Source organism: Pelophylax lessonae (genome assembly GCF_965119305.1).
Source record: "Pelophylax lessonae genome assembly, chromosome: 2".
NCBI classification, from domain to species: domain Eukaryota; kingdom Metazoa; phylum Chordata; class Amphibia; order Anura; family Ranidae; genus Pelophylax; species Pelophylax lessonae.
Window position 1 is genome coordinate 732,039,580 of NC_138769.1, and position 72,089 is coordinate 732,111,668.

General features: G+C 45.8%; 8 protein-coding genes across 8 annotated transcripts; 3 read left to right on the forward strand and 5 right to left on the reverse strand.

The window, feature by feature from the left end:
* Positions 1 to 31,158: 31,158 nt before the first annotated feature.
* On the reverse strand, positions 31,159 to 31,539 carry LOC309547630 (histone H2B 1.1; the record flags this gene model as incomplete). The annotated part of the gene is made up of 1 exon (XM_082247507.1): positions 31,159 to 31,539. The coding sequence occupies one exon, from the start codon at positions 31,537 to 31,539 to the stop codon at positions 31,159 to 31,161; it is 381 nt and encodes a 126-aa protein (XP_082103633.1).
* Positions 31,540 to 31,867: 328 nt separating this feature from the next.
* Positions 31,868 to 32,260, forward strand: LOC309548330 (histone H2A type 1-like; the record flags this gene model as incomplete). Its single annotated transcript, XM_082248269.1, has 1 exon — positions 31,868 to 32,260. One exon carries the CDS (start codon positions 31,868 to 31,870, stop codon positions 32,258 to 32,260), a length of 393 nt encoding a protein of 130 aa, XP_082104395.1.
* A 1,507-nt stretch (positions 32,261 to 33,767) lies between these two features.
* LOC309547643 (histone H4) lies at positions 33,768 to 34,079 on the reverse strand (the record flags this gene model as incomplete). The annotated part of the gene is made up of 1 exon (XM_082247520.1): positions 33,768 to 34,079. The coding sequence occupies one exon, from the start codon at positions 34,077 to 34,079 to the stop codon at positions 33,768 to 33,770; it is 312 nt and encodes a 103-aa protein (XP_082103646.1).
* Positions 34,080 to 38,474: 4,395 nt separating this feature from the next.
* On the forward strand, positions 38,475 to 39,123 carry LOC309547595 (uncharacterized protein; the record flags this gene model as incomplete). Its single annotated transcript, XM_082247468.1, has 1 exon — positions 38,475 to 39,123. Exon 1 carries the CDS (start codon positions 38,476 to 38,478, stop codon positions 39,121 to 39,123), a length of 648 nt encoding a protein of 215 aa, XP_082103594.1. The 5' UTR covers position 38,475.
* Positions 39,124 to 40,528: 1,405 nt separating this feature from the next.
* Positions 40,529 to 40,939, reverse strand: LOC309547601 (histone H3.2; the record flags this gene model as incomplete). Its single annotated transcript, XM_082247474.1, has 1 exon — positions 40,529 to 40,939. One exon carries the CDS (start codon positions 40,937 to 40,939, stop codon positions 40,529 to 40,531), a length of 411 nt encoding a protein of 136 aa, XP_082103600.1.
* A 1,890-nt stretch (positions 40,940 to 42,829) lies between these two features.
* On the reverse strand, positions 42,830 to 43,210 carry LOC309547629 (histone H2B 1.1; the record flags this gene model as incomplete). The annotated part of the gene is made up of 1 exon (XM_082247506.1): positions 42,830 to 43,210. One exon carries the CDS (start codon positions 43,208 to 43,210, stop codon positions 42,830 to 42,832), a length of 381 nt encoding a protein of 126 aa, XP_082103632.1.
* A 320-nt stretch (positions 43,211 to 43,530) lies between these two features.
* On the forward strand, positions 43,531 to 43,923 carry LOC309548331 (histone H2A type 1-like; the record flags this gene model as incomplete). Its single annotated transcript, XM_082248270.1, has 1 exon — positions 43,531 to 43,923. One exon carries the CDS (start codon positions 43,531 to 43,533, stop codon positions 43,921 to 43,923), a length of 393 nt encoding a protein of 130 aa, XP_082104396.1.
* Positions 43,924 to 45,855: 1,932 nt separating this feature from the next.
* LOC309547650 (histone H4) lies at positions 45,856 to 46,167 on the reverse strand (the record flags this gene model as incomplete). The annotated part of the gene is made up of 1 exon (XM_082247527.1): positions 45,856 to 46,167. One exon carries the CDS (start codon positions 46,165 to 46,167, stop codon positions 45,856 to 45,858), a length of 312 nt encoding a protein of 103 aa, XP_082103653.1.
* Positions 46,168 to 72,089: the final 25,922 nt, after the last annotated feature.

Genomic DNA, 72,089 nt, shown 5'->3' on the forward strand with positions numbered 1-72,089 from the left:
TGCTGCCCTTGCTTTTTTATAGGAGGTGGGAGGGAGGGTATGCTGATTGGCTGGAATGTGTCTGCTGACTGTGAGGTTCAGGGTCAAAGTTTGCCTCAATGATGAAGTATAGTGGGCGGACCAAACATCACATATGTTCGCCCGCAGCGGCGAACGCGAACAAGCGATGTTCGCCGGGAACTGTCCGCCGGCGAACAGTTCGGGACATCTCTTACTTTGTGTAAAGGATGTATGTCACAGTAACGTATGAATGAAAAAATGAATAATTATTTTTCACTTTAATTGGTGATTTTTCAATAGCAGATGTGAACACAGCAGTGTCTTATGTTTTATGTCACGGTCAGCAGCAGGCTATGAAGGAAAAAAAAAAAAAATTCCACTTTAAATTTGTAATTTTTAAATAGCAGATTAGAACAGCACTGTGTAGTAAAATATTGCTGAACGCTGCACACAACAGACTGATAAAAATATTTTTTTTTTCTCCCTCCTCCTCCTCCTCCTCAGTGGGCTCAAGTGAGGGCAAAAAGATTGTTCACTGCACCACCCCCCACACAGCAAAATCGATGTAGATCGCTAACGGACAATTGTTCTGTCCTGTGTCTCCTAATCTCTCCCTGCCTATTCTCTCCAGCCTGTCCCTAAAATGCTTTTCTATCTTTCCCTGCCTACACTCCGACCTGTCCCTACATTCTTTTCTAACAGCCACAATGTTTTTTTTTTTTTCCTGTCTCTGTCCCTAATCAGCAGCAGCCAGCACCGTTGTGTGTGCTCTCTCCCTACACTAGAACAGACTGACGCGCACCACACTGTGTCTCTAGCTTATAAAGACCTGGGTCACATGCTTCAGCTGGCCAATCACAGCCATGCCATTAGTAGGCATGGCTGTGATGGCTTCTATGGCACACCAGTTAAACGCTTGTTGATTGGCTGTTGAAACCGCGCCTTTAAAACCATGCCATTACATACAAAACAGGAAATACAATTACCTAACACGGATTTTAAACCCAAATATACAGTAAAGTTTTTGGGTCCGTGTCTGGGTAACAAAAATCCAATTATCCGGTACGGACCCGAATAATACAGTCCGTGTTCGCTCAACCCTAGCCATGATCCCCCCTGCTGCGCTGAATGTCTTTTCGGACAGGACACTGAATGTGGGGGCAAGCCAACATTTCCATTGCAAATTGTGCAAGCTCTGGCCGGAGGTCAAGCCTGCCTACCCAGTAGTCCAGGGGTTCATCACTCCTCAGAGCGTCCACATCGGCCGTTAACCCAATGTAGTCGGACACCTGTCGGTCTAGGCATTCCCTGATGCTGGATCCGGAGTAGAGCTGTCAATGGTTTGGCTGAAAGAAGGATCTCATATCTGAACTGACCAAGACATCTTCAAACCGCCCTCTTCTTGCAGGCACTGTTGGATTGCTACCCGCAACAGTTTCTCTGTGACTGGAAATTACTCTGCCAGCGCACGCAAAAGCAGAATGCAGCATTTCCCGCAGCAAGGCCTGGAAGTGCTGCATTCTGACCCCCCTCTGTGATTGTGGTAACATTTCCGCCATTTTTTGTTTGTACCGGGGGTCTAAGTACATTGCCACCCAGTACTGGTTCTTTGGCCTTTATGCTTTTTATACGGGGGTCCCCCTTAAAACACTGGAGCATGAAGGCCCCCATTCACACTAAACTGGAAGCGGTGTAGTGGCCTGCTTCCAGCTCATCATCCAGGATAATGTTGTCCTCGTTCCCCCCCCCCCCCATCCACGGATAACACCAGGGATCCCAGAAAGGTTTAAAGAATGTTTTTCTTGCTTCTCCTCACCCCCCCCCCCCCCCCCGGCACCATCCTTCTCTGACTCCTCTTCTGACTCCTGCTGTTGACTTGTCTCAGATGGAGTAGCACCCACTGGGAATTCATCCAACATTGCGACTTCCACATCTTCCTGCTCCTCGACGGCTTGATCAATGACACAATGCCATGCATGCTCCAGAAAGAAGGCATAAGGTACAATGTCACTGATGGCGCCCTGGTTGTGACTGGCCAGTTTGGTGATCTCATCGAATAGCCGCAGAAGTCTGCATGTGTCACGCATGAGCAGCCACTGGCGAGGTGAAACAAACCCAAGCTCCCCTGAACCTGTCCTGCCCCAGAGTTCGTACAGGTAGTCGTTAACTGCACATTTCTGCTGGAGCAGCCTATCAAGAATATGCAATGTTGAGTTCCATCGCATTGGGCAGTCACAAATAAGATGCCTGACGGGTCGGATGTGTCGCCGCTGAATGTCAGCAAGGCGAATCATGGCTGTGGAAGATCTTCTGAAATGGCCCAAGATTTTCCTGGCCTGCCGCAAGACTTCCTGGACCCCAGGGTATTTGGCAACGAATTGCTGCACGACCAAGTTCATATTGTAATGAGGTGTTATCTGAGTATACTTGTATAAGTGTATTTGTGTCCTGCAACAATATTGCCTCTTTTGCTGCGTTTACTCTGCTACACACAGTGCGAAACTCACTGGCCAACTTTTTGTACAACTGGTGTGATAAACCAGTGGCCCCCCAATACCACAGATTGAAGTGGGGTGTCATCTGAGTATTCTTTTATAAGTTTATTTGTGTCCTGCAACAATATTGCCTCTTTTGCAGCATTTACTCGGCTACACACAGTGCCAAACTCACTGGCCAATTTTTTGTACAACTGGTGTGATAGACCAGTGGCCCCCCAATACCATATATTGAAGTGTGGTGTTATTTAACAGTATACTTTTCTAAGAGTGTATTTTAGTCCTGCAAAAATGTGGCCTCTTTTGCTGCGTTAACTGTGCTACACACAGTGACAACAGTCACTGGCCAATTTTTTGTAGAACTGGTGTGATAAACCTGTGGCCCCCCAATATCACAGATTGAAGCGGGGTGTTATATACCTTGTTCCACATATACTGCGCTTCTCTAGAGACTTTTGTCACAGGGTAATTTAAAAAATGACAGGCAGAGGAAGAGGCAGGCCCTTATGCAGGGATGGTAGGGCAGGAGCAGTAGGCCGGGGCCAAAGTGTGAAGTTTCAGAAGGTGTGTTTGATTACGTCAAGGACGCACCAAATTTGGTTGAGTGGCTCACTCAGCCTTCCTCTTCTGCACCCTCCTCATCCTCTCTATGTGCACCCTCTTCACTCTCTGCTGTGTGCACCCCCAAAGACACCGCCACCAACACCTCCACCACCATATACCTTCCTCTTGAGTCACTGGAATTATTTTCCGATCCATCACAAGACATTTGTGATGTGCAGCCATTCTTGGCATCGGATTAGGAAGAGGAGGTAGCAACAGCCGCCACTCAGCAGTCAGACCACAGTACCCAGATCAGCCCAAGGAGGTTGGTCCCGATGTTGCTGCCGACTCCAAGATCTCGAATGTTAGTGGTGGGGAAGGTGACTTGGATGATGACGTGTCTATGGACGTCACATGGGTGCCCACAAGAGAGGACGAGGAGAGGAGTTCAGAGGGAGAGACGGTCCAACAGATAGGGAGGAGAAGCAGGCGGAACTTGCATTGCACAGGAGGGACAAAGCAGACTGCAAATGTATCAGGAGCGAGCCATCAACCATGTACGGTCACATCTGGCGCTCCAGGACGCCAGAACATGGCTCCGCAGTGTTGGCTTTTTTAATGTGTCCGCTGTTGACAACAGTGTTGCCATCTGCAGCCTTTGCAGTCAATGCATAAGTCGCAGTAAGCCCAACACTCACCTAGGGATGACCACCTTAAGAAGGCACCTGACCTCCCATCACCGAGCCCAGTGGGAGCAACGCCGTCAGAACCCACAAAGCCACACTCCAGGCTCTCACCGTCCCGCCTCTTCTCCTTCTCCTTCTCTTCTCTCCTCACAATTGTCCTCCACTCCACCTTCCATCATGCAGTCCTCATGTTGTTCTGGAAAAAGGCAGGCTGTTAGAGCGTAAAAAAAGTATGACGCCGGATAACACTCTTGCCCAACGGTTGACTGCTGGCTTGTCGTAACTGATAGCCCGCCAACTACTGCCATATCAACTGGTGGACTCGGAGGCCTGTCGGAAATGTGTGGCCATTGGAACACCACAATGGAAGGTCCCAGGCAGGACTCCTGTCTTCTGCGTCTCCTCCCTTCTCCTCTATACCCAATGGCATGGCTTCTCCTTTCGGTCAATCAGGAAACGTGTCTCAAGACTCGCTTCCTGATTGGCCAGGAGGAGGATCCGTGTGACAATAGCGAATTTTCATTTGTTTTTGTCACACAACTGGGTGGGCTCGAGGCACAGTGTTCTGCGCCCCAAGCCCACCTCTTAAAGCCTCTTGCTAAACACATGGCTAAAAAAAGCCCCATTGAAGTCCATGCATCCGTCGCCCCGCATGCAGATTAGGGGCCTGGATGCATGGATGGGGGGGGGGGGCAGTGCCCCTGCGCCCCCAATGCACCAGCCACCACTGGTGTGCTATGTACAGTGTCATATTATGTTCTGCCATTTCACTTGTTAGTATTGCAACCTTTGACTAAATAAAGACATACAAAAAAAAAAAAAGAAGGCTTTGCCCAATCAGTGCACAGAGTACTCTCAGAGCTGTGATTAGAGAAATTAATGATAACTCTTTCCAATCATGGCTCATTGCTCTTAGACCCACCCCAGATCAGTGGCAGAACTAACAGAGGGGCAACAGTCACTATTGCGACTGTGTCCTGAAGTTCCGCCACTTTGGGGGGGGTCCAGTCCATTTGTTCATTCTTTCAGCCATTTTCGGTGTGTGGCCGGCTGCTGAGGGGAGGCAGAGCTGAGCACTGTTATAGAGATCTATCAATGAAAAGTCTACAGAACAAATCTTTTCTGGGCTGAAAATGGAGAAAATCTCCGAATAGAATACTTTGGATTCCTCTTAAAGACATCGCTGACTAATGAAGGCTGATAATGAAACCGCTCACAATTCTGATTGGCTCAGATCTGAATTAGGCATTTTCAAATCTTCCCGCCTGAATTGTGAAAAACGTTACAGACAAATAATCAGCCCCATTATAACACCAAATCCCACTTTTTTTCCCACAGTTCAACCCATGTGAGCTCATGTTTGTGGCCTAAACAGCCCGCCACCAACTTGTGTATACAGTGAATGCTTACTGTACCTCTAGCAATCATATACTAAATTCAAAAGTTAAATTTAGTGCAGTCATTTGGCAGACAACAAAAACACAACAACTTGCCAGTCTCAGAGTATGAGGAGGAAGTCACTGAGAGGAGAAATAATGCTCCAGATGTGAAATTGGTATGAAAGTCATCCGAAGATGATCTGGGAGGCTTGCTATCCTTGGAGCGCTTGAAGTTCGACTTGTGCCACAAGGAGCAATAGGACTAGATAGGTTAGGGCGTTTGGAGGATCCAGAGCTCGAGGAGGAGGGGATTGGGTCCGGTGCTTGAGGGAGAAAATGCAGGTGATGAAGCAATTTTTCCCCTTCTGAGAAGCTTGAAGAGGAATAGGTCTTGTTCTTGTATGTGAACTTAAGAGCAAATGGGAATGCCCACCAGTATTTCAGTTCTTTCTGAGATAGAATGGACAATAACGGTTTCAGAGATCTCCTGCGTTGGATCGTGGACGGTTCCAGGTTGGTAAATATTTGAACTGGGTGACCTTGACAGGTAAGTTGCGTAGCACTTCTAGCTCTGCTAAGGATTTCTTCTTTAACTGAGAAGAAGTGAGGCTTGACCACAATATCTTTAGGATTGCCATCTCTCCTGGGAGGCCCCAGTGCTCTGTGGGCCCGGTCTAGCTCCAGTTTATGCGTGGGGATGTCTGGGATGAGGTCCTTAATAAACCCTTGAATAGCTGTCGGAATGTCCGTGACAGAGTCAGGCAGGCCCTGCAGCCGAAAGTTGTATCTGCGGGACCTGTTCTCTAGATTATCAACTTTAAGTAGAGCAGAGTCCAATTGTTCCTGCAGAGACTGTATGAGCCCTGTGTGCTGATTTGTTTTAGCCACTGTCACGTCTAGTTTACTCTCTATGCAAACTAGATGTGAAAAACTACCCTCTGGGGGTAATCCCATCTCTGAAGCCACAATGAGGGACATGTTATACTCCCTGCGGACCTCAATGCAGGCAGACATGCAGCTGCAGAAATCTCAGCACTGGGGTCTCGCATTGACCATGTTGAACACTCTGTTTAGAACCATGCTGAAACTATCAATTCAGTGATTGACAAGCTAAACTCCCATACTGAAAAAAATCGCACGTCTGCAAAACAAAGTGGCAGATCTGGAAGAACGCTCCAGACGTAATAATGTCAAACTGCGGGGCATTTCTGAGGCGATCTCTCCTGACCACCTGTTACAACATGTCACCTCACTCTTCAAACTGCTAGTACCTTCCCTGTCGGATGCGGATCTGCTTATCGACAGAATCCACAGGCTGCCCAAACCTGCCTTCCTGGACTCAAATGTGCCTAGAGATGTCCTGCTTAGGGTCAACTTTTACACAGTGAAAGACAAAATTATGTTGGTGTCCAGGCAGTGGGGTGCACTTCTGGATCCCTATTGCGATGTACAACTTTTGCCTGACCTTTCCAGACACATGCTGCAAGCCAGACGTAACCTGTCTACCGTTACAAAGGCATTGCGCAATCATCAAATCCAGCACAAATGGAGATATCCGGCGACACTCCTAGTGACCCATGGAGGTTCCACTATCACGATAAGGTCCCTGGATGAAGGCCTTACAATGCTTTGGAGATGTAACATTCTCCCACCGGACCCTGCCAGTGCATCAGACCACTCGCCTCTATGACCACTGGAAGCCGAATGGCATGTAGCCTCTCGCAAACGGCCCTCCAGGCCCTCATCTACCCAACCTAGCCCTAGTCGCACTTGATCTTACGACCAGTGTCTCAGGCCTTGGAAGATGCTTCTCCCTCTGGCCCTCCCCCGGTCATGTTGTGAGATTTCTCGCTCCCGGGCTGCTGAGACGGCCCTATTTTTAGGCCTTGTCCTTTTTTCTTCTTTTTTTTGGTCCGTTTATTTTTCTTTCTTTCTTACCCATTTCTCAACGTACCACGTTGTGCCCAAATGTCCACCACGGGTGATGCCCTCTCTACCATGAACCTACCACAAGTGTCATGACCATCAAGCTAGTGACAATTAATGCCAACGGATTGAACCATCCTGCCAAGAGACGTTCGCTTTGGAAGGAAGCCACCTCTCTCCACGCCGATGTGTTGGCGGTTCAAGAAACTTACTTTGACATTAATGCAACACCTCACATATGGATCCGGGAGAGCAGGATGTTGTTGTGAGAAGCGCATTAACTGATCCTTTACATGAAAGAAATGTAAGCGGGCAATTACATCCCTGGGAACAGCTTCAGGGATATGAGACGGCTTTGGCAATCTTTGAGCCCTGTCAATAAGGAGGTCTGCAGGAGTAAGTGTGTGTAGAGCAGCCTGCATCAGCTGTTGGAGGAAGGAGGAGAGCTCCGCCAGCTTCACTGATTCTGGGATCCCCCGGAACTTAATGTTATTTCTGCGGGCTCTATCCTCTAGGTCTGCTACTTTCAGCTTAAGGTGTTTGAGCTCTTCTTCCAATTCAAAATGAGCATCCACTAAATCATTGTGCGCTCCAGTAAATTCACTCAGCTTGTTCTCTGTATGGTTCACTCTGTCACCAAGTGAATCAATTTCTCTGTTGGTAGATTTCATGAAAGCTACCATATCTTGCTGTAATGCCCCTCTCAGTGTCCTCATCATATCTTTCATTGCAGTATCTGTAATAGCCTGTCCAGTAGTGGGGTAGGCATCTAGCTGCTGGCCATAGGAAACTGTCTGCTCCATGGACTCCCCCTCCTCCATATCAGGGCCATCCAGCTCCCTGTCCTCACTATCCCGTCAGTCTTCTCTTTTGCTTAAGGGGGCTTGAGAAAGGGGAGATTGGCTGTGGATTGGGGTTGTCAGAAGACTCACCAGGCTCCAGGAGCGATGCTGTGGAGTGGCTTGATCCTCCTCTGTGCATTCCAAACCAACTGTTTGGAACATCCTTAAAAAGAAAGAACGCACCGGTGAGCTCAGCAACACCAAAAGACCTTTAAGACCATGGAAAACAACTGTGGTGGATGACTGAAGAATTCTTTCCCTGGTGAAGAAAACACCCTTCACAACAGTTGGCCAGATCAAAAAAAAAAACTCTCCAGGAGGTAGGTGTATGTGTGTCAAAGTCAACAATCAAGAGAAGACTTCACCAGAGTCAGTGCCATCTTAAGAGCCTTATAGGCCCCTGGGCAATGCAGTGCACTGGGGCCCCCTGCCTACACAATCACCCATGAGAATATACTACAAGAGAGTACAACTACCTGGAGTATATACCTTACTATATACATATTACAGGGAACACTATATACTACAAGAGACTCTTGTAGTATATAGTGTTCCCTGTAATATGTATATAGTAAGGTATATACTCCAGCCTAGTTGTACTCTCTTGTACTATATATTGGTCCCTGTAATATGTATATAGACTATATACTACAAGAGAGTACAACTACTACCTGGAGGATATATACCTTACTATATACAGTGGGTACAGAAAGTATTCAGACCCCCTTAAATTTTTCACTCTATGTTATATTGCAGCCATTTGCTAAAATCATTTAAGTTCATTCTTCTTCCTCATGAATGTACACATAGCACCCCATACTGACAGAAAAACACAGAATTGTTGACATTGTTGCAGATTTATTAAAAAAGAAAAACTGAAATATCACATGGTCCTAAGTATTCAGACCCTTTGCTGTGACACTCATATATTTAACTCAGGTGCTTTCCATTTCTTCTGATCATCCTTGAGATGGTTCTACACCTTCATTTGAGTCCAGCTGTGTTTGATTATACTGATTGGACTTGATTAGGAAAGCCACACACCTGTCTATATAAGACCTTCCAGATCACAATGCATGTCAGAGCAAATGAGAATTATGAGGTCAAAGGAACTGCCTGAAGAGCTTAGAGACAGAATTGTGGCAAGGCACAGATCTGGCCAAGGTTACAAAAAGATTTCTTCTGCACTTAAGGTTCCTAAGAGCACAGTGGCCTCCATAATCCTCAAATGGAAGACGTTTGGGACGACCAGAACCCTTCCTAGAGCTGGCTGTCCGGCCAAACTGAGCTATCGGGGGAGAAGAGCCTTGGTGAGAGAGGTAAAGAATAACCCAAAGATCACTGTGGCTGAGCTCCAGAGATGCAGTCAGGAGATGGGAGAAAGTTGTAGAAAGTCAACCATCACTACAGCCCTCCACCAGTCGGGGCTTTATGGCAGAGTGACCCGACGGAAGCCTCTCCTCAGTGTAAGACACATGAAAGCCTGCATGAAGTTTGCTAAAAAAACACCTGAAGGACTCCAAGATGGTGAGAAATAAGATTCTCTGGTCTGATGAGACCAAAATAGAATGTTTTGGCCTTAATTCTAAGCGGTATGTGTGGAGAAAACCAGGCACTGCTCATCACCTGTCTAATACAGTCCCAACAGTGAAGCATGGTGGTGGCAGCATCATGCTGTGGGGGTGTTTTTCAGCTGCAGGGACAGGACGACTGGTTGCAATCGAGGTAAAGATGAATGCGGCCAAGTACAGGGATATCCTGGACAAAAACCTTCTCCAGAGTGCTCTGGACCTCAGACTGGGCCGAAGGTTTACCTTCCAACAAGACAATGACCCTAAGCACACAGCTAGCCCAGGGAGAATCGCGCATCGACCGACACCAACGGCAGCCTCACACGCCCAGGTACCTTCCCCTAGTGCGGGAGCTCCTCCACGACGCCCAGAGATGCAGAGGAACGGGCGCGGGTCCGCACAAATAAAGAAATTGCCGGCATACTTTCCTCCTGTGCGGCCGGCGGGACTCCCTAGCGATGGACACGCCGCATACTGACTCGGCACAGATGGAGGACACAGATAATGCCTCCCACCGCTCCAGATCGCCACGCACGGACTCGGGGGACAGCACACCCTCACTAAGTAGCCCTGTAAAGTCCAAGCCTCACATGGAGTCAGATAGCAGGAGAGGGATGGAGGACCCAGGACCCCTGGATCCTACACAGGTACACCCTTCTACTTCTTCCCCTCCACACGACCCTATAGCACAGTTTCCCACAACAGGCCAACTAATCTCTGATGTAACTCTAAAAGAGATGATGATGCTGTTGAAATCTTAATTGCATGCGGACTTGTTCTCAGCGGTTCGGCAATGTCGAGCAGAGGTGCACGACCTGGGCCAAAGGGTGCACGCTAATGAAAATAAGCTATCTGAAGTTGCAACCTCATACAATGTGTTGGTGGACTCCCACAACTCCCATTCGGACGACCTGCTAATGATCAAAAACAAGCTGGCAGACTTGGAGGACAGGTCACGCCGGAACAACATAAAGATAAGGGGGGTCCCCGAATCGGTCACTCAACAACAACTGCCCCATTATGTGCACTCCTTGTTCAAAGATTTGGTTCCATCCCTGACCTCTGCTGACCTGACAGTTGATAGGGTCCATCGAGTTCCGAAACCCTCCTTCCTCCCACAGGAGGTCCCAAGGGACGTAATCCTCAGAGTGCTCTTTTTTTCAGGTCAAGGAGCGTATATTGGAAGCGTTCAGACACAAGGACTCTGTTCCACCTCACGCACAGTCCCTACAGCTACTTCCTGACTACTCCAAGCATACCCTACAGCAAAGGAGGGACCTATCCACTGTAACTAAAGCTCTCCGTAACCATAATGTGGCATATAAGTGGAAGTACCCCGCTAAGTTGCAAGTGACGTACAATGGCTCGTCACACCTGATAACATCTCTGGACCAAGGCATCAGAGCTCTGAGGGATTGGGGTATTGTGCCCCAAGACGGCCATCGTCCTCCACCGGAAGACCATCACCGCCCCCCTACTGATCCCAAGCATGTTACCCACGACTGGCAAGTAGTTCTACCTCGGCGTAATACCAAGCATAAATAACGACTGTAAGTGTCACACGCTGCAATCAACAATTCATCTCCCTGGGCACCCTTTCTGGTACTCTCCACCGTACCGGCCCCTGCTGGAAAAGGCAGCATGAGCTGCACGGACTTTAAACGGTCCACACTTTTTATCTTTCTAGTTTTGTTTTTGTTTTGTTCTATGTTTTTTGCTCTTGCCCAGTGGTCAAGATCTCCGCCGTTTAGGGATTTACAAACCCTCAGGTACTACTCTTCAAGGAATATGGTACTCTGGACACCCTTGTGGACACATACCCCACTGACTTTGACTGCCTGCTGCTTCTGCCTTTTGTTTGCTTCAGCCGCACTTCCTTGCACCCTCTGGATGCCCCCTACTAGGATTGTCTCAAGTCCTGCCTCTACCTATTGCCAACTCCACCGGACGCCTGCTACGCTCACCCCGAGGCTCCTAACTTCGTCCCTCGCACTGAATCTCATGACCCATGTTGATTAAATTTATGTCCATCAACCCGCGGGGTCTGAACCACCCCGCAAAGAGGAGGTCGCTTTGGTCAGATGCCCAGAAACATAATGCGTATATTGTGGCAGTGCAGGAAACCCACTTTCACAAAGACAAGCCCCCCTTCTGCTCCCACAGGAACTTCCCTCACCTCTTTCTTGCCTCCAGATCTGAGAAAAAAGGGGGAGTGTTGCTGGCCATTAATGCCAATGTTCCCTTTGAACTGCAAGAATCACATTTGGACACAAACGGACGGTACATCATCCTAGTGTGTAAGCTCTACAATGTGTTATATACAGTAATTAATGTTTACGCACCTAACTCGCACCAACCGAGATTCTTGAAGCGTCTTTTTCGCTTGATCTCCAGGGTGCGACGAGGTAATGTCGTTTTATGTGGTGACTTGAACATGGTACTTGACCCCGCCCTGGATTCATCTGGCTCTGGCAGGAGGGGGCCCACGATCCTGCGTGGACTTCTCCTTGCGGAGGGGCTATACGATGCATGGCGATGCCAACATGCGGAGGAACGCTCTTACACCTTTTACTCCCCAAGACACAACTCATACTCAAGGATTGACTATGCACTAGTGGATAGACTATCGCTACAAAGGGTGACAAATTCAGATATCCATGACATTTCGTGGTCAGACCACGCTGCAATTACACTGTCCCTCTCCGGGAGTCCCAGGGTTGCCTCCTCCCGTGTTTGGAGGTGCGACAACTCTGTGCTCCAGGATGCGGAGTGTAAGAATAGAGTGACCCGAGAATCGGAGCACTATTTTGAATTAAATAGGCCTTCCGACACAAACCCGTTTATCAACTGGAATGCCCATAAGGCATTCGTGAGGGGACTGCTGCTGCAGGCTGCGGCCTGAAAGAAAAAAGCCTGCTCTGCTCAATTTGATACTCTACTTGCTGAAATCAGAGACACTGACAAGGAAAACCAATCCCGCCCCACTTCAGCTCTTGCCTCCAAGCTTTCTAAACTAAGACACCGACTCAGGGAATTGTTTTGTGTAGACCATGATCATTACATGAGACGTCTTAAACTGAGATACTACGCTAACCACAACAGGGCGGGAAAATTCTTAGCACAGAAACTTAAAACACGGCGGACCAAAGCTACCATACCCCATGTATTCCACCACACCACAAAACAAAAAGTAGAAAACCCCCAATCTATTGCAGACACGTTTGCGGAATACTACTGGCCGCTATACAACCTCCAAGACGACCCCCAAACCCCCCAGTCCACTGAATCTATCATTAGGGAATTCCTAGACTCCCTCAACCTTCCTCAACTGTCCCGACAAGACTTAGACTTTCTCAACGGTGACTTCACGCCAGACGAAATCCTCCAGACGATACGATCGCTCCCATCAGACAAATCTCCGGGCCCTGATGGCCTCACGAATGAATATTATAAAATATGTCAATCCATCCTCCTTCCCCACCTACATTCCCTATTCCCCACGGCCGCCTCCACTGGATAATTTCCCTCGGAAATGCTTACTGCTCACATTGTGACTTTGCCCAAACCAGGTAAATCCCCAGACTCACCGCCCAACTTCCGCCCTATCTCATTGTTAAACTCAGACGTAAAGATATATGCCAAAATCTTAGCCAAACGACTATTTGAGGTCCTCCCATCTATAGTTCGACCCGACCAAACAGGCTTCACTAAAGGTAGGCAAGCACCGGATGCCACCAGGCATATTATTAATATTATCCACCAGGTACGTAGCAACAAATCCCCAACTATATTACTTTCGATCGACGCAGAAAAAGCGTTCGATAGGATACATTGGGGATATATGAAAGCCACCCTAGCTAAATTTGGTCTCCAAGGACCTATAGCCTCTGCAATATCAGCTCTATATTCCAGACCCTCGGCGAGAGTTTTCACATCTGGTTTTCTGTCAAAGGAGTTTGCTATCCAAAACGGAACCAGACAGGGGTACCCTCTGTCCCCGGCCATCTTCAACCTAATGATGGAACCTCTTGCTGAGGCTATCAGATCACATCCCCTTATCAAAGGTATGGTGGCGGATAGAGTATCCCATGTGATCAATTTATTTGCGGACGACGTTGTTTTGATTATCAATAACCCCCTGATCTCCCTTCCAATTATTCACAAACTGTTAACGCATTTCAGCAGGCTATCATATTATAAAGTGAATTTTAGTAAGTCCTTGATACTGGATTTAGGTCTCAATGCCCACACCAAACGGCACCTGCATCAGCGGTTCCCTTACACTTGGGCAAAGGATACGATTCCCTATCTAGGTATCCACCTTTCGGCTGATCTTACGAAAATCATTGATATACATTTCAAACCCCTTATTGAAAAGATTCGTCAGAACTTGACACGCATGTCTAAAGTGGAAATGTCATGGATAGGCAGTATTGCCTCGTTTAAAATGATGGAGTTACCCAAAATCCTATACCTCTTTAGGACGATCCCAGTCACTGTACACCACAAATACTTTATGGAATTGAGGCGTATTCTCCGCAATTATGTATGGATGGGGAAGAAACCCAGATGCTCGCAGACACACCTAGTGAAACACAAATCGGTGGGGGGGGGATGGGATGGCCAATACTGGAGGACTACTACACGGTATCACTACTGACGCAAGCCAAGCGGTGGTTTCATGGGTCCACGGAAGCTCTCTGGGTCAGACTTGAAGCAGCCTTAGCGCTCACTCCTTCATTACATCTGCTTCTTCTGGCGGACTCATGGAGGCCACTGCCCCTCCATCCACTCCCTCCCACCACACAGGCCACACTGCTATCATGGCGAAGGCTTGTTGCCTCCTCAGCTCATAGCACATGTCCAGCCAACCCCCGCATACCGATTCAAACCCTTGAACTCTTAATACCATATCTAAAAACTGACAAGTGGCGAGATCATGGTATTTTCTGGGTTGACGAACTTGTGTCGGGCCCTACTATCAAAACCTGGCAAGAGCTGGTCGAGACATATAAATTACCCACTACGGTCCACCATACATTTATGCAGATTAGTCACTTCCTCCGCAAACATCCCCCCCCCCCGACTGTCCAGATAACAATTAACGCCTGGGACTTCCTCACAACCCCGGCTACGAAATCAAAGGGCATATCGTTGTTCTATGACCTCCTAGGGGATAAATCTAAATTCTCTAAGACCCCACCCATGACACGTTGGGAAAGGGACTTAGGAACCACGTACCCGCAAGCCTCGTGGGTTAAATCGTTTAAAGCAGTAGCAGCGGCAACTCATTGCACTAATCACTGGGATCTCTCCCAAATCATAGTGGCGCGTTGGTACAAGACTCCAGTCATCCTGGCAAAGTTTATTCCGTCCTACTCGCCATTATGTTGGAGAGGTTGTGGCCACCCAGCTAATATTTTCCACATATTTTGGTCGTGTGTAGGCATTTCCAGCTTTTGGAAAAAAAATATTTCAAATAATGGCTGAGGTGTCTGGGATACTGAAAAAACCCGACCCGGCTTTAGCGGTCCTCCATCTAGGGGTGCAGGACTATCCGTGGGAATTCCAAACCATTATGGTCCACCTACTTCTAGCGGCTAAGTTATGCATAGCTAGGCACTGGAAGGACAGCTTAGCCCCTAGCCACAGTGAAGTATTAGCGCAAGTTAACCTGACCTACCAATATGAGCGTCTGCTTGCAGCTAGGACTAGGGACACTGTCACGTCCTTTGACAAGCAATGGGCAGCCTGGGTTTATTGGTATCCCTCTCAGTAATGTACCTGCAATGATACGGAAGTTTCATGTTCTGTGTTGTGCTCTGTTTTATCTATTCGCATTGTTTACTCCTACCCACAGGATTTGTTCCCACACGGGTGACTGTATTTTCTGATCATATTGTGTAACTGTATTTGGTCTGAAATTGAACAATGTCACTGATCAATGCTATTAGCTACACCTTGTCTTGAGCGAGAGTTTGCTTGTTTTTTTTTTTTTTTTTTTTTTGTATGTGTATATGTTTTCTTGTAATTTGAAAACTCAATAAAAACCATTGTTAAAAAAAAACAAAAAAAAACTTGCATATCCTTGGATGACGGATCCGACCTGCACCAGGTCTTGATATTTGCACCTGAGCGGCTTTCCCTTCTTTCTCAAATATCACTTATACTGCACACTGGGTGAACCTTCTGACGGTCGTTAAGCATGCAACCCGTGGCACCCGTGAAAATGTAGTTGTACCACCACGGATTGCAAGCAGGCCTGCCTCTTCTTCTCCTCCTCCTCCATCCTCCCTCTCCTCCTCGGCTGACTCCTCCTCTTCCGCTGCTACCGTCTCTTCTCCTGCGCCGCCCAAGATCCCCAGAACCTATTCCACATGCCAGGTGAGATGTTGCCATGCTGTGCTGTGTCTGTTGTGCCTGGAAGCCAAGAGCCACACTGGTCATGCACTCCTGTCAGCTTTGCGTTCACAGGCAGATCAGTGGCTGACACTGCTGAATTTGTCAGTTGGTAAAGTGGTGTGCGACAACTGTGCCAATCTGCTGAGCACGCTGAAACAGGCCAAAATAAAAAAACATCCTGAACTTGGTGGTGAAGTGATTTGTTGTTAAATACCCTGGGGTCAAGGACGTCTTGCGGCAGGCCAGGAAAATCTCGGGCCATTTCCGAAGATCTTACACAGCCATGGCTCGCCTTGCTGAGATTCAGTGGCGACACAACCTGCCCCTCAGGCGTCTTATTTGTGACTGCCCGACACAATGGAACTCAACGTTGCATATGCTCGATAGGCTGCTCCAGCAGAAACTTGTAATTAATGACTATCTGTTCGAACTCGGCGGCAAGACAGGTTTTGGGGAGCTTGGGTTTTTTCTCACCTCGCCAGTGGCTGCTCATGCGGGACGCATGCAGACTTCTGTGGCCATTCAATGAGATCACCAAACTGATCAGTCATGGCCAGGGCACCATAAGTGACATAATACCTTACGCCTTCTTTCTGGAGCGTGCACTGTGTTGTGTCATTGATCAAGCCGTCGAGGAGCAGGGGCAGGAAGATCAGGAAGTCGCAATGTTGAATGAATTCCCAGGGGGTGCTACTCCATCTGAGACAAATCAACAGCAGGAGTCTGAAAAGGAGTCAGAGGAGGAGGATGGTGCTGGGGGGGATGAGGAGGAGCAAGAAGAGCATGCTTTAAACCTTTCTGGGTTCCCTGGTGTTATCCGTGGATGGGGGGAGGAGAACGAGGATGACATTATCCTGGATGATGAGCTGGAAGCAGGCCACTATACCACTTCCAGTTTAGTGGGAATGGGGGCCTACATGCTGCAGCGTTTTAAGGGGGACCCCCGTATAAAATGCAAAAAAGGTCAGGGACCATGTACTGGGTGTCAACGTACTTAGACCCCCGGTACAAACACAAAATGGCGGAAATGTTACCACAATCACAGAGGGCGGTCAGAATGCAGCACTTCCAGGCCTTGCTGCGGGAAATGCTGCATTCTGCTTTTCCGTGCGCTGGCAGAGGAATTTCCAGTCACAGAGAGACAGTTGCGGGTAACAATCCAACAGCGCCTGCAAGAAGAGGGCAGTTGGAAGATGTCTTGGTCACTTCAGATATGAGATCCTTCTTTCAGCCGAACCATTGATAGCTGTACTCCCGATTCAGCATGAGGGAACGCCTAGACCGACAGGTGTCCGACTACATCGGGTTAACGGCCGATGTGGACGCTCTGAGGAGTGATGAACCCCTGGACTACTGGGTGGGCAGGCTTGACCTCTGGCCAGAGCTTGCACAATTTGCAATGGAAATGTTGGCTTGCCCCCCATCCAGTGTCCTGTCCGAAAGGACGTTCAGCGCAGCAGGGGGGATCGGGACCGATAAGCGCACTCGCCTAGCTCATGACAGTGTAGACTACCTTAAATTTATAAAAATGAATGAGGCATGGATCTCTGAGGAATTCAACACATGTGACCAGTAGACCAGGTTACATCGAAATGTCTCCACCCACAACAATTCCTGGTCCTTGGCTTCGCTACATACAGCGGCATTAAAAGGCATTTCATGTCCATTGAATGGCTATTTTGGGGGCCTTTCAGGGCCAGCAATTATTTTTTTCTTTGAATGCCTAATGTACCTCCAGCCACCAAATACTAAGTTCTTTGCTGTCAGTTCAAACCATGTGAGCTAATTTTTGGAGCCTATAACGGCCGACACTTACGGTTCTGTGTACTGTGAACGCCTACCATACCTCTAGCCATCAAAAACTACGTTTTTTGCTGTCAGTTCAAACCATGTGAGCTAATTTTTGGAGCCTATACAGTCCGACACTTACAGTTCTGTGTACTGTGAATGCCTACCGTACCTCTAGCCATCAAAAACTAAGTTTTTTACTGTCAGTTCAAACCATGTGAGATAATTTTTGCAGCCTATACAGGCCGACACTTGCTTCTGTATATACTGTGTGAATGCCTAATGTACCTTCAGCCACAGAATGCTACGTAATTAGCTGTCAGGTAGACCCATGTGGGCTAATGTGCGTACATATGGACCACACTTTCAGCAGCAGCTCTGACATGTCTGGGTAGTTTTTAAGAAACTTCTGCACCACCAGATTCAGAACATGCGCCAGGCAAGGGATGTGCGTCAAACCGGCTAGTCCCAGAGCTGCAACGAGATTTCACCCATTATCACATCCCACCAGGCCGGGCTTGAGGCTCAGCGGCAGCAACCAGTCAGCAGTCTGCTGTTCTATGCCCCTCCAAAGCTCCTGTGCGGTGAGTGGTGTGCGGTTTGTCAGCCAAACACATGAGTTTTAAAATCGCCTGCTGACGTTTACCCTGGGCTGTGTTGAATTTGGGGGTGAGGTTCTTTCGATGACCGGATGTGGGGGTGGTATATGAGGAGTAGGAGGAGGAGGAGGATGATGTGGAGTAGGAGGAGGAAGCAACAGGATGCAACAAATAATGCCCTGCGATCCTCGGTGGTGGAAGGACATGCACAAAACCGCCATCCGCCTCGGGCCCAGCTGCCACTACAATTACCCAGTGTGCAGTTAGGGAGATATAGCAACCCTGGCTGTGATTACTGGTCCATGTGTCTGTGGTTATGTGGACCTTGCCACAGATGGCGTTGCATAGCGCACACTTGATTTTATCCTCCACTTGGTTGTGCAGGGAAGGGGCGGCTCGCCTGGAAATTTTGTGGCGGTTGGGAACAACATACTGGGGGACAGCCACCGCCATCAGCTGTTTGAAACAGTCCGTCTCCACCAGACGGAATGACAGCATTTCAAAGGCCAGTAATTTTGAAATGCTGGCATTCAGGGCCAGGGCTTTAGGGTGGGTAGGTGGGTATTTCCTCCTTCTCTCCAATGTTTGGGAGATTGACAGCTGAATGCTGCCGTGTGACATGTTGGAGATGCTTGGTGATGGTGTCGTATGTGGTGGTGTTAGTGGAACATCCTCTGTTTGCTGGTCGCCAGGTGTCACGGTGACGCCAGAGGTGGAGGGAGAGGACGGGGCAGCAGCAGAAGAGGGAGCAGGAGGAGCATGAGAGAGTTCCTTGTTTTTAAGGTGTTTACTCCAATGCAGTTCATGATTTGCATGTAGATGCCTGGTCATTGAGGTTGTGCTCAGGTTAAGAACGTTTATGCCTCGCTTCAGGCTCTGATGGCACAACATGCAAACCACTCATCTCTTGTCGTCAGGGCATTGTGTGAAGAACTGCCATGCCAATGAACTCCTTGGAGCAGGCCTTGGTGTACTTGGTGCCTGGGTGCGGTGGACAGTAGCAGGCGTACTGTCTCTGGAATGCCCGCTGCACTTTTGCACCCTGCTCCCTCTTTTGCCGTGCTGTTGCCTCTGTGCGACCACTGCCTCTTCCTCATAACTGCACGCCTCACTACCACAACCTTCAGTCCAGTCTGGGTCTAGGACTTCATCATCCTCCACATCATCTTCCACCCATTCATGACCCCTCCCCTTCTCGTCAGTCTGCACATTGCAGAAAGCCTCAGCAGTTGGCACCTGTGTTTCGTCATCATCAGAGGCGTTTTGTGAAGATATTCCCATGTCCTTATCATGCAACAAAAGTGGTTCAGCAAAAACCCTGGCAACAGAGTCATCAAAAAGCATACGACTTTCCTGCATGATTTGGGGCTCTGACTGCTTGGCTGATTTGCAAGGGAGTGAGGTGGAAGACTGATGGGCATGAGCTGCAGGTGCCAACTCTGAGCTTTCTGCAGAGGACTGGGTGTTAGATACTGTGAAGGAACTGGAGGCACTGTCAGCTACTAGGGTTGAGCGGACACCTAGATGTCCGTGTTCGACGGGTTCGGCCGAACTTTAAAAAAAAGTCCGGGTCCGTGTCCCGGACTTTTACCGAACTTTTCCCGGACACCGAACCCCATTGAAGTCAATGGGGACCCGAACTTTAAGGCACTAAAATGGCTCTAAAACACCAATGGAAAGGGCTAGAGTGCTGCAAATGGCAGCAAAACATAGTTAAGAGCATGGCAAGTGCTCTGCAAACAAATGTGGATAGGGAAATAACTTAAAACAACAAAAAAAAAAAAACAGAAAAATAAAACAATGTTCTTCATCTCTGAAGGACGAGGCCCATAAGGAGTAGGAGGGAGGTTGAGGTGGTGGTGGATGTGGCGGTGTCATAGGCGTGCGCACAGGGTGTGCCTGGTGTACCTGGGCACACCCTAATCACCTAGGGCACATAGCATTATCGCTCTGTTTGCCAGTGAGGAGATGGGAAAGATCTCCCTCGCACCTGCTCTGCTCTATTTCTCTTTGCCAGCAGGGAGAGTAATGTATCGGGGCCATGTACATGTAGGCAAACACATGCATGTGTATTTCAACTTTGGGGTGCACACCCTAATGCAATAGGCTGCGCACACCTATGGGCGGTGTAGGTGGAAGCGGCGGTGGAGGAGGACCAGGGCCGGATTAAGAGCATCATGGTCTTGGTGCTGAGGATTTTGAAGGGCCTTAAGGGCCGTGCCTTGGCATGCACCCAGAGGAGGAAGGGTGCAGCCATGCATGCCTAATTCAACATGGGATGCTGTCTCTGAAGCCCATAAACACATCCATGCATCGGCAACTGTCCCTCCTTGTCCGGCCTTCGCGCTGTGTGGGGAGGTTCTGAGGGTGCTGCCTGGGGAAGCGAGCATAGAAGCCAGACTTCTGTGTTTACAAGTGACAGAAGAGCGGTCACAGTGAATATGGCCAACCCGGGGCCTATATAAAAGGTAGGGGCCTGCATGGAGCTGCAGCTCCAATAGCCCCTACGTTAATCTGGCCCTGAGGAGGAGGACGAGGTAGCCAACACTGCTTCTTTTCACAAATTTTAAATGAGGGTACACCCCAAAAGAGTTAGAAAGAGCAAAAATGGAACAATGGCTGGGTAAGGTCGGTATCCATTGCTATTCTGCACAAGGTACGGAAAAGTCCCGTGGGATCCATGCCTGGTTCATTTTAATGAACGTGAGCTTGTCCACATTGTCTCTGGACAGGCGGATGCGCTTGTCTGTTATAACACCCCCAGCCGTGCTAAATACCCGTTCAGATAATACACTGGCTGCAGGGCACGCCAGCACCTCCAAGGCGTAAAGGGCAAGCTCAGGCCATGTGCCCAATTTGGAGACCCAGAGGTTGAAGGGGGCAGACCCCTCATTCACTACATGTAGGCGTGTGCACACATACTGCTCCACCATGTTGGTAAAATGCTGCCTCCTGCTAAGACGTTCCATCTGAGCTGCTGGTGCTGCTGTTTGTTGTGGCGTGCTGACAAAGCTTTTCCACATTTCGGCCATGCTAACCCTGCCTTCTGAGGTGCTGGCGGTGCCCTGGTTGAGTTGGCGACCTCCTCCTCCTCTGCCTTGTGCTTCCACTGTGGCCCCGCTGTCAGATGGGAATGCCAGCAGCATCGCATCTACCAGTGTGCGCTTGTACTCGCGCATCTTGCGATCGCGCTCCAGTGAGTGAATTAAGGACGGTACGTTGTCCTTGTAACGGGGATCCAGCAGCGTGGCCACCCAGTAATCAGCACAAGTTAGAATGTGGGCAACTCAGCGGTCGTTGTGGAGACACTGCAGCATGTAATCGCTCATGTGTGCCAGGCTGCCCAGAGGCGACGAAAGGCTGTCCTCTGTGGGAGGTGTATCGTCCGTGTCCTCTGTATCCCCCCAGCCACGCACCAGTGATGGCCATGAGCTGGCCTGGGTGCCACCCTGCTGTGAACATGGTTCCATCTCCTCCTCCAGCTCCTCCTCCTCCTCATCCTCCTCATCCTCCAGAACTGTGCCCCTGCTGGACAATTGTGTCCCTGGCGTTTGTGTGTGCAGGAACCCACCCTCGGAGCCCCTTGCGAATGACTGCCCTGAAAGCCTTTGAAATGTTACCTCTTCATCCTCCTCCTCCTCCTCCTCATCCTGTGCCACATCCTCTTCCATCATCGCCCGAATTGTTTTTTCAAGGAGGCATAGAAGTGGGATAGTTAAGCTGAGAACGGCGTCATTGCCACTGGCCATGTTGGTGGAGTACTCAAAACAGCGCAACAAGGCACAATATATGCAAATGTCAAATATGCAAACTATGCCGCAATTTAATGTTTTTTACACCAAAAGGGTGTGTATTGAATAGCGGAATAGGATAAAAAACTGTGTTTCTCACACGTACAAACACAGACTAGGCCCGATTACATTTTTTCCTACCCTAAAGGGAGGATGAGGAAGAGGAGTATGGAACAGGCAGCACCCTCAAATCTTCAGAAGTATGAGATGAACCCCAAAAACTTGGAAAGGTGGATCTCACACGTACCGACACAGACTATTCCGCAATTTAATTGAGCCACAAAGGTTTTTATTGAATAGCGGAATAGGAAATATGATCAAAAAAAAGTGTATGTTTTTCACACGTACAGAAGCACACTAGGCCCCAATTACTATTGTTTGTACACCTAAAAGGATGGATGAGGAGGAGGAGGAGGAGGAGTATAGAACAGGCAGCACCCTCAAAGCTTCAGAAGTATGAGATGAACCCCAAAAACTTGGAAAGGTGGATCTCACACGTACCGACACAGACTATTCCGCAATTTAATTGAGCCCCAAAGGTTTTTATTGAATAGCGGAATAGGAAATATGATCAAAAAAAAGTGTATGTTTTTCACACGTACAGAAGCACACTAGGCCCCAATTACTATTGTTTGTACACCTAAAAGGATGGATGAGGAGGAGGAGGAGGAGGAGGAGGAGTATAGAACAGGCAGCACCCTCAAAGCTTCAGAAGTATGAGATGAACCCCAAAAACTTGGAAAGGTGGATCTCACACGTACCGACACAGACTATTCCGCAATTTAATTGAGCCCCAAAGGTTTTTATTGAATAGCGGAATAGGAAATATGATCAAAAAAAAGTGTATGTTTTTCACACGTACAGAAGCACACTAGGCCCCAATTACTATTGTTTGTACACCTAAAAGGATGGATGAGGAAGAGGAGGAGGAGGAGTATAGAACAGGCAGCACCCTCAAAGCTTCAGAAGTATGAGATGAACCCCAAAAACTTGGAAAGGTGGATCTCACACGTACCGACACAGACTATTCCGCAATTTAATTGAGCCCCAAAGGTTTTTATTGAATAGCGGAATAGGAAATATGATAAAAAAAAAGTGTATGTTTTTCACACGTACAGAAGCACACTAGGCCCCAATTACTATTGTTTGTACACCTAAAAGGATGGATGAGGAGGAGGAGGAGGAGGAGGAGGAGGAGGAGGAGGAGGAGTATAGAACAGGCAGCACCCTCAAAGCTTCAGAAGTATGAGATGAACCCCAAAAACTTGGAAAGGTGGATCTCACACGTACCGACACAGACTATTCCGCAATTTAATTGAGCCCCAAAGGTTTTTATTGAATAGCGGAATAGGAAATATGATCAAAAAAAAGTGTATGTTTTTCACACGTACAGAAGCACACTAGGCCCCAATTACTATTGTTTGTACACCTAAAAGGATGGATGAGGAGGAGGAGTAGGAGGAGTATAGAACAGGCAGCACCCTCAAAGCTTCAGAAGTATGAGATGAACCCCAAAAACTTGGAAAGGTGGATCTCACACGTACCGACACAGACTATTCCGCAATTTAATTGAGCCCCAAAGGTTTTTATTGAATAGCGGAATAGGAAATATGATCAAAAAAAAGTGTATGTTTTTCACACGTACAGAAGCACACTAGGCCCCAATTACTATTGTTTGTACACCTAAAAGGATGGATGAGGAGGAGGAGGAGGAGGAGTATAGAACAGGCAGCACCCTCAAAGCTTCAGAAGTATGAGATGAACCCCAAAAACTTGGAAAGGTGGATCTCACACGTACCGACACAGACTATTCCGCAATTTAATTGAGCCCCAAAGGTTTTTATAGAATAGCGGAATAGGAAATATGATCAAAAAAAAGTGTATGTTTTTCACACGTACAGAAGCACACTAGGCCCCAATTACTATTGTTTGTACACCTAAAAGGATGGATGAGGAGGAGGAGGAGGAGGAGTATAGAACAGGCAGCACCCTCAAAGCTTCAGAAGTATGAGATGAACCCCAAAAACTTGGAAAGGTGGATCTCACACGTACCGACACAGACTATTCCGCAATTTAATTGAGCCCCAAAGGTTTTTATAGAATAGCGGAATAGGAAATATGATCAAAAAAAAGTGTATGTTTTTCACACGTACAGAAGCACACTAGGCCCCAATTACTATTGTTTGTACACCTAAAAGGATGGATGAGGAGGAGGAGGAGGAGTATAGAACAGGCAGCACCCTCAAAGCTTCAGAAGTATGAGATTGTGTTCACTGTACCCCACAAAGATTGTGTTCACTGTACCCCACAAAGATTGTGTTCACTGTACCCCACAAAGGTTTTGTTCACTGCACCCCACAAAGATTGTGTTCACTGCACTCCAAAAGGATTGTCTTCACTGCACCCCAAAAAGGTTGTGTTCACTGTACCCCACAAAGGTTTTGTTCACTGCACCCCACAAATATTGTGTTCACTGTACCCCACAAAGGTTTTGTTCACTGCACCCCACAAAAATTGTGTTCACTGTACCCCCCAAAGATTTTGTTCACTGTACCCCACAAAGGTTTTGTTCACTGCACCCCACAAAGATTGTGTTCACTGTACCCCACAAAGGTTTTGTTCACTGCACCCCACAAAGATTGTGTTTACTGCACCCCACAAAGATTGTGTTCACTGTACCCCACAAAGGTTTTGTTCACTGCACCCCACAAAGATTGTGTTCACTGTACCCCCACAAAGGTTTTGTTCACTGCACCCCGCAAAGATTTTGTTCACTGCACTCCAAAAGGATTGTGTTCACTGCACCCCAAAAAGATTGTGTTCACTGCAGCCCACACACAGAAAAATGGATGTGGATCACTGACACCTGCCTATCTCCTATCCCACACCACACAGCAATATCGATTGTAGTTTGTAGAACACAGTTTCCCTAAAATTCAGCAGACTCTGTCCCTAACAGGATTGAGAAGAGATCGTAGATCAGGAGAACTAAGTGCAGACCCCACCCCACACAGCAATATCGATTGTAGTTTGTAGAACACTCTGACCCTAAAATTCAGCAGCAGCCTCTCCCTAACAGGATTGAGAAGAGATCGTAGATCAGGATTGAGTGCAGACCCCACCCCCCACACAGCAATATCGATTGTAGTTTGCAGAAGACACTGACCCTATAATTCAGCAGACTCTATCCCTAAAATGCCTACAACTCGCCCTGCCTAAACACTCCGACCTGTCCCTCAATTCTATCCGGACACAAATGGTTTTTTCCTGCCTATCTTTCCCTAATCAGCAGCCAGCACGTTGATGTGTGCTCTGTCCCTGATCTAAGCAGCATAATGATGCCGCTGCGGCTGCCTCGAACTTATAAAGACTTGGTCACATGCTTCAGACGGCCAATCACAGCTACTGAGACATTTGCAGGCATGGCTGGGATGGCTTAAGGCACACCAGTTAAACAATTGTTGATTGGCTGTTGAAAGCCCGCCATGAAAAGAGCGCCAAAGCATGCAAAACCCGGAAATAAAACGACCGAACACGGATTTTTACCCGAATATACAGTAAAGTGTCCGTGTTCGTGTTCGGGTAACAAAAATCCAATTATTCGGTACGAACACGAATAATACAGTCCGTGTTCGCTCAACACTATCAGCTACCCAATCTACTATCGGGTGTACATGTTCTGGCTTCACCATCCATAGAGCGGCATTTGGGCCTATCAAATAACGCTGCAGATTCTGTCGCCTACTCTCACTAGAGGAAGGTGTTTGACTTAGAGCGGTAGTTGGCACTGAACGGCCACGTCCTCTACCAGAAACAGGAGTTCCACCAACACCACCACGACCATACCCACGTCCCTTATTTGATGTTCTCCTCATTATTTGCATTCACCCACCAAGCTGAAAGATTGGTCTCTCTCCGGTGTCAATTTACCTGGCAGTAGTCAACAATTATGTTCACTAAGGCAGTGCCCGTGTCATAAAAATGCTCTGTGGACCCAGCCTAATGTTTTTAGAGCCCAAAATACAATGATTCTCAATTTCTATGCAGAAATGTAAAAAATAATAATAATAATAATAATTGTACGCTGTATGCACAAGTGGTTTGTGGAACAAGAACAAGTATTTCTGTAATAAAATACAGAAAATGTGTATTTCACTGCTGTAAAATTGAAATTAATTATTTATATGCCAGGTGCACAACTGTTTTTTCAGCCTAAAACGCGACTTTTTTTAATAACACCCCAAAATGCAGCTTTTAACTGCTGTACATTAACAGTATATATTTATGCTATGTATGGACACCAGATTTGGGGACCCAGAACACAGATTTGGTCACCAAAATCCACAAATGCATTGGTAAACTGCTATATATTGGAAATAATTATTTAACCGCCGGATGCACCACTGTTTTTTTCGGCCTAAAACACGTCTTTTTTCAATTTAAAAAAAAAAAAAAAAACTTGCAAGATGTGTGTAAGAAATTATTCAGCTTTGTGCATGAGTGATCCTGAAAAATCCAGGCCTTACAGACTAGACATCACAAAGATAGTTGTTGGCCCATTTAAGAAAAATCTGAGAGAAATGGTCAAGCTGAGGAGATGCTTAAAACCAGAGGAGCTTACAGACCAGATGAACCTAATAGATCTGAAAACAGGGCATGAACAGTTTGAGAAGGGCTATCAAGAGCTGTTAACTGAGTACAGAAGGACAGTGGAAAGGTATGTCTAAGTATAGACCTCATCAGTGCTGTCTCAACTACTTTACAGCCTGATGTTTCCAGTCAGTGTATTCTATACAAAGCCCACTGAGTACTATTAGAGTACTGTCACTTTATTGTGGACTTTAAATTCTGACATGTGAAATTTGGATCAGTGCCATCTTAAGAGCATTAAAGGGCCTCAGGCAATGCAGCGCACTGGGGCACCGCCTACACAATCACCCACGAGAATAAAAATGCAAATTATCGATAAGGCAATATTTAGTGGTACAGTAGTGCCAGGCTAATGACAGCTTCCAAGTTCAGCGGCTGGGTCTGGTGAACACAAACAGTTCCAGTGGAGGTAGACAGGCATTCCTGCAGTTGTGGGCTCCCTCTCCACGGCCCAAGTGGCCTAACAGCAGTGCAGGGACGACAGGCGCTTGCCACCTGTTAAGGTTGGCGGTGGGATGCACATGGGAATTGGGACTAGTGCTGGGCAAGTGGGGCCCCTTGGCAACTGCCCAGCATGCCCATTCAGTGAGATGGCCCTGATTCAGATGTAACCTATTAATGTTAGCAGCAATATATTGTTTGCTGCTTAAATAGTGTCTATAAACTAACACATTATTGGTTCAAACACCACTTGCTGAAGATTCCATTACTTGGTGGGTGCACCTGCTTTAAAGGTGCAAAATTGATGCATTTGTGGGTTTTTTTTTTTTTTTTTTGTGATTTTGTAAAATTTTGAGTATATTAACCTTTTTTTTTTTTTTTTGTTTGTTTTTTCTTTGGGGGGGGGGGGGGGTGTTCAGCGGTTTTATTTTTCTAGTTGACTAAATTCAAACATTCATTTTTATTCTGAAGCACTTAAAAATCTAAATACAAAAATAACAAATAAATAATTATACATTTAAAAAGGGCACTTTTTAATTTTCCAGCCTTGGTCCAAGAGCATTTAATGAGGTTTGTTGTTCAGCTCCGAGGTTATGTGATGTTCGGGAGTTATGGAGCGAAGGAGGGGGGTCCAGGATTGGAGATTATATGTAACTTCACCAATAAATGCACTAAACATTTCCGTGGAACAATTTTCTACTTCTAACTTCTATAAAGGACTGTTATCCGAGGTGATATTATTGTAATCAGATTTGTATGTAGCTGATACTTTGTACATATTTGTGTCATTTACCTATCAGGCAGCTCATGGATTTAGCTATGTACATTGATCTGTTGCTGATTCTTTAAATAGATACATATAGACAAAGATTTGACTGGGCTGACCGAGTAGATACAATGTTTCGTTTTTCTTGCTTCTATCCCCATTGTATTGCGAGTTAAGAGCTCCACGAGCTTCCCAAATACAAAGTAACAATTTTATGGCGGGAGATTGTGGAGAATCTTTTATTGTAGCAATGCTTGAGTGAGGCATGAGAGTTTAGTAAGCTCTGCCACCTTGCGGTCATTCTAGGTACAACACTTCGGCGTGTGTGCAGTACCAGGAGATGAATAGGAAATGGCCAGAAAGTGGAGATGATCTCCGCAAAAAATAAAGAATATATAGAAATAAATTATTATGACTATTATATATTTATTGAAGCCTCACAAACGTGTCACCCACATCTCTGTACAAAGAGCCGGACATACGCAGTATTTATTCCTATTCTTAAATAAGGATATCTTTTATTAATGTGATAAATTGTATTATTACTGTCAGGTAAATGGCACTCTAAAGGCAAACACTTTGTCTTCTTATTATTAACACTCAGACTTGTAATACAGGTGAATAGTAATGAGGGGAAATGTGATCACAGGACATCATTCTCTCATCTCTCCAATCTTTCTCACCGCTAAACTCCTCCAACCAAAACCACGCACACCTACATAGAGCTCCAATGTCAGAACACATTGTACTCCATATTTCCAGAAATTATTTCCCCTCTTGGCTATTAATAGACCACGCCTATGATGGCTCCGAGTTGCTATATTTAAATCTCCCGCCATAATTCTACTGGCCGTTAGGAAGATTCAGCCGCATTATACCGCTAAAGCCGACATTGTAGAAGTTCTATTCATTGATCTGTTCATCTTCCTCCAAAATGACGTCACTTGGGTCGGTTTTCAGCTTCCAAATATTTACTCCAAAGCGGTAAAATCCTCGAATATTACTGCCACAAGCCCGCCAAGTAAACCCAATCATTTTTATTTTATATTACCAAACCCGACGGATCTTCTCAGAGTCACCCACTTCTTTTTAAGATGGAGTCAGACATACATGTTTGGGAGATCTGATTGTATAATTAGACACCGAAAATTGTGATCCGGGTGGGGGGACAATGTGCTATAATGACACCTGTCCGTCCTAACAGCAATTACGTTTTTTTTATATGATTTTAAAGTCTAATATAACACATTGAATTGATGTGAGTTTAGATAAGCAGGTGATCTCCTTGGTGTCCATTGCCCTCCATCCTTTAGATTAGACACATTGTTGGGATATGGGGCCCATAATCCAATGATAAGGCGCAGAGAACCGTTTGATGGATCAGTAGATGACTCCGGGGTGACAGAGTCGGAGCTCAGCACTAACTGCAATACATTTTGCCGTTTTTAAACATATTTGTGATGATCTGATGGAGACAACATTGATTGATTTTCTTTCCACCTATTCTGGAGCTGTTGTAGGGTCAGTAAAATTCGCATTACCCTAATTTTATTTTTCACATTATATGGGGGAGGGGGTGGGACTACAACAATAAATAGAAGAAGACTTTACTTGCACAAGTAACAGAAATGAAGGAAACAGTGAATTGTACAGAAATCCTCTCTTCATCCATTCCCTGTTCATATTTGGCGCTATTCTTCCTTTACTACGGTTTCCTCGTTCTTCCTCGGAGATTACACAGAAAACATTCATCTGTCACACATCATAACAATTTCATATTTATACAATATTACTGTAAAAAAAAAAAGGCCTGCATTCTTGCTTATAAGAAAAAGCTGACCTGATGGAAGACTGATGGAAGGGGTGGGGTCACAGCCATTCAATACTCTGCAGAAAATGTCATTTACTTAGACACATTGTTAAAATTTTTCTGATTTCTAGTTACAAAGAATGGACTGAAATTAAACAACTGTGTTTATTGATTCGTTGTATATATTTATCTGGCAGTGTCATGATTACTACAGATTTCTGCCAGCCCTTTCACTTTTCGTTTATTTTAGGATGTAGGGGGGAAATCCGAAACGGCTACATGTCATGTCTGAAAGATGAAACGTTAATTATCGGCCAGTTCCCCGATCATATACAGATCTGATAATGAAACATGTAATACTTTACTTCCCATCATAGAAAGGTAGAGATCTATGAGAGAAGTAATCTCACTATCATGTTCTGTATGTAGCAGTGTGTGTGTGTGTGTGTGGGGGGGGGGGGGGGTTCTGCATTCTGAGAACATATGGAAATGTTTTACATTATTTAATAATCTTTCATTTCTATTTCTGTTTATTCCGTACTAATCGATGAATCTGCCTGAAAATAACGTGGTAAAGATATTTCTCGGATAAATATCTCATCTCATGATCTCAGTGTGGGATTTGGTGTTATATTGGGACTGATTGTCTGTAACGTTTTCACAATTCAGGCGGGAAATTTGAAAATAGCTATTTCAGATCTGAGCCAATCAGAACTGTGAGCGGTTTCACTATCAGCCTTCATTGGTCAGCGATGTCTTTATGAGGAATCCAAAGAATTTTATTCGCAGATTTATCTCCGTTTTCAGCCCAGAAAAGATTTGTTCCGTAGACTTTTCATAGATCTCTATAGCAAACATCCAATAACAGTGCAAAATCAAACCTTAAAACAGAATAATATTTCTACATATTTATTTCCTGGAAGTGAAGGGACCGTCCCGGAAAGAGTGATATTTTCTATGAATAATATTCAGTGTCGGATTAGCCGATCTGAGATGACTGAGCAGATACAATGTTTCACTTTTCTTGCTTCTATCCCCCATTGTGTTGTGGAATAAAAGCTCCACGATCTCCCCAGATAAAGGAACAATGTAAGGCGGGAGATTGCGGAGAATCTTTCATTGTAACAATGTAGCAGAAGTGATTAGAGCAGTTGGGTGTGTGCAGTACAAGGCGAGGAATAGGAAATGTATAGAGCCAGGAAGGGGAGACGATCTCTGCAATAAAGAAGGATGAGATTAGAAGGAAGGTTTTATTCATTCCCCTTCCAGTCTGACCGACCTACTTCTCATCTCAAGATTATTAATGATGTTATTTTCAGTTCATTTTCTGTTATCCGAACAGCTAAAACTTGTAAAGGTAATAAATTGTACGATACATGAAGATTGTATGACAGCTCGGTTGTGTAGTATGTGGGTGGCTCTTAGAAGAGCCTTTGTGTGTTGTTGGGGTGATGGGTGGGGGAGGGGTATTACTTGGCGCTGGTGTACTTGGTGACGGCCTTGGTGCCCTCGGAGACGGCGTGCTTGGCCAGCTCTCCGGGCAGGAGGAGGCGGACGGCGGTCTGTATCTCCCGGGAGGTGATGGTGGAGCGCTTGTTGTAATGAGCCAGGCGGGAAGCTTCGCCGGCGATGCGCTCGAAGATGTCATTGACGAAGGAGTTCATGATGCTCATGGCCTTGGAGGAGATGCCGGTGTCGGGGTGGACCTGCTTGAGCACCTTGTAGACGTAGATGGCATAACTCTCCTTCCTGCTCTTCCTCCGCTTCTTGCCGTCCTTCTTCTGGCTCTTGGTCACGGCTTTCTTGGAGCCCTTCTTGGGCGCCGGGGCGGACTTGGCTGGTTCAGGCATGATAAGGGATAAGAAGAATGTTTCCTCCGCTCTGAGAAGAGAAAAGTGTGCTGGCGCCGCCCTCATGTGCTGCTTATATAGGCGGTCCTATGCAAATGAACCTCCTCCCTCCTCACTCTTCTATTGGAAGACTCAGCCATGTGATGAGGAGTGACGTCATGTTTTCTTTCCTCAGTTAATGATTGGTTTAGATACAAACCTAGAGAGCATTGGCTGACTTCAAACGTGGCCAATTATAGGGCGAGACGTCATATCATTCAGAGTATAACAGGAAAGGGAGCGGCTCCAGCCATTCACATCTCTTTGAGAACTCCAATATCACAGAATCATGTCTGGTCGCGGTAAACAAGGAGGAAAGGTTCGGGCTAAGGCCAAGACCCGATCATCCCGGGCTGGTCTGCAGTTCCCAGTCGGTCGTGTTCACCGCCTGCTCAGGAAGGGTAACTATGCCGAGCGGGTCGGGGCCGGAGCTCCCGTCTATCTGGCCGCCGTCCTCGAGTATCTCACCGCTGAGATCCTCGAGCTGGCCGGCAACGCCGCCCGCGACAACAAGAAGACCCGCATCATCCCCCGACACCTCCAGCTGGCTGTCCGCAACGACGAGGAGCTCAACAAGCTGCTCGGGGGCGTCACCATCGCCCAGGGAGGAGTCCTGCCCAACATCCAGGCCGTGCTGCTGCCCAAGAAGACCGAGAGCCACAAGGCCGCCAAGACCAAGTAATCCCCAACAATCTCCCCATCCCCCTCCTCACCAAACACAAAGGCTCTTCTCAGAGCCACCCACATCTACATACAAAGAGCCTCATACCTCATTCTGTGTCTTACAACAAATCACATCTATCACTCAGCAGGAAAGAAGTTTTTCATTCCTACAAATACCTCTGACAGCAAACAACTTGCTTATTAACCCTTCTAATACCGGGGACTTGTAGTGAGAACATTTCCTACATCTAAAGAACTCATTATTGGAGAATCTCCTTTCTAAAGTTTTCTCCTCTCCCTCCAGGAACTCCTCATCATTCCCCATCCTTTATTCCTGCTGAATGGATTCTACAAATCAGCAATTACCAAACAATCATCTTCCCAAGGAACTCCGATATCATCCAAGTCAGGATTCTCCTGTAAAGGAAGAAAAAACGTTCAGAACTGTGATTGGCTCAATTTTCCCGCCGGAATAGTATGGAAAGTTACAACCCTCCCTGATTGGTTGATCTGGCACTGAATGATATAAAATCTCCCTTCTGTGGAACATTCATCAACGGTCCCTCTGATTCCAGGCAGTTTAAAAATCATTGAAATGTTACATTGTTTTAGGATTTGATTTTACTACAGAATCCTCAGATCACATTTACTGTGAAATATTCAAAGACATCACTGGCGGATGTAAGGAACGCCCACAGCTCTGATTGGCTCAGATTTTAAATTTGCCCGCCTGAATTGTGAAGAACGTTACAGAGAAATAATCAGCCCCATTATACCGCCAAATCCGACATTTATCCGAGAAATATCAACGCTTCATAGTTCTATTTTCACCGCTTAGTGAGGAATCTGAAGATTAAATAATGTAAAACATTTCCATATGTTCTCTTTTAAGTCCTCAGAATGCAGAATCCCCACAACATGATAGTGAGATGACTTCTCTCATAGATCTCTACCTTTCTATATGATGGGAAATAAAGGATTCCATGTTTCATTATCAGATCTGTGTAGAACTATATCTCCTCTCTTCCTGATATATAATTTGCAGATGCACAGATTTCTTCTTCCTGTATCACAATCGGAATGTTCACAAATATTCCATCTTTGAAACATTCTATTTCTAGAATCATCTCAGTATGAGTGAGCTCCATTCTTTTCATAATGAAATATTAACTTTTAGGTTCAGTTCTAGCATAAACTATTATCTTCACTCAGATTATCACCCTGAGTGCTGACTGTACAATCTCCTATAGATCTACTGACCGCCCAATAAGATTCCACATATAATATTGTCCGGTTCTTACATCTCTGATTGTACAATCTGCTTTATGTTTAGCAGTGTATGGGCAGCTGGACATCGCACCATTCCATTTCTTACTGAAACAATTAGTGGAAGCCCTTATTGTTACGATAAATATCTAGAAATGATATATCTGAGTTGTGAATCATCATCAGCCCTTTGTATGAGAAGGTGGGTGGCCCTGAGAAGGGCCTTTGTTGGGGTGAAGTGGGTAGGTGGATGTTGGGGTTTAGCCTCCGAATCCGTAGAGAGTGCGGCCCTGGCGTTTTAGGGCATAGACGACATCCATGGCGGTGACGGTCTTCCTCTTGGCGTGCTCGGTGTAGGTGACGGCATCGCGGATGACATTCTCCAAGAAGACTTTGAGCACTCCGCGGGTCTCCTCATAGATGAGACCGGAGATGCGCTTAACACCCCCTCTGCGGGCCAAACGTCGGATGGCGGGTTTGGTGATGCCCTGGATGTTGTCCCTGAGCACCTTCCTGTGGCGCTTAGCGCCTCCTTTCCCCAGACCCTTTCCTCCTTTACCGCGACCAGACATCTCCAAGTTCTTTGTATCTCAGACGAATATGAAGGAAAAAGCACCCAGCCTCGCTTTATATGCAGCTTAAGCGGACCTGATGGAGAATAATGGGGAGGGGTTAGAGGAGGGCGTGTCCAGACGTCACAATAAGTCCGCCCCTCTGTGCTCTCAATCATCCAATCCTCAGCAGTTCCTTGATTTAAATTTCCCGCTCGATTATGCTCTTTATTCATCAGAAAGAGCAACTTTTCACTTCATTTGGGTGACCATTGGATTTCATTTCATCATCATTACTGGTGAGGTCATGTCTCTGACGTCACCCAGGATCCTCCAAATAAATGTCCTCACTACATACACAGACATCGGGATATTCACATTTGGTGAATTAAATATAATAGTATCCTAATATAAATAAGAATATATAAAATAATAGATTTATCAAGTAAATAAAAATCGTAAAAATATCGTAAAATGCAGCATTTCAAACCCCCACCCAAAACGAGACGTAATACCTCCCAGCTTTTAGTAGAGTGCAGATCTCCTCGATAAATGACCCCAACCAGAAAAAAGAATACCAGAGATATGAGCGCACTCAAATGTCCATACAACTTGTTTGATGAACAAAAATTCTTCTAGCCACCCCAAAATAAAGACAATTGTCTTCTGAAGAATGATTAGTTTTCCAATATTATCTAGAAAGCCATTTCTTTCCCAATAATTATCACAATCGTTTAACCGACTTTTTATTACATCTGAACAGAGAAGGCGTCCTAGACCATTAACACTTCCTGGATATAAAGTTCTCCTTTCAATCGATCCTGTTTATAAGAGATGTTCCGACACCGCACCTTCCACTGGTGACTTTCCTATCCAGATTACTATATAAAGTCCCCACAATGAACTCTCTGCTCTGGGATCCTTCAGGTCATACACTGCACGGATGGATTGGGACATCTAGAACCCTTTGCTGATCTCTCACAAGTCATGTTCCCCCAGAGTCCTGGAACAGATGAGAGGTCACACATTGTATTATGTCTCCAGAATCCCGGATCTCTCATCATCTTCTATTAGAATGGGATAGGACCCGGCACAGCCGCTGCACATAACCAGAGTACAAACCAATTCCATCCCTCAGTCTACATACACCAACCAATCTCACCCCATCATTGCACTATATCGTTTCATGTGTTATTCTGCAGCAATACACACTGGATCAAACATTTTTTTCTACCCCCTCCCTTCGATATTATCCTAAGCGCGGATTATTTTCCACACTGGATCAAACATGTCCCCTTCTCAGCAATCAGATCTTTTAGACCTACTTGTTTAATTAGAGGTGTATAGACAAATGGATCAGTCCCTACAGATCGATCTTAGATCCACATAAGATGATAGACAGATAGATAGACAGATAGATAGATAGATAGATAGATAGATAGATAGATAGATAGATAGATAGATAGATAGATAGATAGATAGATAGATAGATAGATAGATAGATAGATAGATAGATAGATAGATAGATAGATAGATAGATAGATAGATAGATAGATAGATAGATAGATAGATAGATAGATAGATAGATAGATAGATATTTTCGGTATATTTACGTGTGAAAGGTGCAGTAGTGGCACACCTATTACAATAATAAAACAGGGATTTGATTGAAAGGGGAATGGGAATCCAGCGATAGATGTTCAGGATTTCATGCTGATCCACGTGGAACATCTAGAAATAATGATCGCACTGAGTGATTCCTCATCTGCCCAACTTCTAAAGGTTTTATCTGACACACAAAAAAAAAAAAATATAAACATGTAAAATAATCCGATGAATTCTGCAGTCTAGATGCCATTTCCTCAGATCCCCAGCTATGAATTTTTATTTTGTTATCAAACTGCACACACGAATCCGTTTTATTCTGTTCCTTGTAAGAGGGATTCGGAAAGGAAGCCATGAAATCGCATTTGTATTTTATCCCAGATCCCTGCACGGAAGTCATTCCTCTTATCACCAGCAGGTGTCAGGGTTTCTCCTCCATAGAGAATACATTGGAGCAGTTTAGTTCAATTTCATTGAAATGGTTCTGATAGAAAACTTCCTGAGCGCTGATCCATCTGGAAACAATGACACCGACTGATCCCAGATCTGCCCGGAGCAGGGAGGGCAATGCTGGGGGGACGATTCATTGTCTGCTCAGCGATCTGTCCCTCCATGTTAGTACAGAATTGTGTTGGATGGAAGAAGCTGTGCAAGTTAACTTTCTATTTGTTATTCACTAAGAACGGACTAATCAGATCAGTGAGATCGGAGGAGGATTTTATGTCCTCTCATTTACTGCATTATGGAGAAAAAATGTCCAATCTCAGAGCTTCTAATTCTTACACCGATTAGGAATTCCCGACCTTTTGATTTTTAAAGATATTTCTGATGAATATTTGACAGAAAGGAAAACTGATAGAAAGGATCCTCAGCCATTCAATACTATGAAGAGAATTTAATTTACTTTGTAACTAGAAACCAGCAAAATGTTTACAATGTTTCTAAGAGGAGACAGATCTGCTTCTTCGGACATGAAATATTTGTGTTATTGATTCATTGTACATATCTGGCAGTGCCATGATTTCTACCAGTCCTTTCACTTTTTTCTTATTCTAGTTTTAATATGGGGAAATCTGTAACCGCTACATGTCTGATAGAGGTCAGTTCCATGATCCTACACAGATCTGATAATTACATTTTTAATTTTTAGCAGGGGTTCCCCGAGACCAGAAATGTATTTCAAGGGTTCCTCTGTGCCCCCAAAAGGTTGAGAAAAGCTGCTCTTACACCCTTCAGTATTTTGCCGGTAACACACATCTATCAGCACTATGCACCCAGTAATACTGCATAATAGATCTACATGTGTGATTGCCCGCGGGTTCCAATTATTATTTGAATTTTAAACAAGAATTAATATAGGTTCTGCGTTGCTTTGCCTAATAGCCATCATATATACAGACCAATAACTTACATACCTGTACTTTTTGAAATGTATATTTGTTTGCTCTCTGAGCTATCCAATTTAAATACATGCTATACACTGAGAATGTATTTTCTCATTTCCTTTGGTGTTTAAAAGGTGTTCCTTTACGTCTTTAAAAAAAATCAAATACAGAATTAAAGTAATAATAATAAAAAGATCACTAAAGACACATTTTTTTTCTTTATTTTGGGTGGAGTGGGGAGGGATAGGACCCCCTGACAGATTTGTATTGCTGCTTGTGTCCTCGTTGGGGATTTCCCCTTTTCTATCTGTCCTGTTTACCATTTTCACTGAGCTTGAAAGTAAAAGAAAATCCCAAATATTGGGTTATCACTTGAACAGTAGTAGAGTGGAATTCTTTCACTGTGGACACTAGTTCTGATGTGAATCAGGGATCCCCTCACTTTGGAGGGATTTATTTTCACTCTTCGTTTGGCTATGGGACCAAAGATGGTAAAAATACATTTTACAGGGGTTTATTATAACTCTCCCTTATCTTATATATTTAAAAAATGGAAAAAAAATATATCAATAATTAAAAAAGATGATTGACACCAACCTCTGCCTTACAGACATCGTCCTTTTGCCCCGTGTGAAAGAATGTCTAGATTTTACCTCTGATTCTAGATACAAGGACACATTCTACCTGAGTAGTCTATATAGCTGTGTAGTAATATGTGGCAATAAAGTTACTCAGAATATTCAGATGACAATATATTTGTAATGATGAGCAGAATGTGATACAAAGTACATTAAATATGACATGCTCCCATCATCTAACACCTTTGTATCTCTAACAATCTCTCATAACCCATCGCACAAGGATCTGATGTCACTGGCTGATGTTTTTGTTCCAGGCTCCTTCTACTCAGCTATAGATGAGCAGATTTGTGTATTAGAGGGAAATGTTTCCTGATTTTCACTCTTCACTCATCTAATGCGAAGATGATTGTAGTGGGAGATGTGAGAAGATTGTTTTCTGATGGGAATGTGTGTAGAAAAGTAGGTAGAAGGAGTAATGGGACACACACTCATGAGGTTGGAGGTGTTTGCAGCCTCTGTGTTCAGCCTCCTGAGCGGATCATGAGAGCGGACAGTGCGAGATCGATAAGTGACAGTCCAGTGAGCAGATCGGGTCCCCGATAAAGATCGGTTATCCTTTCATTTCATATTAAAATCGTTTTTCTCCCTGCCAGGGAAACACAAGAAGAGAGAGAAGATTCTCCAGCACTGGAATGAGAGTCAATGGGCGTGTCTAAGGTGTAACCAATAGCAGTGCAGAAGGCAAGTTCAATATCAACCAATAGCAGCGCAGAACGTCTGTATATAAGGAAGAGCGCCACCCAGAAAAATATTTATATTCTCTATTTTAGAAACTCGCTGAGAATCATGACTGAGACTGAGAGCGCCCCAGCCGCCGCTCCTCCAGCGGAGCCCGCCGCCAAGAAGAAGCCGGCTAAGAAGGCGGCAGCCGGAGGAGCCAAGAAAGGCAGCAAGAAGCCGTCCGGTCCCAGCGTGTCCGAGCTCATCGTCACAGCCGTGGCCGCTTCCAAAGAGCGCAGCGGGGTCTCCCTGGCCGCCCTCAAGAAGCTCCTGGCCGCTGGAGGATACGATGTGGAGAAGAACAACAGCCGTCTGAAGAGCGCCGTCAGGGCGCTGGTGACCAAGGGGAGCCTCGTCCAGGTGAAAGGACATGGCGCCTCCGGATCCTTCAAGATCAACAAGAAGCAGCAAGAGGGCGACAAGACTAAGAAAACCGCAAAGAAGCCATTGGCTGCTGCTAAGAAGCCGGCAAAGTCCCCTAAGAAACCGGCGGCCAAGTCACCCAAGAAGGCAGTAAAGTCCCCTAAGAAGAAGGCGGCGGCCAAGAGCCCCAAGAAACCGGCAAAGGCTGCAGCTGCCAAGAAGGCGACAAAGAGCCCCAAGAAGCCCAAAGCTGCAGCCAAGCCCAAAAAAGCCGCCAAGAGTCCGGCTAAGAAGGCGGCTAAACCCAAGGCAGCAGCCAAGCCCAAGAAGGCCGCTCCGAAGAAGAAATAAATCCAAGCAGCAGCCGGAGGACTCCTTCATCTACACCCCCCAAAGGCTCTTCTCAGAGCCACCCACCTCCTCCTAACAGAGCTACACCCACCCACATCCTAACAGCAACACCTACCTACACCCACCTCCCCCTAACAGAACCACACCTACCTACCTACACCCACCAGAAGCCGTATAGAGGAGCTCAGATGTTCCCCATCACACATTGTACATTTATCCCTTGCAGATCATCTCATAATCTACATTTTATAGGAGAAATCACTGAAAGAAATCGGAGATCCCTCCTGATATAAAGGATCTTTAGGATCCCCACCAGACACATCTGTCGTGCGAATCGGAGACAATTCCCGCACACTGTGTGGGATCTCCGAGAGGGGGGGGGGGGATACATTTCCCTTTTCTAGATGATCTTCAATATTTAATGTGGCCGTTATAAGGGAAATAATTGTACTGATGGAAGAGGTTAGAATGGTCAGCTACAAGAATGTGTTATTTCCCCTAAAAATAACAGAAATCGGTTTAGCAGCGCCGATGTTCCATTCGGATAGAAATTACAACTCTCGGCTTCACTTTTACAAAGTTCAAAGAGTGTAAGCTCTGCTGGTGAGAAGTTTAGGAATGTGCAGCTGTGTCCCCTCCCCCCCCCCCCGTGTGTGTGAGAAAGGGAAGATTGTAGAAAGTTGTAGAATATCAGAGGAGAGATTCCTGTGATAGATCGGGGAGAGGAAATGTCTTCTTCATACAGCAGAAGAATGAGGAGTGAGTGTGAGATTTATTAGCAGTGAGTTGTATGATTTCTACACCCGAGCTGAGAAATCGGTGATCCCGGGGAGTGTACAGGAGGGGGAGGGGAGATTACTGTTTATCTTGAACAGATTTCCTCTCTCTGATCTCCTGGTAGTGATGAGATAAGAAGTAAAGATTCTGTGTATAGGAACGTTTGTTTTACTGCAGAATATTGTTCCATTGTATCTATGTAGAAGTGTGAATTGTTACATTGTATTTAGGGAACAATAAATCGGTAAAATAAATCTCCTTTATAGAGCAGAAATGTGAATGATTTCTCTGGGATCGGTTTAGAAATGTTACAGATGAGCTTTGCTTACCATGAAATATTGTTCTAATGTATCTATTAGGGAAGATATAGAGAAGTGTGAATGGTTAGAGAGGAGATTTACTTCCACACTGAGGATCGGAGCGCAGAGAAGGGAGAGAGAGAAGAAAGATGTGGTGAAGCTGATGGCGGGGATGGAATGTGTAGAAATGTAGTAGCGGGTATTTGCAGCATGTAGTAGCGGTGATGAGGTTGTATGGAGCTCTTTGTGAGGCGGATGTGGTGGCTCTGAAAAGAGCCTTTGTGGTGTGTAGAGAAGGTATGGGGGGGGGGGTGGAGATAAGAATGTATTTAGGCCCTCTCTCCGCGGATGCGCCGTGCCAGCTGTATGTCTTTGGGCATGATGGTGACCCTCTTGGCGTGGATGGCGCACAGGTTGGTGTCCTCGAAGAGTCCGACGAGATAAGCCTCGGAGGCCTCTTGCAGAGCCATGACGGCGGAGCTCTGGAAGCGCAGGTCGGTCTTGAAGTCCTGGGCGATCTCTCGGACGAGGCGCTGGAAGGGCAGTTTGCGGATGAGCAGCTCGGTGGATTTCTGGTAGCGGCGGATCTCTCGGAGAGCCACGGTGCCGGGCCTGTAACGGTGAGGCTTCTTGACTCCGCCGGTGGCCGGGGCGCTCTTGCGGGCGGCTTTGGTGGCCAGCTGCTTGCGGGGAGCTTTCCCTCCGGTGGACTTACGAGCGGTCTGCTTGGTTCTTGCCATGGTTGGGAAAGGCTTCTAATCTCCAGACGGAACAGAAGTATGAGAACACGGGCTGTGCGGCGTCTATTTATACAGACCGCGCTGCTCGTTTATTGGTTAATGCTGACAACGCCTGCTTAGGTTTAATAGGACCATTTCTTAGAGCTCTAATCAGCCAATGAGTGAGCTGTGTGATTCAGCTTTCAGTAGGGCGGGGCTTTCCCAGCCAGAGGTCACAAGGGACAGATTAACCCGAACCTGCCCGGAAAGCTGTGCGCGCCATTGCTGATATAGGAGACATTAGAAATATTGTGAAGATGAAATGCTTTGTGAAATCCACTAAAGGACAATTTTACTATAAACTGCCCAGGAATAATCATCGGAAATGTTTTATTGAACCGGAAAGGATTTCTGGCTTTATAAAGTAGTTTTTTTCTTAGTGATCAGTAAGGTGTCAGAGTTTAGATTTGATTTCCGGGTACAATCTCTAATGAAGGTTTCTATGAAACATGTAATACTTTATTTCCCGTCCTATAGAAAGGTAGAGATCTATGAGAGAAGTCATCTCCCTATCATGTTCTGTATGTAGCAGTGGGGGAGGGGGATTCTGCATTCTGAGGACTTGGAATAAAAGAGAACATATGGAAATGTTTTACATTATTCAATCATCTTCACATTCCATTTCTATTCATCTTCTTGATAATAAAGCATTGATGATATTTCTCGGATAAATGTCTCATCTGATGATCTCAGGTCTCAGTGTCGGATTTGGCGGTATAATAGAGCTGATTGTTTGTAACGTTCTTCACAATTCAGGCGGCAAATTCAAAAAGAATCAATATGAAATCTGAGCCAATCAGAGCTGTGGGCGTTTCCTTCTTCAACCACTAATGTCTTTCTTATGAGGATTTCAAAGATAAGTATTCCAAGACATTTCTCCGTTTTCCCCCAAGAAAATATTTGTTCAGTAGACTTTTCATTGATCTCTATAGGAAACATTCTCTAGCAGGGCGGATTCTGTATTCTGATGTCTAAAATCAAACCATAAAACAACGATAATATTTTATCGATTTAATTTACTCCTAAACGACCGCTAAAAGGACCGGTGATTGTTTCCTGGAAGAAGAGAATTCTGTATGAGGGATTTGAAAGTTCAGCCAATCACATCTGATATTTTTTAACAATAATTCTGATGGAGGTTCTGATTGATGTGTGTTCATGTTTCAGTTTGGTATACAATGAATCATTTCTGATCTGTAGAAGAAATAAAAGTAAAATATGGAGGAGTCTCTGTAAGAAGACATTGTTCTATAAATCTTTATAATAGGATAGAACTGGCAATGGCTGTAAGCACTGACACGTCTCATGATCGCCCATCCCCCCAGGTGAAATCTTTACTTACAATCAGAGCCCCAATAATGAATTTCCGGCTATTTATAGGTAGGAAATGTTCTCCCAGTACAACTCTCCTCTATTAGAAGTGTGAATAAACAATTTGTTTTCGGTTACAATTTACCGCTCGTTTAACCGTTGATAAACACACAATCAGGGGTGTCCGGCTCTTTGTAGAGAGATGCGGGGCTCTGAGAAGAGATTTGTGTTTTGTGAAATAAAAAGATTGATTCGAATTACTTGGCGGGTTTTCGGATGTAGGGAGAGATAAAGGAGGACATCTAGATTTTGGACATTGCGCTACTAATATCGGATTAGAATTACAGAAGTTTTTTTTTTTTTTTTTTTTTTTTTATGGCAGTAAAGTGCAGAAATAAACGTGTTTGGGATCATTATTTGACAATTTTTCACTTGGACAAAGTTTCGCTGATCGACTGAGTAAAGCTCTGCTGTGATGTCTGTGGGTGGCTCTTAAAAGAGCCTTTGTGTGTTGTTGGGGTGATGGGTGGGGGAGGGGTATTACTTGGCGCTGGTGTACTTGGTGACGGCCTTGGTGCCCTCGGAGACGGCGTGCTTGGCCAGCTCTCCGGGCAGGAGGAGGCGGACGGCGGTCTGTATCTCCCGGGAGGTGATGGTGGAGCGCTTGTTGTAATGAGCCAGGCGGGAAGCTTCGCCGGCGATGCGCTCGAAGATGTCATTGACGAAGGAGTTCATGATGCTCATGGCCTTGGAGGAGATGCCGGTGTCGGGGTGGACCTGCTTGAGCACCTTGTAGACGTAGATGGCATAACTCTCCTTCCTGCTCTTCCTCCGCTTCTTGCCGTCCTTCTTCTGGCTCTTGGTCACGGCTTTCTTGGAGCCCTTCTTGGGCGCCGGGGCGGACTTGGCTGGTTCAGGCATGATAAGGGTTAATATGTTCTCTCCGCTGTGTGCAGGGAATGTATGCTGGATCCGCCCTCATGTGCTGCTCTTATAGGCGTCCTATGCAAATCACTGCTCCCCCTCCTCGCTATTCTATTGGAGGATTCAGTCATGTGATGGGAAGGGGGTGGAATGATTTCCTTCCTCGTTTACCGATTGGTGTAGAACCAATTCACAAAGCTATTGGATGGCTTCAAATGTAACCAATCACAGAGTGTGACGTCAGAGAAGTGAATGTATAAATAGAAGGAAGGGGACAGGAATTAGGTATATTCGTCTGACGACTCTCTCATCTCACAATGTCTGGGCGCGGTAAACAAGGAGGAAAGGTTCGGGCTAAGGCCAAGACCCGATCATCCCGGGCTGGTCTGCAGTTCCCAGTCGGTCGTGTTCACCGCCTGCTCAGGAAGGGCAACTATGCCGAGCGGGTCGGGGCCGGAGCTCCCGTCTATCTGGCCGCCGTCCTCGAGTATCTCACCGCTGAGATCCTGGAGCTGGCCGGTAACGCCGCCCGCGACAACAAGAAGACCCGCATCATCCCCCGACACCTCCAGCTGGCTGTCCGCAATGACGAGGAGCTCAACAAGCTGCTCGGGGGCGTCACCATCGCCCAGGGAGGAGTCCTGCCCAACATCCAGGCCGTGCTGCTGCCCAAGAAGACCGAGAGCCACAAGGCCGCCAAGACCAAGTAATCCCCAACAATCTCCCCATCCCCCTCCTCACCAAACACAAAGGCTCTTCTAAGAGCCACCCACATACATCACAGCGGAGCTGTACTCTCATTTCTATGGTGTGCAAAACTTTTTTATTTTTTTTTGGCCTGGGTGGAGATGTATCAAATACGATAAACCCAAATAGGTTTTAGTGCGATTTTCTGGTCTAAATAATTTCTTATGCAAATGTATTCTTAGTAGCTCCGGATCATAAATCCAGATGCCCGCCTTAACCTTCTCTCTAATCCTTATACTGCAGCACCAAAGCTTTCCTCCGTCTCCCACATCTCTATAGAGAGCCCCGAGATCCCGGATTGTGTCTACGGCGAGCAGTCAATTATTTATTGGTTTATTAAATGCCCCAAACCGCAGATTGTTTATTCACACTTCTAATACAGGTAAGTTGTACTGAGGACATTTCCTACCTAGAAATATGCGGAAATTCATTGGGAGATCTGATTGGACACTTGGATATCTAAAGATTTCACCTTGGTGGGGAGCACAATGGGCGATCATGAGACGTGTCAGTGCTTACAGCCATTGCCAGTTCTATTCTATTATAAAGATTTATAGAGCAATGTCTTCTTACAGAGACTCCTCCTCATTGTCCTCCATACTTTACTTTTACAGATCAGAAATTATTCATTACATACCAAACATCCCCAACTGAAACATGATTACATCAGTCAGAACCTCCATCAGATGTTTTTGTTTAAATAAAATCTCGATCTTATTTTTTTTTATTTATCAGATGTGATTGAAAAATTCCTCATATAGAATCCTCTTCTTCCGGGAAACAATCACCGGTCCCTGTAGCGGTAGTTTAAGAATAAAAAAACATCGTTAAAACATTGTACAGTTTTAGTCATTGATTTTACCCATCAGAATACAGAATCCGCCCTGCTAGAGAATGTTTCCTATAGAAATCAATGAAAAGTCTACTGAACAAGTATTTTCTGGGGGGAAACGGAGAAAGATCTCAGAACACATTTCCTTTTCGATGCCTCAGCAGGAATTACTGGCTGATTATGGAAACTCCCACAGCTCTGATTTCAAATTTGCCCGCCTGAAATGTGTAGAACGTTACAAACAATCAGCTCTATTATACCGCCAAATCCGACACTGAGACCTGAGATCATTAGATGAGACATTTATCCGAGAAATATCATCAATGCTTTATTATCAAGAAGATGATTGGATAATGTAAAACAATTTCCATATATTCTCTTTTATTCCAAGTCCTCAGAATGCAGAATCCCCCTCCCCCACTATTACATACAGAACATGATAGGGAGATGACTTCTCTCATAGATCTCTACCTTTCTATAGGATAGGAAGTATTACACGTTTCATCATCACATCTGTATAGAACTATGCAACTAAAAATCAAATCTCTCTCCCCTCTTTCTGATCCAAAAAAAATTTGTACAGATAGCAGATGCACAGATTTGTTTTGTTCTTCCTCTATCACAATAGGAATATTCAGAAATATTACATCTGTGTTGTATTTCTATCATCATCTCAGTATTAGTGATCTCCATTCTTTTCATCATGAAATAATGATTTTTAGGTTCAGTTCCAACAAAAACTGTATATTCTCCTCACTCAGCTCGGAAAATCTTCTATACATCAACTGCCCAACCAATTATATGTGTAACATTGTCCTGTTCTTCCATATCTTTGGTAAATGTAAAGCAGATTGAACAATCAGATTGCAGAGTGTATGGGCAGCTAGACATCGCAGCACTCCATTTCTTAGTTAAACAATTAGCGGAAGTTCTTCTTGTTACACGATAAATGTGTAGAAATAAATGTGTTGGGAGTTGTGAATGATCAGCCCTTTGTATGAGAAGGTGGGTGGCCCTGAGAAGGACCTTTGTTGGGGTGAAGTGGGTAGGTGGATGTTGGGGTTTAGCCTCCGAATCCGTAGAGAGTGCGGCCCTGGCGTTTGAGCGCATAGACGACATCCATGGCGGTGACGGTCTTCCTCTTGGCGTGCTCGGTGTAGGTGACGGCATCGCGGATGACATTCTCCAGGAAAACCTTGAGCACTCCGCGGGTCTCCTCATAGATGAGTCCGGAGATTCGCTTGACACCCCCTCTGCGAGCCAAACGTCGGATGGCGGGTTTGGTGATGCCCTGGATGTTGTCCCGGAGCACCTTCCTGTGGCGCTTAGCGCCTCCTTTCCCCAGACCCTTTCCTCCTTTACCGCGACCAGACATGATGATTCTCTGCTACAAAGACAGACTGAGATCAGCTGTCTGCCCGCCCTCCTTATATACAGCCTGAGCGGACCAGATGGAAACCTTCCTGGGAAAGAGGCGGAGTCACACCATTCATTACAAAATGAAGATAATCTTATTAATTTATAAGGCTCCTAATTATTATATTATATTCAGATATAATAATGCAATACAGCAATACATTTCCAGAAGATTCATTTATTCCTTCTTCTCATTTATTTTCGATTTATTCCTGGAGATTACACTGAACAGGAAACTTAACACTTTATACCAGAAACAAAGTAACCAGTTTCATGAAATTGTTCATAGTAATTTCATATCATTTAAATTTACAAATATTGTGAAAAGGAAACAAAGACACACATCTTCAGACATTTCACAGGCTGAGCGGACCTGATGGGAGACATGCTGAGAAGGGGGCGGGGTTCAGTCATTTATTACACTGCAGAGAAGTTAATTTATTTAGAAGCTTTTAAATGTTTTACTGAATAGAAACGGATGTAATTTATCAGAAGCGCAATGTTTCCTTTATTGATACACTGTACATTTTTTCTGACATATCATGATTATATATATTGCCCTTACTTAGAAACATTGTTAATATTTTGCTATTTCTATTTACAAAACTGGACTGATCAAATACGAAACATTTGTTTTTTTAATTCATTGTACAAATGTATCTGGCAGTGTCATTATTACTACATATTTCTACCAACACTTTCACTTTTTTTTTATTCTGGTTTTAATATGAGGGAAATCTGTAACTACTTCATCTCTGAAAGACGGAACATTAATTATCGACCAGTTCCACGATCATATACAGATGTGTATATGTTAATTTTCTCGGATAAATGTCTCATCTGATGATCTCAGGTCTCAGTGTCGGATTTGGCGGTATAATAGAGCTGATTATTTCTCTGTAACGTTCTTCACAATTCAGGCGGCAAATTCAAAAAGGAGCAATAGGAAATCTGAGCCAATCAGAGGTGTGGGCGTTTCCTTCTTCAGCCAGTAATGTCTTTCTTATGAGGATTTCAAAGAAATGTATTCTGAGATCTTTCTCCGTTTTCCCCCCCAGAAAATTCTTGTTCAGTAGACTTTTCATTGATCTCTATAGGAAACATTCTCTAGCAGGGCGGATTCTGTATTGTGAAGTAAAAGAAAAAAGACTGGAAGAAATGTGACATTTATATTTCAAACGTATTTATTATGCATGGTTAGATAAACTGCCCGACAATTCAGAGGGCGGTTGATCGATGTTCCCGGAGGAAGAGATATCAGATTTTAGTGTCGGATTATTCTATCTGAGATAATCGGAACGTTCCATAATATTCCGGCGGGAAATATGAGTTATAAAATGCGAAAATTGCACCAATCACAGTTCTGGGCGTTTTCTTCCGATAATAAAATCTATTTTCCTTCCAAGGAGTGTGAAGGGGATCTGAGATCTGTGTTCCTTTTTAGATGGGGGATGTTTGTTTGGTATTTAATATTCAATGATCTCTGATCTCCAGAAGATATTCAACAGCATTAAAGGATGGAGGAAAATGACAGCCAGTCCCTGTAAGGAGATCACATCCTTCATTCCTTCATATTAAATACGATATAAACAAATATTAAAAAATAAATACATAAATATAGAGCACGTTGTTCCCTCACCCGGATCACAATCTTAGGTGAGGAAACCAACAATCAGATCTCCTAAACACCTATAATGCCACACTCACACATTCTTACAATAAAACATGCAGAGAACCGTTTGATGGATCAGTAGATGACTCCGGGGTAAAATAATCAGAGCTCAGCACTAACTGTCATGATTACTACAGATTACTACCAGTCCTTTCCCTTTTTGTTAATTTTTGGATGTAGGGGGGGCGTAACGCCTACATGTCATGTCTGAAAGATGAAACATTAATTGTCGGCCAGTTCCCCGATCATATACAGATCTGATAATGAAACATGTAATACTTTATTTCCCATCATATAGAAAGTTTGAGATCTATGAGAGAAGTGGCTTCACTATCATTTTCTGTATGTAGCAGTGGGGGGGATTCTGCATTCTGAGAACATATGGAAATGCTTTACATTATTCTATAATCTTCCAATTTTATTTCTGTTTATTCCGTACTAATCGATTAATCTGCCTACAAATAACGTGTTAAAGATATTTCTCGGATAAATATTTCATCTGATGATCTCAGTGGGATTTGGTGTTATAATGGGGCTGATTATTTGTCTGTAACGTTTTTCACAATTCAGGCGGGAAGATTTGAAAATGCCTAATTGAGTTCTGAGCCAATCAGAATTGTGAGCGGTTTCATTATCAGCCTTCATTAGTCAGCGATGTCTTTAAGAGGAATCCAAAGTATTCTATTCGGAGATTTTCTCCATTTTCAGCCCAGAAAAGATTTGTTCTGTAGACTTTTCATTGATAGATCTCTATAACAGTGCTCAGCTCTGCCTCCCCTCAGCAGCCGGCCACACACCGAAAATGGCTGAAAGAATGAACAAATGGACTGGACCCCCCCCCCCCCCAAAGTGGCGGAACTTCAGGACACAGTCGCAATAGTGACTGTTGCGACTCTGTTAGTTCTGACACTGATCCGTGGTGGGTCTAAGAGCAATGAGCCATGATTGGAAAGAGTTATCATTAATTTCTCTAATCACAGCTCTGAGAGTACTCTGTGCACTGATTGGGCAAAGCCTTCTTTTTTATTTAGTCAAAGGTTGCAATACTAACAAGTGAAATGGCAGAACATAATATGACACTGTGCATAGCACACCAGTGGTGGCTGGTGCATTGGGGGCGCAGGGGCACTGCCCCCCCCCCCCCCCATCCATGCATCCAGGCCCCTAATCTGCATGCGGGGCGACGGATGCATGGACTTCAATGGGGCTTTTTTTAGCCATGTGATTAGCAAAAGGCTTTAAGAGGTGGGCTTGGGGCGCAGAACACTGTGCCTCGAGCCCACCCAGTTGTGTGACAAAAACAAATGAAAATTTGCTATTGTCACACGGATCCTCCTCCTGGCCAATCAGGAAGCGAGTCTTGAGACACGTTTCCCGATTGACCGAAAGGAGAAGCCATGCCATTGGGTATAGAGGAGAAGGGAGGAGACGCAGAAGACAGGAGTCCTGCCTGGGACCTTCCATTGTGGTGTTCCAATGGCCACACATTTCCGACAGGCCTCCGAGTCCACCAGTTGATATGGCAGTAGTTGGTGGGCTATCAGTTACGACAAGCCAGCAGTCAACCGTTGGGCAAGAGTGTTATCCGGCGTCATACTTTTTTTACGCTCTAACAGCCTGCCTTTTTCCAGAACAACATGAGGACTGCATGATGGAAGGTGGAGTGGAGGACAATTGTGAGGAGAGAAGAGAAGGAGAAGGAGAAGAGGCGGGACGGTGAGAGCCTGGAGTGTGGCTTTGTTGGTTCTGACGGCGTTGCTCCCACTGGGCTCGGTGATGGGAGGTCAGGTGCCTTCTTAAGGTGGTCATCCCTAGGTGAGTGTTGGGCTTACTGCGACTTATGCATTGACTGCAAAGGCTGCAGATGGCAACTCTGTTGTCAACAGTGGACACATTAAAAAAGCCAACACTGCGGAGCCATGTTCTGGCGTCCTGGAGCGCCAGATGTGACCGTACATGGTTGATGGCTCGCTCCTGATACATTTGCAGTCTGCTTTGTCCCTCCTGTGCAATGCAAGTTCCGCCTGCTTCTCCTCCCTATTTGTTGGACCGTCTCTCCCTCTGAACTCCTCTCCTCGTCCTCTCTTGTGGGCACCCATGTGACGTCCATAGACACGTCATCATCCACGTCACCTTCCCCACCACTAACATTCGAGATCTTGGAGTCGGCAGCAACAGCGGGACCAACCTCCTTGGGCTGATCTGGGTACTGTGGTCAGACTGCTGAGTGGCGGCTGTTGCTACCTCCTCTTCCTGATCCGATGCCAAGAATGGCTGCACCTCACAAATGTCTTGTGATGGATCGGAAAATAATTCCAGTGACTCAAGCGGAAGGTATATGGTGTTGGAGGTGTTGGTGGCGGTGTCTTTGGGGGTGCACACAGCAGAGAGTGAAGAGGGTGCACATAGAGAGGATGAGGAGGGTGCAGAAGAGGAAGGCTGAGTGAGCCACTCAACCAAATTTGGTGCGTCCTTTGACGTAATCAAACACACCTTCTGAAACTTCACACTTTGGCCCCAGCCTACTGCTCCTGCCCTACCATCCCTGCATAAGGGCCTGCCTCTTCCTCTGCCTGTCATTTTTTAAATTACCCTGTGACAAAAGTCTCTAGAGAAGCGCAGTATATGTGGAACAAGGTATATAACACCCCGCTTCAATCTGTGATATTGGGGGGCCACAGGTTTATCACACCAGTTCTACAAAAAATTGGCCAGTGACTGTTGTCACTGTGTGTATCACAGTTAACGCAGCAAAAGAGGCCACATTTTTGCAGGACTAAAATACACTCTTAGAAAAGTATACTGTTAAATAACACCACACTTCAATATATGGTATTGGGGGGCCACTGGTCTATCACACCAGTTGTACAAAAAATTGGCCAGTGAGTTTGGCACTGTGTGTAGCCGAGTAAATGCTGCAAAAGAGGCAATATTGTTGCAGGACACAAATAAACTTATAAAAGAATACTCAGATGACACCCCACTTCAATCTGTGGTATTGGGGGGCCACTGGTTTATCACACCAGTTGTACAAAAAGTTGGCCAGTGAGTTTGGCACTGTGTGTAGCAGAGTAAACGCAGCAAAAGAGGCAATATTGTTGCAGGACACAAATACACTTATACAAGTATACTCAGATAACACCCCATTACAATATGAACTTGGTCGTGCAGCAATTCGTTGCCAAATACCCTGTGGTCCAGGAAGTCTTGCGGCAGGCCAGGAAAATCTTGGGCCATTTCAGAAGATCTTACACAGCCATTATTCGCCTTGCTGACATTCAGCGGCTACACAACCGACCCGTCAGGCATCTTATTTGTGACTGCCCAACGCGATGGAACTCAACATTGCATATTCTTGATAGGCTGCTCCAGCAGAAATGTGCAGTTAACGACTATCTGTACGAACTCTGGGGCAGGACAGGTTCAGGGGAGCTTGGGTTTGTTTCACCTCGCCAGTGGCTGCTCATGCGTGACACATGCAGACTTCTGCGGCCATTCGATGAGATCACCAAACTGGCCAGTCACAACCAGGGCGCCATCAGTGACATCGTACTTTATGCCTTCTTTCTGGAGCATGCATGGCGTTGTGTCATTGATCAAGCCGTCGAGGAGCAGGAAGATGAGGAAGTCGCAATGTTGGATGAATTCCCAGTGGGTGCTACTCCATCTGAGACAAGTCAACAGCAGGAGTCAGAAGAGGAGTCCGAGATGGATGGTGCTGGGGGGGAGGGGGGTGAGGAGAAGCAAGAAAAACATTCTTTAAACCTTTCTGGGATCCCTGGTGTTATCCGTGGATGGGGGGGGGGGGGAACGAGGACAACATTATCCTGGATGATGAGCTGGAAGCAGGCCACTACACCACTTCCAGTTTAGTGTGAATGGGGGCCTTCATGCTCCAGTGTTTTAAGGGGGACCCCCGTATAAAAAGCATAAAGGCCAAAGAACCCGTACTGGGTGGCAATGTACTTAGACCCCCGGTACAAACAAAAAATGGCGGAAATGTTACCACAATCACAGAGGGGGGTCAGAATGCAGCACTTCCAGGCCTTTCTGCGGGAAATGCTGCATTCTGCTTTTGCATGCGCTGGCAGAGGAATTTCCAGTCACAGAGAAACTGTTGCGGGTAGCAATCCAACAGCGCCTGCAAGAAGAGGGCGGTTTGAAGATGTCTTGGTCAGTTCAGATATGAGATCCTTCTTTCAGCCAAACCATTGACAGCTCTACTCCGGATCCAGCATCAGGGAATGCCTAGACCGACAGGTGTCCGACTACATTGGGTTAACGGCCGATGGGGACGCTCTGAGGAGTGATCAACCCCTGGACTACTGGGTAGGCAGGCTTGACCTCCGGCCAGAGCTTGCACAATTTGCAATGGAAATGTTGGCTTGCCCCCACGTTCAGTGTCCTGTCCGAAAAGATGTTCAGCGCAGCAGGGGGGATCATGGCTAGGGTTGAGCGAACACGGACTGTATTATTCGGGTCCGTACCGGATAATTGGATTTTTGTTACCCAGACACGGACCCAAAAACTTTACTGTATATTTGGGTTTAAAATCCATGTTCGGTAATTTTATTTCCTGTTTTGTATGTAATGGCATGGTTTTAATGGCGCGGTTTCAACAGCCAATCAACAAGCGTTTAACTGGTGTGCCATAGAAGCCATCACAGTCATGCCTACTAATGGCATGGCTGTGATTGGCCAGCTGAAGCATGTGACCCAGGTCTTTATAAGCTAGAGACACAGTGTGGTGCGCGTCAGTCTGTTCTAGTGTAGGGAGAGAGCACACACAACGGTGCTGGCTGCTGCTGATTAGGGACAGAGACAGGAAAAAAAAAAACATTGTGGCTGTTAGAAAAGAATGTAGGGACAGGTCGGAGTGTAGGCAGGGAAAGATAGAAAAGCATTTTAGGGACAGGCTGGAGAGAATAGGCAGGGAGAGATTAGGAGACACAGGACAGAACAATCGTCCGTTAGCGATCTACATCGATTTTGCTGTGTGGGGGGTGGTGCAGTGAACAATCTTTTTGCCCTCACTTGAGCCCACTGAGGAGGAGGAGGAGGGAGAAAAAAAATATTTTTATCAGTCTGTTGTGTGCAGCGTTCAGCTATATTTTACTACACAGTGCTGTTCTAATCTGCTATTTAAAAATTACAAATTTAAAGTGGAATTTTTTTTTTCCTTCATAGCCTGCTGCTGACCGTGACATAAAACATAAGACACTGCTGTGTTCACATCTGCTATTGAAAAATCACCAATTAAAGTGAAAAATAATTATTCATTTTTTCATTCATACGTTACTGTGACATACATCCTTCACACACAGTAAGAGATGTCCCGAACTGTTCGCCGGCGGACAGTTCCCGGCGAACATCGCTTGTTCGCGTTCGCCGCTGCGGGCGAACATATGTGATGTTTGGTCCGCCCACTATACTTCATCATTGAGGCAAACTTTGACCCTGAACCTCACAGTCAGCAGACACATTCCAGCCAATCAGCATACCCTCCCTCCCACCTCCTATAAAAAAGCAAGGGCAGCATCCATCTTAGATCATTCTGAAGCAGTGTTAGTAGTGAGAGCAGGGAGAGTGCTGCTGCTGCTGTTAATAGAGACAGTTGTTAGTCTTGTTAGATAGTGTTCTCGGTCCACTCCTGCTGTAAGGACAGCATCCTGACAGCACCCCAAAAAACCCTTTTATTTGAGCAATGTTTTCATATATATATATATATATATATATATATATATATATATATATATTGTGCAGTTGCCTGGCGCCTGCCCGCCATTTGTGAGAGGCCACAGACCCACCACAGACTGTACTGTGTGCACACCACACTCATATCGGATGGCACAGTACCTTGCTTTTTATTTTTTTTTTCCTCTGTCATAATTGCAGTGAGTGTCAGGTCCACAGAGTGTACTGTGCCCACTGCAGTGCCCACCACTGATATATACGGTGGCACAGCAGCTTGCAAATTGAAAAAAATATATATTTTTTTTATAATTGCAGTTGCCTGCCCTGCCAGTGACCGTCAGGTCCACAGAGTGTACTGTGCCCACTGCAGTGCCCACCACTGATATATACGGTGGCACAGCAGCTTGCAATTGAAAAAAAAAAAACATATGTTTTATAATTGCAGTTGCCTAGCCTGCCAGTGAGTGTCAGGTCCACAGAGTGTACTGTGCCCACTGCAGTGCCCACCACTCATATATACGGTGGCACAGCAGCTTGCAAATTAAAAATATATATATATTTTTTTTTTATAATTGGAGTTGCCTGGCCTGCCAGTGAGTGTCAGGTCCACAGAGTGTACTGTGCCCACTGCAGTGCCCACCACTCATATATACGGTGGCACAGCAGCTTGCACATATAGTACCACAAATCTAAAAAAAAATGACAGGCAGAGGCAGGCCACCCGCAGGGGCCGTCATGGTCGTGGTGCTGTGATTTCCTTTGGCCCTAGAATAATGCCCAGTGTTCAGAAGCCACGTAACCTGAACTCAAAAAATTCTGATGACATTGTTGACTGGCTTACACAGGACACCCAATCTTCTACAGCTTCCACTCGGAACCTTAATGCACCATCCTCCTCCAGCTCAGCTTCGGGCACCTCTCAATTTACCACTCGCCCGCCCGCCGGCACCACCACCAACACTAGCACCACAGCCACTTCAGTTGATCTGTCAGAGGAGTTATTTACACATCAGTTGGAAGAAATAAGTGATGCACAACCATTAGTGCCAGAGGATGTAGATAACGGGGATATGTTTCAGTCAGGCAGCATTATACACATGGACGTACATTGTGATGATTATGATGATGCTGATGATGGTGATGTTGTACCTGCTGCTGCTGCCTTTTCTGAGTTGTCAAGTGAAGCGGCTGATGATGACGATGTGTCCGTGGATGTCACCTGGTTGCCTGCTCGAAGAGCAGAAGAAGAGGGGGGAAGTTCAGATGGGGAGACAGAGAGGAGGAGGAGACGAGTTGGAAGCAGGGGGAGGTCATCGCAAGGAGCTAGTGGCACAGTCAGACAGCATGTATCGGCACCCGGAGTCGGCCAGACAGCACGCCAATCAACGCAAGCTGTTGCCACCACAAGAATGCCATCATTGCAAAGCTCAGCAGTGTGGCATTTTTTGTGTGTGTCTGCCTCTGATAGCAGCGATGCCATTTGCAACCTGTGCCAAAAGAAACTGAGTCGTGGGAAGTCCAACACCCACCTAGGTACAAGTGCTTTGCGAAGGCACATGATCTCACATCACAAACGCCTATGGGATCAACACATGAGTAAAAGCAGCACACAAACTTGAAGCCACCATCCTCCTCATGGTCCAGCATCTTTTTTTTTTTTTTTTTGAAAATATTTTTTTTTTTTTATTAAAGAGTTAAGTCAAACAAACAAAACACGTAGCAGTTCAATGTATCAAGTACATGGCAGTACAACAAGTGCATGGCAATCATCAACGTCATTTACACAGTATAAGAAATGATTAATCTTCAATCTTTGGACCAAAAGTCCCAATACTTAGTGAATTTATGTAGCTGCGAATTATTAATGGCTATAGATCTTTCAAACTGATAGTTAGTACGTAACAGTGAGATCACTTCAGTCAAGTTAGGCACGTCTGTGGACTTCCACCTCCTCAAAATTAGTGTTCTCGTGGCTAGTAGGACATGCGATGTCCATGGTCTGTACACTAGAGGGAGAGTATCCAAACCTAGGTGCAGGATAGCCAGAGCTGGATTGGGTGTTATTATACAACCTGTGTATTTCGCTATATAGCTGAACACTTGGTTCCACAGGCTAGTAAGAGACGGGCAGGACCACATCACATGAAAAATTGTACCTACACAGGAGCATTCTCTCCAGCAGAGTTGGGAGTATTTGTTAGAGAAACCCGCTAACCTGTATGGTGTGTAGTACCATCTATGGGTGATTTTAAGTGTCATCTACCAGTGATTAGCGCAATGAGTATGTCTATTTGCTTCTGACAATGCACGTTTCCATCGGGATACCGAGAAACACTCCCTGAGATCTCTATCCCACTTGAACATGGTCATTGTTTTGAAGAAGTCACCAGTATGTAGAATGGCATGGTAAAAGTTAAACAGTTTTGGTGTATTTTTGGGGGCTGCCGTAAGCAGCTCCCACACTTTCCCCTCCACGTTAATGTGCTGGACTGGGTGTTGTCTCATGAAGTGGTGTATACGGTAAATTTGGAAAAAACTGGAGCGCGGTATTTGGTATTGCGTCTGAATCTGGTCAGGGGGCATGAGGGAGGATTGTCTGTATAGGTGCTGAATAGTCGCGATATTCCCCTGGGTAGTGACACTCACAGGGAGGTCAGGCAGATATATGTGTAGGATTGAGGATGGAATATTTTCGGTAGGAAGAAGGGCACAGTCCTTGTCAGGCCCGATGACCTTGCGCCAGGCCTTTATGGAGGCCTGCATGGGGGGGGGGGGAAGGAGGAGAGGTTCCAAGGGAGCCACGCATCCCCCAGAAGTAAGTCCCTAAGGTTCTCGGTGGGGGCTATGTTGGTTTCCAAGTCTACCCAAAGAGGGGCATCTACTGTGTGGAACCAGTTGCGGGTTTGTGCTAGTACAGTGGCCCAATAGTATCCTTGAATATTGGGAACCGCAGCTCCTCCATGGCATCTTTTGGCGGTCAGGACAGAGGCAGAACAACGGGCCCTCTTCCCCTCCCATATGTATTTTTGCATATGAGAAGTGAATTTAGCTAAGCATGTTGCTGGATAGTGAATGGGAAGGGCCCTAAACAGGTATAAAAGTTGAGGGAGCAAAAACATCTTATATGCGGCTACTCTTCCATGCCATGATAAGTACAGAGGTTGCATATGTGTGGTTTCCGTGTCTAATTTGTGGAGAAGCCTAGTCACGTTAACTGTGAGGAGTTTTGTGGGATCGGCTGGGAGGTCAATACCTAGATAGTAAAAAGTGCAGCGCTATCAAATATGGATTATGAAGAAGATATCGAGGAGAGCAGTCCACAGGTGAAAATTATGGTGAAGCATGCACAAGATATAAACATTCAGTGCTCTTCAATGTGCTGGTAATCCTCCACCCAGTCTCATTAGCCTCTCACCTCACACTTAGCCCCTGTGTCACCAGACGGGCTAGTAAGACAAACTTTCTCCAAGGATATCACCAATATAGATCAAATCAGTATTCCTCTTCATCAGAAGATAAGGCTCACAGGTAACAGATCACAGGTCCATAAAGCGGGTCACAGGTCCATAGGAAAACAAAGGTCCGGACATAGTGCATTACCGCAATAAATTACTTTATTGAACATAGCATAAAATCATAAAAATTACCTTGTAAAGCACTATACAAGTGCATGTGATGAGCAGATTGTATTACACACAGCGGTCTCGACCGCAATGGATGGCGGGTGACGTCACCGGCCCCTCCCCCTTCGCACGCGTTACGTCCCACTGCACGGGACTTCCCAATACAATCTGCTCATCACATGCACTTGTATAGTGCTTTACAAGGTAATTTTTATGATTTTATGCTATGTTCAATAAAGTAATTTATTGCGGTAATGCACTATGTCCGGACCTTTGTTTTCCTATGGACCTGTGACCCGTTTTATGGACCTGTGATCTGTTACCTGTGAGCCTTATCTTCTGATGAAGAGGAATACTGATTTGATCTATATTGGTGATATCCTTGGAGAAAGTTTGTCTTACTAGCCCGTCTGGTGACACAGGGGCTAAGTGTGAGGTGAGAGGCTAATGAGACTGGGTGGAGGATTACCAGCACATTGAAGAGCACTGAATGTTTATATCTTGTGCATGCTTCACCATAATTTTCACCTGTGGACTGCTCTCCTCGATATCTTCTTCATAATCCATATTTGATAGCGCTGCACTTTTTGTTATATATTTGTTATTGGGACTTTTGGTTTATTGATCCTTTAGTGCATAGCAGCTTTCTATTATATTATTTTATACAGTTGCGCTGAATTTTTATCTATTATTAAATACCTAGATAGTGGATTTTGTCGGTGGACCAAGGGATGGGGACCTGCGATGCGAGTAGAGTTTGCGTCTGACGCGCAACTCCAAGGTTCAGGACCGTGGACTTGGACGCGTTGAGTTTATAGTATGAGATACTGTGGAATTGTTGTAAAATCGTGTACGCAGCTGGGAGGGATTTAGATGGTTCTGTTAGCATGAGGATGATGTCATCCGCGAATAATGTGATTTTGTGGTGGTATGAGGGGTAAGAAAAGCCAATGATTTGAGGATGTGAACGGATAGTTTCGGCGAGGGGTTCTATTAGTAAGTTAAAAATTGTGGGGGAGAGGGGGCACCCTTGCCTCGTGCCGTTAGTGATGGGAAAATTTTTGGACACTATCCCTGACGTGTACACATGGGCTGAGGGAGAGGAGTATAGGGCTAGTATAGCGGAGAGGATAGGGCCAGAAAAACCAAATTTTTGTAACGTGTGTTCCATGTAGCCCCAGTGTACCCTATCAAATGCCTTTTCGGCATCCAACGTTAGGAGGACAGCAGGTATCTTGCGTCGTTGTGCTAGGTGGAGAATATTTACCATTCGTCTCGTGGCGTCGGATGTCTGGCGACCAGGCGTAAAGCCCATTTGGTCCTTGGCTATCAATGAGGGGAGAAACTTTTGAATACGTTTGGATAGGATTCTCGCGTAAATTTTAGCGTCCGAATTTAGTAAAGAGATGGGTCGAAAATTCGCTGGGGTGGTTGGGTCCTTGCCGGGCTTCGGGAGGGTGACTACGTGTGCACTCAGAATGTCAGGGGGAAGACTAGCATCAGTCATAGCTTTGTTAAAGACCTCTGTCAGCGTGGGACCTATATGGGGAAGGAATAGCTGGTAATATTCGTTGGGGAGACCGTCAGGCCCTGGTGACTTGCCTTTCGGTAGGGCTTTAATGCTAGATTGGACTTCCTCAAGTGTGATGGGTGCATTTAGAGAGGCCAGTTGGGATGAGGAGAGTGTCGGCAGATTAATGGCGCTTAAAAATTTCTCTATGTCTGCTACTGAGGGTTGGTGTTCTGAGGGGTCATCTTTTAGGTTGTACAGGGAACCATAGAAAGATGCGAAGGCATCTGCAATAGCCTGCGGATGCGTAATTTTGGCCTTAGTGACGGGGTCTATCAAGAACGGGATTCTAGACTTGGCTTGCTTTTGTCTAACTCTATTCGCCAGAAATTTGCCAGCCCTGTTAGCCTGTGAGTAGGACTTTTGCTTTAGGTAATTGAGGTGTTTATCCGAGGCTTCCAGTAGGAGGATTCGGAGTTCTAGCCTAAGTCGAGTTAGGCGGTCTGATATAGTGACTGTGGGGCCCTTTTTATTACTTTCCTCCAAAACATGAATCTCAGTCAACAAGGAAGACGTTTTCTGGTTCCTCAGTCTCTTCCTCCTGGCCTGCTGCTGAATGCACACCCCTCTCACGAAGGCCTTGTGTGCACCCCACAGCACCCAGGGGTCCGAGACCGACTGTTTGTTGAGCAGGAAAAACTCCTTTAAGCTGCCCGAGACCCGGGTAGAGCAGCCCGAGTCCTGCAGCATTCCAGTATCGCATCTCCAAATACGAGATGACGCTACCCGAGCGTTCTCCTCGACGATCAGTTCAACCGCTGCATGATCTGACCAAGTAATGTCCTGGATCGTCGAGGAGGACACTTTCGATAGGAGATCTCCATCAACCACAAATAAGTCTATTCGAGAGTAAGACCTGTGCCTGGGTGAGAAGTAGGAGTAATCCCTCTCGGTGGCATGTTGACACCGCCATACATCATACAACTTTTCTGAATGTAACAGCCCCCCCATCGATTGTTGCCGGCCCCGGGGGGACGAAGAGGTGTCCATCCCAGGGTCTGCAACCACATTGAAATCGCCACACAGGAGCAAGCGACCCTGTCTGACTTTGTGTACCTGCTTGAGTAGACGTCTTAGAAATCGCAATTGATGTGAGTCCGGGGCGTACAAGTTAACTATGGTGAACGGAGATCCGTTCAGTTCACAAACCACTATTATGAATCGTCCTTGTGGGTCCTGGACAGAGTGATGAATCTTGACCGACAGCGACGATCTGAAGGCCAGAAGAACTCCCCTCTTTTTTTCTTCTGCGGAGGCAAGAAAGATCTGGGTGTAGTCTTTGTGGGCACAAGATGGGTGAGCCCCTTTTTTAAAATGGGTCTCCTGGACCGCTAAAACGTCCACACCATGATCCAAGGCCTCTTTCCATAATGTGCGCCTCTTAGCGGGATGGTTTAAGCCATTGGCGTTGATGGACAAAAGTTTAATAGTCATGGGACGTCCGGATGATCTAGCGAGGGTGAATACCGGTTGTTACTGTAGAGGAGAAGAAAGTCTAGGTTCCTGAAGTGTCCATAAGGATGTATCCCTAGGGTGTGGGATTTTCGCGGGAGATCAGTATACGCAGCGATGATGACATGTAGAACAAGTGCAAATTGGTAGAAAACAAAAGAACAAAAAACAAGCAGGGTAAAAGGGTAAGAAAAGGACCGTCTCGGCAGTCCGTGATCGGTCATACCGATAAAAGTGAGAGGGCCAAGGGCTCACGCTCCTATGGCCTGGGACCTTAGTCGGAGTTAAGTAGGTGACATATTAGAGCTCGCAAAGATGTCGTCGTGCCTGGGGGGTCTCTTGCGAGAGACCAGTTGCCAGTCTGCTTCCAGTGGTCTGAGGGGAGGCGATGCAGGAGGATCAAAGGGTTGCTGTGGCAAAATGTTCCATCTCCGCAGTGCCTGAATTCCTTCGTCCAGAGTTTTTACCAGGGCAGTGGATCCGCCATGAGTGACAGATAGAGTTGCTGGATATTTCCACTTGTGTGGCACATTGTGGTTGCGTAAGGCTTTGGTTATGGTGGCCAAATTACGCCTGGCTTGCAGAGTGTGCCTGGAGAGGTCTGGGAGTAGTTGTAAGTTTGCATATCCCTCCGGTAGTGGCATGTTTTGCCTTGTCGCCATCATAAGTTGCTCTTTCACATGATAGAAGTGAACCCTGAGGAGTACATCCCTGGGTACATCTCCTGACAGGAATGATGGTTTCGGCAGTCTGTGTATCCTGTCTATAATGAGATCTGAGGCTGATGCGTTAGGGAGCAGTGCTTGGAAAAGCGCAGTGACATGCTGAAGGAGCTGGGTAGGCAGGATTGTTTCAGGGATTCCTCTAATTTTTATATTGTTCCGCCGGGAACGATCTTCCAAGTCTGCCACTTTACTTTTGAGCCAGTGGATTTCATCCGTTTGGGCATTAAGTGTTGTAACGACAGAATTAAGAGTGGTGGCATGGGTGTCAGCCGTGCGTTCTAGGGAATCAACCCGAGTGCCCAGGGAGCCCATGTCAATCCTGAGTTGTTGTATGCAAGACCGCATGTCAGCCTGCATAGTATTGCGCAGGGCATACATCATGTCTCTCATAGTGCCTTCAGAGATAGGGTTGCTACCGGTGGGGAAGGAGGCAAAGGGGTCAGGGCCATGAGAGGGAGAAGCATGTGTGTGCTGTCCAGGGAGGCTGGTGTCCATACCTGGGAACATGGATGGTCTCTGCGGTGAGTCTCTCCTCTGCCTGTTCTTGGCTGGGCTCCTGGACGAGGGAGAAGGAGGAGAAGGTGACTCAGATGACTGGCCACTGTCCGGGTTGGCGATCTGCCTGTGGAGCGGTGGGTGAGTAGAGAGCGGCTGCAGTTTATGGAGCGCAGCGGCTCCCTGTCCTCCTCGTGTTCCTGAGGCGCCGCCATTTTGGTGTAGCCCGGAGCTCTGTGAGATGAGGAAACCGGACAGTTTGTTGGACTGCTCCGGTCCCTTCTTTCGGCGGGCCATGTCGGCGGGTGTTTGCGGAGGCTGCTGGTGCAGCTGGCGGTCGTCTGCTGGGTCTGAGCTCTCGGTGGCTGCGTTTGTCCCGGGCGGCTCGGCGGAGCAGGATTAGCAAGCAGCCATCTTCCGCGCCGCGGCCACGCCCCTTATGGTCCAGCATCTTCAGCCACGTCAACCACTGCTGTCCTCCTTGCCCCCTATCAACAACCCGCCAGTGCCGCCACTCCGCCTCTCACCTTCAGCAGTTTCTGCTCATCTGCCCACAGTCAGGTGTCTGTCAAGGAAATGTTTGAGCGTAAGAAGCCAATCTCACAGAGTCACCCCCTTGCCCGGCGTCTGACAGCTGGCTTATCGGAACTCTTAGCCTGCCAGATTTTACCATACAAGCTGGTGGAGTCTGAGGCCTTAAAAAAAATTGTCGCTATTGGGACACCGCAGTGGAAGGTACCCGGCCAAAATTTTTTTTTCACAAAAGGCAATCCCCAACCTGTACTCTATTGTGGAAAAGGAAGTCATGTCATGTCTGGCACACAGTGTTGGGGCAAGGGTCCATCTGACCACTGATAGCTGGTCTGCAAAGCACGGTCAGGGCATGTATATCACTTACACTGCGCATTGGGTAAACCTGCTGGCGGCTGCCAAGCATGGAATGCATGGCTCTGCAGAGTTGGTGACACCGCCACGACTTGCACCTCCTCTACTCCTCCTACTCCATCCTCTTTGCTAACCTCCTCGGCTGAGTCCTCCTCTGCTGTTGCGTCTTGCTCCACACCAACTGTACCCCCCCCCCCAGCTCCCCAGGGGCTATTCCACATGCCGGATATGACGGTGTCACGCTGTCTTGGGATTGACTTGCCTGAAAGCAGAGAGTCACACCGGACCAGCACTACTGTCCGCCCTGAACGCACAGGTGGATCAGTGGCTGACCCTGCACCAACTTGAGATCGGCAAAGTGGTGTGTGACAACGGAAGCAATTTGTTGGCGGCATTGAATTTGTGCAAGTTGACACATGTGCCGTGCATGGCACATGTGTTGAATCTGATTGTACAACACTTTGTGCATAAGTACCCAGGCTTACAGGACGTCCTCAAGCAGGCCAGGAAGGTGTGTGGCCATTTCAGGCGTTCCTACATGGCCATGGCGCACTTTTCAGATATTCAGCGGCGAAACAACATGCCAGTGAGGCGCTTGATTTGCGACAACCCGACACGTTGGAATTCAACACTGCTAATGTTCGACCGCCTGTTCCAACAAGAAAAAGCGGTCAACGTGTATTTGTATGACCATGGGGATAGGACAGCCTCTGCGGAGCTGGGTATTTTTTTGCCACGTTACTGGACGCTCATGCGCAATGCATGTAGGCTCATGCGTCATTTTGAGGAGGTGACAAACCTAGTCAGTCGCACCGAAGGCACCATCAGCGACATCATCCCATATGTTTTCTTCCTGGAGCGTGCCCTGCGAAGAGTGCTGGATCAGGCCGTAGATGAGCGTGAAGAGGAAGAGTTGTGGTCACCATCACCACCAGAAACAGCCTTATCATCACTTGCTGGACCTGCGGCAACGCTGGAAGAGGAGTCTGAGGAGTCAGAGGAGGAATGTGGCTTTGAGGAGGAGGAACACCAACCACAGCAGGCATCCCAGGGTGCTCGTTGTCACCTATCTGGTACCCGTGGTGTTGTACGTGGCTGGGGGGAATAACACACCTTCAATGACATCAGTGAGGACGAGGAATTGGACATGAGTAGCTCGGCATCCAACCTTGTGCAAATGGGGTCTTTCATGCTGTCATGCCTGTTGAGTGACCCTCGTATAAAAAGGCTGAAGGAGAACAACCTGTACTGGGTGGCAACGCTTCTAGACCCCCGGTATAAGCAGAAAGTGTCTGATATGTTATCAAATTACCGGCAGTCGCAAAGGATGCAGCAGCTATAAAATAATTTAAAAAGTATGCTTTACACAGCGTATAAGGGTGATGTCACAGCACAACGGGAATCTAACAGGGGAAGAGGTGAAAGTAATCCTCCTCCTACCACAACCACGCCGGCAAGGACAGGACGCTTTACAAATGTGTTGTTGATGAAGGACATGCAGAGCTTTTTAAGTCCTACGCATCGCCACACCCCTAGACTATTGGGTGTGCAGGATTGACCTGTGGCCTGAGCTATCCCAATTTGCGATAGAACTTCTGGCCTGCCCCGCTTCAAGTGTCCTGTCAGAAAGGACCTTCAGCGCAGCAGGGGGTATTGTCACTGAGAAGAGAAGTTGTCTAGGTCAAAAAAGTCTAGATTACCTCACCTTTCTTAAGATGAATGAGGCGTGGATCCCGAAGGGACTGACAGTGGGGGATGCATTTGACTTAAAAAGGCCTGATGAGATGCCTTGAGCTAAAAATGGTCCACACGCTGCTGTATTTAATCTCTGCAGGCCGGATGACTTACGTGACTTCTCCGCCACCAACTACGGTTCAAGCCATAATGTTTTAGTGAACTTTCTGCCTGGAAAACCTCAATTTTTCCGGCCGCTGCTACAGCAGCGGCTGCAACAATACCTACTTTTTCAGGCATGTGTACAATAGATGCCTAATTTTTCTGGCCTCTGGTGCTAAACCGTGGCTGCAAAAAACAAAACACAAAAAAAAGTCACATGTATGTATCAATTCCCCTTCGTGATCGTTACCTTGTTGTGGTGAAGGGGCTTGCGTATCACAATGAAGCGATCACCTCTAGGAGTGTGTTGGCAATGTTGGCACACCCCAGATGATAAGGTCGTTGCTTCATTATGAACAGACCAAAAGCGATCCGCTGGATAATTTTTCATAGAAAAAACATTAATTTTCTTTATGATCATCTTGGGTGATCATTAAAGCCTACTAGGCCAACAATGGGCCCACACTGCAGAATCATTGTTTTCTGGGTCACTTAATTGTCACTGAACTACCTCAGCACGACCATAGGCTTTGAAAAACCGCCATCGCCTGCAATCTCCCAAACGTGCGCATGAGCACAGTCATCACTACAGCAAGATTGAAGCATAGAGGAATAAAATTTATGTCATGAGTGTGTCAACTATTGACAACTCTTTGGGCTTGTCTAAAATCTATTTGATACACGTCCCCTGATAGGGGACGTAACAGGGATTAAACTGATCAGAATAGTACCACTTAACCCTCCTCTTATGTTAGCTTTCTGTTACTATCCATGATGTTAACGGGTCGGTTTTGACCCGTGTTTTAAATCAGCCATAAAATACCCTCTGAACAATTATTTATCATCCAATTTGTTTCTTACCTCTTGGTTACCTTGTTAGGCTTCTTTATCCTTGAAAAGATTGGTTTTAATATTTTTGGTGTGACCCTTTAGACCTTTCTTTTGATAGCATACCATCTATCGTTTTCAAATTAAAAAAATGGTAAAATAAAGTCAGCAACTCTGAAAAGTATTGGTCCTATGTTTCTTTTCTTTATTTAGAGAAGCAGACAAGCAGGCAAAGAGATAGGCCCCTCCCTAACTACAGCTCACATGGTTGAGAGGTGATTGGCTGTCAGTGTTACTAAGCAGAGAGAGTGTTTATGATTTCAGTTTTGGCACTTATTAGTGTCCTATAATCCTATATTATAACTGGGTCAGAATTGACCCTAACACCATAAACGTCTTAATTTACACCACAGTATTTTATAATTTAGTGAAAAGGATTTTTTTTTCTATTACATTGTTTAAATAGAGGTTCCTGACAAAGTAAAAAAATCTTGATGCAATAAACAAATTTATGTGATACTTATAGACATTCAAAACCTGAAAACGGGTCGGTTCTGACCCTAACACAAGAGGAGGGTTAACACACCACTCATATAGGATGGCACAGTACATTGCACGGCGCACGCGCAGTGCCCAAAATTGGAAGTAAGAGGACAGACCAACCATCTTTTTCCATCTCCCGGTTCCTAAAATCTATTCCGTACACCGGCCCCTGATAGGGGACGTAACGTAACAGGGATTAAACTGATAAGAACAGATTTTTTTAATTTTTTTTAAAAAAGAGGACAGCCTCTGCGGAGCTGGGTATTTTTTGGCCATGTTACTAAATGCTCATGCACAATGGCTGTAGGCTCATGCGTCCTTTTGCGGATGTGACAAACCTGGTCAGTCAATCCCAAGGCAACATCATCGAACTCATCCCATATGTGTTTTTTTCTGGAGCGTGCCCTGCGAAGAGTACTGGATCAGGCCATAGATGAGCATGAAGAGGAAGAGTTGTGGTCCCCATCACCACCAGAAGCAGCCTTGTCGTTGTCGATTGATGAACCGCAGAGAGAGGAGTTTGAAGAAGAGAAGTCAAAGGAGGAGGTGGAAGACCAACCACAGCAGGCGTCCCAGGGGGCTTGTTCTCACCTTTCGGGGACCCTTGGTGTTGTACGTGGCTGGGTGGAGGAAGAGACCTTCAATGACGTCAGTGAGGACAAGGAATGGGACATGGCTAGCTTGGTATCCAACCTTGTGCAAATGGGGAGTTTGCGGTTGTGCAAATGGACTGACTGACTGACTGTTAAACTGGGAGTTTGGTCTGTTAGAGTTTGGTCTGTCACTGTGATGCGGGTGTAACCCTTACACTACCTGATTGATACAACATCATACCTGATCGTATACACACACTGGATGTTTTAAAGCACGTTATTCCAAACAATTTAGGAATTTTAGGTGATTTATGCCCTTTACAGATTAAAACCCGACTCTGCGTCAACTACATAATTTTCCATGGGAGTTTTGCCATGGATCCCCCTCCGGCATGCCACAGTCCAGGTGTTAGTCCCCTTGAAACAACTTTTCCATCATTATTGTGGCCAAAAAGAGTCCCTGTGGGTTTTAAAATTTGCCTGCCTATTGAAGTCTATGGTGGTTCGCGAACATTCGCGGAGGTTCGCATTTGCCGTTCGCGAATGGCAAATTTTAGGTTTGCGACATCACTACACACAGTGCTGTTCTAATCTGCTATTTAAAAATTACAAATTTAAAGGGGAATTTTTTTTTTTTTACATTTTTTCCTTCATAGCCTGCTGACCGTGAGATAAAACATAAGACACTGCTGTGTTCACATCTGCTATTCAAAAATCAACAATTTAAGTGAAAAATAAAAAATATTTAGTTCATACGTTCCTGTGAGATACACCCGTTGTATACTGTTGTTCTATTCTGCTATTTAATAAACACCCTTTTGGGGGTAAAAAAAAAAAAAAAAAAAATTGCGGCATAGTCTGTATCGGTACGTGTGAGATACACCTTTTAAATTTGTTTGGCGCATCTCCTTTCACCGCCGAGGATTGCAGGGCGCTTCAGTTTGCCTCCTGTTCCGAACTCCTCCTACTCCTACTCCTCTTCCTCATCCTCCCGTCTAGGGTACAAAAAATTGTAATCGGGGCCTAGTCTGTGTTTGTACGTGTGAGATACACCATTTTATATACTTTTTTTTTAATATACTCACACGGGTTTAACTGACAGCAAAGAACTTAGTATTTGATGGCTAGAGGTACAGTAGGCATTCACAGTATACAGAAGTAAGTGTTGGCCTGTATAGGCTCCAAAAATTAGTTCACATGGGTTTAACTGAAAGACCATTGCTAGACCATGTGTCTGTGGTCAGATGTATCTTGGCACTAACACTGTGTGCCAGAGATATATTCACTTGCCGCTGAACATGGCCATACAGGTCTGGAATGCCCTTTTGCAAGAAATATTTCCTGCCTGGGACCTTCCATTGTGTTGTTCCAATGGTCACAAATTTACGAAAGGCCTCCGAGTCCCACAGTTTATATGGCAGTAGTTGGCGGGCTATCAGTTCCGACAAGCCAGCAGTCAAACGTTGGGCAAGAGGGTTATCCGGCATCATTATTTCTTTCCGCTCCAACATTTGGACCACAGAAGCCTGCCTTTTTCCAGAACAACGTGACGACGGCATCATGGAAGGTGGAGTGGAGGGCAAATGTGAGGAGAGAGGAGAAGGAGAAGGGGCTGGACGATGAGAGCCTGGAGTGTTGCTTTGTGGGTTCTGATGGTGTTGCTCCCACTGGGTTCGGTGATGGGAGTTCAGGTGCCTTCTTAAGGCGGTGGTCCCTAGGTGAGTGTTGGGCTTACCGCGACTTATGCATGGACTGCAAAGGCTGCAGATGGCAACATTGTTGTCAGCAACGGACACATTAAAAAAAGCCCACACTGCGGAGCCATGTTCCGGCATCCTGGAAATGCCAGATGTGACTGTACATGGTTGATGGCTCGCTCCTGATACATTTGCAGTCTGCTTCCTACCTCTTGTGCAATGCAACTTCTGCCTGCCTCTCCTCCCTATCTGCCGGCCCGTCTCTCCCTCTGAACTCCCTTCCTCTTTCTCTCTTGTGGACTCCCACGTGATGTCCATAGGCTCGTCATCATCCACGTCACTTTCCCCACTACTAACATTCAAGATTTCTGAGTAGGCAGCAACAGCGGGGACCAACCTCCTTGGGATGATCTGGGTACTGTCGTCAGACTGCTGAGTGGCGGCTTTTGCTACCTCCTCTTCCTGATCCAATGCCAACAATGGCTGTGCATCGCAAATATTTTGTGATGGATTGGAAAATAATTCCAGTGACTCAAGTGGAGGGTATGTGGTGGTGGTGTCTTTGGGGGTGCACACAGCAGAGCGTGAAGAGGGTGCAGATAGAGAGGATGAGGAGGGTGCAGAAGAGGAAGGCTGAGTGACCCACTCAACCAAGTCTGGTGCGTCCTTTGCCGTAATTGTACGCACCTTTTGAAACTTCACAGTTAGGCTCCGGCCTATTGCTCCTGCCCTACCACTACCACCCCTGCGTACGTCTCTGTCTCTTCCTCTGCCTGTCATGTTTTTTAATTACCCTGTGACAAAAGTCTCTAGAGAATTGCATTATATCTGGAAAAAGGTAGATAACACCCCACTTCAATATGTGGTATTGGGGGTATTGGGGTATCTATCACACCAGTTCTACAAATAATTGGCCAGTAACTGTTGTCACTGTGTGTAGCACAGTCAACACAGCAAGAGAGGCCAATTTTTTTCAGGACTAAAATACACTCTTAGAAAAGTATACTGTTAAATAACACCCCACTTCAATATGTGGTATTGTGGGGCCACTGGTCTATCACACCAGTTGTTGAAAAAAATTGGCCAGGGAGTTTATTGCTGTGTGTATCAGACTTAACTCAGCAAAAGAGGCAATATTGTTTGCAGGACACAAATACACTTGTAAAAGTATACTCAGATAACACCCCACTTCAATAGGTGGTATTGGGGGGCCACTGGTCTATCACACCAGCTCTAAAAATAATTGGCCAGAGAGTTTGTCACTGTGTGTAGTATTGCTGCAGCAATGCTCAGTCAGCACACCTGTCACAATGCTGCACAGTGCACAATAATACTACTAATCCACTATAATATCTTTCTACAAAGTATATTATACTGTGGATTAACCCCCTCCCCACCCCCCTTTTTAGTGCACTGCACAGCAATACCAAAAAAAATTGCAGCCCTTTAAATGACTTTTTTGGACATTAACAGAGCAATTTGTGTCACTGCTGACGATCTCTAACTGCCCCTACAGCACAGACTGGATACCTGCCCCAATACTAAAGAGACTGTAATAGACCCTATACCGACATTGCAGCACTTTAAATGACTTTTGTGGACATTAACAGAGCGATTTGTGTCACTGCAGATGACGATCTCTATCTGCCCCTACAGCACAGACTGGATAACCTGTCCCTATACTGAAGAAAGACTGGACCTTTTACCGATATACCAGCCCTGAAAAGGACTATTGTGGACATTAACATAGCAATTTGTGTGACTGCAGCCGATCTCTAACTGCCCCTAAAGCAACCACTGGATACATGTCCCTAACCTGAAAAGAGACTGTAGAAGGCCTATACGGAAATACCAGCCCTGAAAAGGACTTTTGTGGATCTTCACAGCGCTATGTGTCTAGAAAACTCTCCCTGATGAGCACAGCAGACCTCTCCCTACACTGGCAAAAAGAGGAACGTGAAATGGCTGCCAGGTAAGGGCTATTTATAGGGTAGGGGGGCTGTCCATGTGCTGAAATGTTTCAATTGGCTGTCCTGTTCCACCTGACGGCTGTGTCATGGGTCAAAGTTTTCCCCAATGTAAACTAATATGGCCGCCGCAAACTACGCCATGTGTTCGCAAATTTGGCGGGTAGCGAACAAGCAAAATTTGCCGCGAACCGACCGCCGGGCGAACCACTAGGCCATCTCTATTAAGTGGTTAATGCTAGCAGCAATATATTGTTTGAACCAATAATGTGTTAGTTTATAGACATTATTTGAGCAGCAAACACCACTTGTTAAAGATTTCATTGTTTGGTGGGTGAACCTGCTCTAAAGGTGCAAACTTGATCTTTGGACACATGTGTGTGTGTGTGTGTGTGTGTGTGTGTGTGTGTGTGTGTGTGTGTGTGTGTGTGTGTGTGTGGGGGGGGGGGGGGATTTTTGTATAATTTTCAAGTCATTAATCTCTTTTCTTGTGCTTTTCAGGGGATTTATTGCTCTAGTTGACTAAATTCAAATGTCCATATTTACTCTGTAGCACTTAAAACCCTAACAAAAAAAAAACAAATAATAATACTTTTAAAAAAGAGCACTTTTTATTTGTCCAGCCTTGTTCCCAGAGACTTTAATGACGTTTGTTGTCCAGCTCCGAGGTTATGCGATGTTCGGAAGTTATGGAGCAAAGGGGGGTGCAGGATTGTAGATTGTATGTAACTTCACCAATAAATGAGCTAAACATTTCCGTGAAACAATTTTCTACTTCTAACTTATATAAAGGACTGTTATCCGAGGGGATATTATTGTAATCAGATTTGTATGTAGCAGATACTTTGTACATATTTTTGTCATTTACCTATCAGACAGCTCATAGATTTAGCTATGTACATTGATCTGTTGTTGATTCTTTAAATAGATACAAATAGACAAAGATTTGACTGGGCTGACAGAGTAGATACAATGTTTTGTTTTTCTTGCTTCTATTTCCCATTGTGTTGCGAGTTAAGAGCTCCACGATCTTCCCAAATACAAAGTAACAATTTTATGGCGGGAGATTGTTGAGAATCTGTTATTGTAACAATGTTTGAGTGAGGCATCAAAGTTTAGTAAGCTCTGCCACCCTGTGGACATTCCAGGTACAACACTTCGGTGTGTGCACTACAAGGAGATGAATAGGAAGTGGCCAGAAAGTGGAGATGATCTCTGCAAAAAAATATAGCATATATAGAAATTATTCTGACTATATATATATATATATATATATATATATATATATATATATATATATATATTAATCGTAGCATCACAAACGTGTCACCCACGTCTCTGTACAAAGAGCCGGACATACGCAGTTTGTATTCCTATTCTTCAATAAGGATATATTTTATCAATGTGATAAATTGTATTATTACTGTCAGGTAAAGGGCACTCTAAAGGAAAACACTTTGTCTTCTTATCGCTCTCAGACTTGTAATACAGGTGAGTAGTAATGAGGGGAAATGTGATCACAGGACATCATTCTCTCATCTATTTTCATTCCAATCTTTTCTATGCTGATCGTCTACTCACCGCTAAACTCCTCCAACCAAAACCATGCACACCTACATAGAGCTCCAATGTCAGAACACATTGTATTCCACATTTCCCCTCTTTGCTATTAATAGACCACGCCTATGATGGCTCCTAGTTGCTATATTTAAATCTCCCGCCATAATTTAACTGGCCGTTAGGAAGATTCAGCCGCATTATACCGCTAAAGCCGACATTGTAGAAGTTCTATTCATAGATCTGTTCATCTTCCTCCAAATGACGTCACTTGTGTCGGTTTTCAGCTTCCAAATATTTCCACCAAAGCGGTAAAATCCTCGAATATTACTGCCACAAGCCCGCCAAGTAAACCCAATCATTTTTATTTATTTATTTATTTTTTTCTGTTACCAAACCCAACGGATCATCTCAGAGTCACCCACTTCTATCTAAGAAGGAGCCGGACATACATGTTTGGGAGATCTGATTGTATATTTAGACACCGAAGATTGTGATCCGGCTGGAGGACAATGTGCTATAATGACACCTGTCCGTCCTAACAGCAATTTAGTTTTTATATGATTTTAAAGTCTAATATAACACATTGAATTGATGTGAGTTTAGATAAGCAGGTGATCTCCTTACAGGGATTGGTTTCCATTGCCCTCCATCCTTTAGTTTAGACGCATTGTTATGTATGGATATGGGACCCAAATCCAGTGATAAGGTGCTGAGAACCGTTTGATGGATCAGTAGATGACT